Below are 56,996 nucleotides of genomic sequence, written 5' to 3'. Positions count from 1 at the left end.
TATATGATCAAAATATATATTCTAATATATTTATTGAATGAATATTTGATGGTAATTTCTGTTTGTTTATTATAAACGTAATGTTTAAATAAAATTACGTTTATACTGAAAGTAAACGTGTGATACGATAATAGGCACGTGAGACTATGTATGACTTATAATAATTAATTTGTATAATAAGAATATTTTTATAAAAGGGGCGCATTTACGATACCTGATAGTAGAATGGATAAGAGATTTTCTCGTACGCATCACCACTTGGAAAAGGATACTTCTACTACGTAGCATTACTATATAATTGGCATCACTATACTGAAGATGAATTTCCAACGTTTCCATTCCTCAACGTGCACGGTACATCAAAGAAGTAAAGAAAAATTCTCACGATAAGGGGAACCTCAGTGATAACCCAATCTTACTGAAGAGAACAAATCGATCGCGTGGTAATACTTATGTCAGGCATGACGTGATTGGTCTAAGATACCGACATTAAGCTCAGGAATTCATTAGAAGAACAGCTGATGCCTAGATAACATTCGGTTTTACTAGTTTTATTAGTTTTATTAGTTTCTAGAAGTCGAGAATAAATGGGGAGTTTGAGATAGAAATGATGTATAATTAATTGGATGTGCGTATTTGCAAGACAATGCAACCATTATCATCGAGATATTTAAGGACGGAGTAATGTTATATTTACAAAACGATGAGATATTTTAATTCCGGTCGTGTATCAGCATACGCCACGCGTCATAGATACAATATTGGCATATGCTACCGCTGTGAAGACAATGAAATACGTTCAGATATTTGAAGTCTGTATGTTCAAATGCCACGCCTGAATAGATTCATGTTTTTCAGAACGATAATTATGCCTGCATAATTATGTTAGATACTTGATTTTTTATAGTAAATGTAAAATCATAACGTAAATAATCTACAAATTGTTATATATTTAACTTTTACAATAAAAAATAAAATACAGAAAAAGAAGAATGATTTTATTTAAATATCTAAATTTAATTAGATCTGAACATAATTTGATTAAATTATTAAAATAATTATATAAGACGCTCAAACTAGTTGCTAGAATATTAAAACTTTTTACAGCATTGCTTTATTATGTTCAATTTTCTACAAAATTATTTTAATGATCAAAGTTATTTTAATGTACAAAATGATTTTCAGATCTATATTTAGCTAAAAATTATAGTTATTTTGGTAAAATCGTTTGTGCGATAATCAACTCGGTGCAGCCGCAATGAAGTTTCGCGAAGCAATTTATGATTGACATTAATAAGGTCAAGATCGTGATAATTATTATTATTTTCAAAGAATAAATAATAAATTTATTGTTTTTAATTATCTGTAAAATATATTTTTACTTTTTACTAGATAAATTTATTTTTATCGAGTTGTCACATACACAGATGATTAAACAAACAGAAGAATCTTTGACTGAATATAAACGAAGTGCAAAGTGCGAAGAGCGACATTAAATATTCTCGTGCACATTAAGTCAAATATATATATATAGAGCATAATAAATTGTGCAACAACGTGCAAATTATCATAGAGCATATAATAAGCTTTCAAAGAGTATTTATATCTAATAGCTCGATATAAGGAGGTCATACATATAAAGAGCAATGTATAAAGAATAGCTGGAAAACATTTGTAGAAATAAAACTTTAGGCCATAAAAAGTTCTAAAAAGAATGGCACATTTTGCCACTTCTTTACAATTGTAAAGGCTAAGAAAGGCTGAGACTTCAAGAAATTGATTGTTAATTTCAATTCTCAATTATTATTACCTGCTTCTAAATAATGATAAGTTACTAACAATTTATGTACGTAATAGTAAATGATCCTGAATTAATCAAATGAGTGCTTTGAATTCGCTTTGCGTGCCAAATTGTTCACATGATTAAATAACATCACAGGAAACGACATAGCTCTACGAAGATACGATTGTAGCAACGAAACAACAATGTTTAACAGAGAAAGGAAAATGTTCATGCGGGTTGTGACAGTGGCGCTAGCTACGATTCACATTGAACACACTGTATAAAACTGTATTACCTTCGCGGTTCCACCATCTCAGCGTGATCGACTGTTAACTCGGACTGCACATTGCTTCAAGATAAAAATGCACTATTAAAATTTGCCAGTAGTAATGTAAATAGTTGCACATTTATGTTTTGCAATATAATATAACAATATCATAGGACTAGCGAAAAAATCGAATTTCGAAGAAGATTTCATTTAGTTAGACACATTAGTGAAAAATTCTCATTTAATATTAAAAAATTTTTAATATTAAAAAAAATATTTTGTCATATATTTTATATTTATAAAGATTTTTAAAAAGGCACTTTGAATATCTTCAAAATCATCTCCCTTTTTTTTGAGATTATAAGTTTTTTTTGAAAATTATAGAATGAAAGATTTTAGAGATCTTAAAATATTTCAGGATTCACATATATGAAAAACTTTAAAAAAAAATTAGACTTTTTCAGTATTTCTAAAAAGTGTTACAATTCTTATAAAGAAGTTTTTATAAAGAAGATTTAGAACATTTTTCTAAAAAGTAATAAAATTAACAGAATTTTTGAAAATTTTGTAAATTAAATTCTAAAAAATTATATAAAGAATTCTAAGAAAAATTTTCACCAAAATATCTTATTATGTATTTCTATTGTTTACGTCGAATAAAAAAAGCAATCAGCATGAGTGACTTTAAAAGAGAAATGTATTGTTAAACTGTGTGGAAAGGTCCGTTTATAGCCTTGACACAAATCTCCTTTTATATTTTTTCGAGCGTATCGAATGCTCGTGAGATATTAATGTATCCAATTGTAAACGAAATATTTAGCTCCAATGAAATATGGAAGTTATGTAAAATATCGTGTCTATATAGGGATATTTAAAAAGAAAAATTAAATAATAGTAGTATATTTAGATATTGAATTCGGATTAATTGTTTTACTAACAAAATGAGTTTCATTAACTCATTTACAAACTTATTATATCAATTATTATCAACAATTAATTTAATGCATGTTGAACAAAAATCGGATATGCGTCCTTGACTTTTAATCTAAATAGAGCTATCAGTTTTACTGCCTCATTTTAATATTAATCTATCACTCTGAGCATTCCATAATTAACTGACATAGAAATTTAAGATTTTGCACGATGTACTTCCTCAGATTTCAAATAAACGGAAGCTTGTGGCGTTGTAGAAAACCGCACACGCGTCGCATGAATTATTCACGATTCAAAAGATCATATGATGATTAACAGATTTATCTGAGTGCTGTCAATATTTTTTTTAAACTGTGCATGCTATTAGTCAATAAATAACCTTCTTGAAAACAAATTACATTTGTAAAAATAATTATATTTAAATTTACATAAATACAAATCACTTAAAATACATACTCGATTGAAACTCGAGAGGTATCCAACAGAGGTCAAGGGTGATCTTACCTGAAGGTTTGCTGTTTGTCATGCATTTTAGATACAGCAGTCTTTTCTGTTGTATTCTCGCTCAGTTCCACATCCGCGATCGCCTTCGCTAGCTGAAGATTCTTCTCGTCCATTTTTCTTTTGCTTACTAATCACAAACTGGCAAAAATAGCGGCGAAAATTGTGTAATTCCTCGATGACACCTATGATCGCGTGAACTACATCTACACCGAGAGATGTCTCGTAGCGTACTGAAAGGGCTCTCTGTCGCCGACAGAGTTAACCTGAGCGCCTCCACCATTTGTCGGTTCAAATATTTAACTCCATTATCGTTCCATGTTATCCATCGTTTTTATTTTCTCTCGTTATCATTATTTTCTCTCTGTATCTAATTACGATATTCGCAATTTTCGATTATTGTTGTATAATAATTCTCATGATGAACAGAACTAGTCTTATAATAGATAGGTTCTGGCTTTAGTGTATTATTGGAGTTGCAGGCTTTTTGAATGGTCCCCATGATTCCCGCTCGTCTACAAACACATTGACAGTATGTGCAGGAGCGTTCAATAGAGTTGTGACGTCATGTCGCGGTCAATAACAGAGCGTAGACACGGTTTTTTAAATATGTATATTTACATTTCCTGTAAGACTGATGACATTGATTGATGCTTAATTTCTGTAACTTCAATGTGTGTTTATTGAAGAAATAATATTTGTTCCTCGCTTATTTTGTTTTACGATTATTGCATTTATATAATGCATTATATTTATTTATATTTTTAGTGTATATTATCTCTCCTTTTTATGTAAATAAAAGAAATTTATTTAATCAAAACTGTTCAGAAGATAATAGCGATATCTAAATATGTCGAAATAGTAGTTACAGATGGCATGACGTGCTTCTAGAATTTGTTCTTGAACAATTCTTGAGATGTCGAATTCAGCACACCAGATGTCGTGGATACTCAAGTTGGAAGACTTCAATTATGAATGCGGACAAAATCGATTTAGATTCCAAAATTGTGTTCCAAAATTCACTGCCAGTGCTGAAAATGTATAGTATACATGATGTAAATTGTAGATTTTTAGCGGTAGTGAATTTTAGAATACAGCTCTAGTTTTGCTTTTATGTACAAAATATGTACGTATTTACCGTATTTGTGCGTTGTATAATTAAACAGTGGCAACTATAAGGATGACGATTATATATACAAGTTTTATGTGTAGAATTAATATATATATAATTATATAAATAAATGTGAATAGTTGAATAAATTATTTTACAATTGCAATAAAATGACTTTTAATTCTACATGTAAAACTGTGCTAATTGCTATCATTGTGTTCTTTTTCTGAATACAAAACACCAATAATAATTTTACTAAAATTGTCGCATGTGATCAGTAACATTAAAATTAATTATGCAGATTCTTCGGTGACTTAATTGAAGAAACGCCGAAATTTCTTTTAATTATAATAATCGCACCTGTTTTAAAACATTTGCTTGAGAAATTTATTCAATTTAGGCTATAAAATTAAAAGAATGTAAAGAGATTCAACTATAAATTGTTTTCTTAACCAAATACTTGCTATGATTGAATCACCATGCATTTCTTCGCAGCGATCTAGTTTACAATTAGATAGACTCGATCGATTGACGACTCGATCAAGTGCCGCAATACTCACTCCGCGTCTGCTTAAGAAGTTGAACAGTTTACCATGCTGGTACGCCAGTGGCTATCAAGGCCACTCGATATTACTCGTGTTTCTTGTGAACTGCTAAGTCATACGGAATAACCCACGCATAAGCTCAATATTTCAACGAGAAATTTATGATCTATTATGATCATCAATCGACAATTTCTTTTTTAAATAATTGTTGACCTTTACCAATCAAACGTTATTCAATCACGTTTGATTGTTCGCATAGATCTTTTCTCATAAGATTCCCCTTATGTTATATCTCGCATCCGAAACGGTTTCTTATCATGGTAATAATGTGCAGACCGTTCTGCTCGTTACGTATAAAACCGTTTTAAGATTGCAGTGTCCTCTCTATAACCGTCATCTGTGAGAGATGTTCTATTATAACTACCATGAAATATTAATCTTTACTTTAATATGGATCACATTTTTAAAAAAGATAAATATGTTCCAGTCCGTTAAAACGAGTAACATTTATTTTAATATCATTATGCTTTCAATTTATCATATAATTATATTTTATGTGGAATAATTTTTTATATAATCGTAATCTGTTGTTATACTTCTTTATACTCTATTCTCTATTGTAACTAGATCCTTGAAATATTAATTTTTGTTTCAACGTGGATCATATTTGAAGAAGAGATATGTATTTTCCAATCTATTAAAAAACAAGTAACATTTATTTTAACATATTTATATTATTAATCTATTGATTAAATAGGATTAATTATTATTTAATCATTCATTACATTTTATTAATTTAATAATTTATATAATCGCTTTGTTCGTCAAAATAAAAAAAGTCTTTCAGCTCAGCTCAATTCTTGTATTTGATAAAGACATGTTATTCATGATGTATGACCGCGTCATCGTCATCGCGATTGATCTCTTAGACAAAGAGAATCGACACCAACTGATTATTGTTCACGAATATTGCCGACATTTAAATGTTCACCTAACAATCGCTGCGGCATTGATGTTACTCTTAACGAACTTGAAACTGCGATGACTCGCGTTGACCTTTCATTATGTGCGCGAGTTCGCGACCGACGTATTCTTTCAATCCTTCGTAAAACCTTTCGTTTCCTTGTCGATAGTGATCTCGCCTTTCGTTTCTTTGCGCGTACCAAGCCAGCCCACGCGCCGTCAGCGGTAAATCGAGTCAGACTCGTCAAATTACAAAGCATGATACGCAATCATCTCTTTCTATATGCGATAAATTAATTTTGTGTACGATCGCGTTCAAAAAATCGCATTGAAATTAATGAGCTACATGTCATTGTTGCGACGCACATTAAATCTGCTCCAAATAAGCGACGGCGACGCAATATGCTGGACGAATTACGATGTAGCGCAGGTGCGTGTATTTTCTGAGCGTGCACCTATGTATTATGTACAGATTCCAACTCACGTAACTGTGCTGCACATATGGATTATAATAAATACGTTACATTAAAGTTGCATCAGGTGTATAGTCTCTGCAAAAAGTGACTGGAATTGAAAATTTATACACTTTCCATATAAAAATAAATGCTATACACATAAAACAGTTCATTAAAATTTTATTGAACTGTCAATATATTTGTATTTAGCAATACAATTTTACAATTTAAATGAAAATTTTCTTTTTATCTTAATTACATCCCAGTAAAGATGTAAAAAAACTATATTTTTTATTTCGAAGAAAAGTACTAATAATTCGAAGTAAAAAAACCTAGGTTTTTTTTTACTGTAAATAAAGTATTTTTAACTAAATTACATAAAATTCATGATATTCGAATATATAATTATTTCAATGTAATTATTTGAACGACAGATATTTTATATTTAAAAATTAAATAAATGCTGTTATTAACAGCACATTAATTTTAAAAATAAGACATTATTTTGCATATTTTTTGGTTATCATCATCTCAATCCTATTGTTTGTGATGACTTCTCTTATATACTCGTGGTGCGCATTGCGACTGATTGTCATATGAGACTTACTATTTAACGTCGATTCCAAACAAAAACGATTTTTGTTAGAGAAGTTCTCTTGGCAAAGATACTCTCTCGGTGACTTGCCATTATCTACCGAGAGGAGCTATATGAGCGTTCGAAACATTTTTTGGTTTTGCCTGAGATCGAAACCCGCGATCTCTGGCATAGCAGTTTCGTGCATAACTGCTGCTACGCCACAATCGCATTCGAATATTGGTTACAATTGTATGTTTTAATTATTTTGAAACAACATCCCAATATAATATTGATTCAAGAGTAATTAGAGATTCAACGAACGTTGTCTCATTAATTTAAATTTAGGATATATATATATTTATAATCACAGTATACAATTTATTAATCATTGATATTTTAACTTTTGTAACTATTTTTTACACAGAAATCTTATGGATAAATGCAAAAACTCAAATAGCGTCGAAATTGTGAAATGGTAAAAAAAATATCCGAGTAAAAAACTGTTAAAACCAAAGGAAAAAAATCATTATTTCCTGTGTTTTTTATTCTAAAATTCTAGGACTTTTCCGTCGTTTACATCTCTACATCCCAGAAAATAAGCTCGTGTCCTTTATCATCATTTTGACATTAGAATGTCGTTAAGGACGTTATTATGTTGTCAAAATGATGGCAAGTAATGTCAACTTGATTATTAGGACTATCCGACAAAATTTGACCTTCTTTTTACAACATGAATCTATGTGATCTTGAAAATTATGTAATCTCCCTGTATATCATATTATATTTTATTAATCTCATATTGTTTTTTGATTTAGTATGATTCGATTCCTATAATATTATCAAATACAAAAGCATCTACTTTTCATTGCTTATAATGCAATATTAAGAATAATGTCTTTTTCAAAAAAAAGAAAAAAGCTATTTTTAAATTGCTATATCTTAAAAACAAAAAATTCTACCAAAATGAAACAAAATATATTTTAAAGTTAATATTTTTGCGTAAATTTATTAAAAATTATTGGCATAGATACATCATAAAAAACCACAAAATTAATATTTTTGTTCTCTTTGACGTCATTTTTCTTTAAAATGTTACGTGATAGTTAATTTTGAAATCCAACGATGTTCAGCAAATACAAAAATATATCGAAAATGATTATTGATATTCGTGAAAAATTATGTTGGACATTGTTATTTTTTGTGATACATACGAAATATTTACTTTTTATTGAAATAATTTTGTTCCAGATTCTAAATCATCCCGTCAAACATTTTATATTACCTTCAAATATAGTATAGAAAAATCTGTAATTTCTTTTACAATTTATTCATTTTAAAACATATGTATAATACATCTTTAAATGAACAGCATCGATCTCATTCTTTGGATAAGTTGTTTTCTGTGATAATATCTGGACATTATCGCTGTCTTTCTCGACTGTTGATTTCTATAATATATTGGCTTATTAAAAACCGTGGATTTTTTTTCATAGATATGAACAGAGAAAGATTTAAAACATATATCTACATTTCTCTTCCGCCATTATGAGAAGTTAAAAACTTGAAATTTATCTCTCAAACAGGTTTTCCTATAATATAATTGGAACGACAGTTTCAATGAATTTTGATGAGAAACATTTATACAGAAGAAAAAAAGAGTTCGCATATATCTTAATTTAAAAATGACTTCGGTTATAACGAGTGAAAGTCTGCGATGTCTCTTCTTCGATGTGTAGCGGAATCGAAAGAGATATATATCCGATATCTTTTATTTCAGGGATTGGAAATCGATTGGCTGAAAAAAAAAAGAAGAACTAAATTCTTTGCTCTTATTTTGGAAACTGTGGAGACAGCACGCGCTCACTGAAAGCGAATCGTTGATCCGCAACGCAATCTCGACGATTCTAATCCTCGCAAAACTCGCAAGTGGATCATCGCAGAACTCTCCGTCGGCTTTCCTCGTAAATTGATAGCTACCACTTTTACGTAAACATGCGGAACAAAAATTATATGCGTGCACGTACAGTAAGTGGGCGTTGATATAAACGCGCGAGCGATTTCGTACGTAAATAACCGAATGAATAAACATTGGAATAAAATATACCGATCGCCGTTATGTAAACGTGAATCTTAAATACACATGCCAGTATCGCAAACTTTGCAAGGACGCTGTTCATAGACTGAGATCAGAAATTGTTACTTCCATTCCAATAGAAAATATAAACGATCTTTGATGAAAAGGATAGAAGAATGCGTATATCTTTATTAGAGATGAAAATTATAAAAATTCAGAAATTTTGAATCCAGTAAATCCAATATAAATTAACTTTTACCCCGGCCACAATTTTTTACTCGGAATTGTATTTTCTTTAGACACTTGACACCATATTATTGTTCCAGAATTTAGTTTTTAAACGATCTAAACAATTAAAATGTTACAATGACTGATAAGAGAAGGAGCGCAAAAAGTATTCTCCTCTTATAAAGCGATATTAAAATCATAGAAAGATAAATATGTTCCTTTCCTTGTAGCCATGAATACACTTTGATTGGTATTTATAGTTCCGTTCTTATTTCCGTTCTTATTTCAAAAATTTTAAATCTTATTTCAAGCGTGTTTTAAAATATTAATACAGATCTGTGATTGGTTTACAATATTTTAAGACTGTATTTAAGACGGTCTTAAATATAAGAATCAACTATCCTTAGATCCAATTTCGAAAAAGGATTATATAAATGCTGATATTTCTACCTCGATATTTAAAGTTATAAAAATAAATTAAATAACATAGGTATACTTTCTAAATTCTTTGAAGTAGAACTTCACCCTAAAGACTGAAAATTAAGCCAGTTTTGGAGAAAATGACTTAATTTTTAATTTTTAAAAGATTTACTCTAAAAGTTTGATAGTAACAATTTTGTATCATTTTTTTTAATTTTGATGACAATTTTTTATCATAAAATTAGTTTTTTTATTCGATTTTCTATTTCGAAGTTAAAAGAATATATTTTTTTATCTCTAATGTTTATAAAAACTTTATTAAAAATGTTCTCTCTTTTTTATTTGGCAAGTTTCCGTTTTCTTACAAAATGCAAACGGATAAGAAAAATATTTTTCCGGAAGGTTGTGCAACAATCGCGATTCATAAATTTCTGACATTTTATCTAGAAAACATAACTAACACTGCTCTCATTTATGAGAATATCATACATAATCTCTACCTGTTTGATCTTGCGAAAACTGGATAATTAGCGAATTTTCACAAATGAAGGCACGCTATGTGAAAAGAAAAGCAAAACTGGAAACAATTTCGAAAACACGCACGAAACACATCACTAATAAAATTGAAATGTCAATCATAATGTTTACTCATTGCCAAAAGCGTCAGAAATAATTTAAACAGCATAATTCGATCTCAGGAATTACATTAACATTTATATAAAATATGCAAATCTATTCTCTTTATTTCGCGAAAATCAGCATCGGGATATCGCTAGAGAAAGGAGAGAAGGGAAACAATGATTTGCGTGGGTGAGCTTGGATGAAAAAGATATGAGCGTAAATAACCATAGGAAAAGAAACAGGCTAGGAATGCCGACGCATTCGTTGGTCACTACGACCCCGCCAGCTTTCTAACAACAATCACTTTTATGTAACGGCCATTATTCGTCCCTTTTTATTACAACAAAGGTAAATACAAAGACGCGCAACTTTCGCCGCGTAATTGCGCCGCGGACGGTACGCGATTCGTACATTTGACAAATATTTCGTGGGGTAATAAAAATCAGAATATATCGACGAGTAGTTACATATGGGGGATAACCTTTCGGAATTATCCGATGAGGGACTAGAAGACCTCTTTGGCGACCAACCCTTCGTACCGGGTGGCACTGATAAATGACATCGCGTTTGAATCTACTACAAAATATTATATGTATCTATATGTGATAACGGAGTCATTTCAATCACCCTGTAGATGGTCGTCGACTGCTGGCAACATTGCGATCGGGTCCTAACAGTATCCTGGAATTCTTTCAGAAATATGAGAAAAATGTTTAAATATTAATTGAAAAAATTTAATTTGCTCCATATATGTCAGTATGTAACAATTCAAATATGTAATATAAGTTAATATGTAACAGCAGTATAATTGATTTTATTGTAAACTTATAAAATTTTTTCAATCGATATTTAAAGAAAAATTAACTAACAATGACAAATCTAAACTTTATTACAAGAAGAACTCCAGAATATTTTCAGAATAATCTATACGCGAATAATAATTAATGAAGAATTATACAATTACTCTCGATCGCTCTGTCTCAAAATGATCCGCAATATTTTTATAATATAATCCTTATTTTCGGTTACATTACGTTCACAATTCTATATACATAACGCAAGAAAGTCGCATTTTTATACTATATAACGAAATACAAAAGTAATGGCTATCTTTCAAGCATGTCTCGATGAAATCCCCAAAGAACACACAAAAGCCAACACAAAAAATCAAAAACATCAAAATGATTTTATTTTGATACTTAAAGTCAATAAACAGTCAAATTTTGTAACAAAAAAAAATTGTCATTTTGATGTCAAAATATGTTATTTTGATTTTTTCTTGATTTGTGTGTCTTGGATAACTGTACAAAATTATTTTTCAAATATTGGTTACAAATAATTTTGTAGGACGAATCAATTTCGGCGACTCTATGTAATATATATAATTATTATATGCATGCTGAAAATTGTATATAATATAATTGTCAGGATGCATAATAATTATTGTTTAACAAATTAGAGAGTTTATAATTTCTTCATTGTTCAATCGCTATTAAAATAAAATTTGATAAATAACAAGATTTTCTTTCAAGGAAAGTCTTTTTTGTCAAACAATTTTTTTACAATTTTTTTATCTTATATCTTCTCTCAAAGTCAAACTCATTTTTTTATTTATTTTGTATGAAATTAGAACACATTTTTATTCTTACACATTGTGTGTTATCAATTATGAAAAGAAACGAGAAAGTGAGAGGAGTACTGTACGAGCGGAAATGATCGTTTCGATTCGAAATAAGCGGAAGTTGACTCTAGTCTGTACTCTGATTCTCGACGGAAATTCAAGAGATTTGACGAAGGGCGATCGCCCTAATGGCAAATATTACACATCAACACACTCAACAAAGACTATCAGGAGACACGATAGTACCTCAGCGCTATACATAAATATATTTATATACATATAAATCATATAAATCGATAATAATTAGATATTTATTTACAATCGCAACGCGAGGACATAACAAAAGTTAAACTATAGCCTAAGAAAAAGAAAACATAGAACCAACAATTTCAGGTACAGAAATTAATCAATTATGTACAAATTTCACTTGTGATTATTGTAATTGGGGAAACGTCATAAACATTCGCGATACTTATTATATTCATTTCTTTGGATACTTAAACGAATGAGCTGTTGCCTGATTAAAATCCCGACGATCGAATTCAGGCTAATCGAAAAGTAAGCTCGGCGATCGGTTCGCGGTACGTATAATTTGTATACATACAGGTGTTCAACATTGCGGCAATAGCTCGCAGTGAACGTAAATTACCGGTTTCTCCAATTCCCCCTCTCCCTTCGGCTCTCTTTCTTTTTCTATTTATCTATCTCTCTTTCTTTTTCCGTCACTCTCCTCATATCATGATCGGCCACGCTTGATCTCGCTGATACGCATAACTGCACGCAAGAAGTTATATGCTGATTATATATTTTTAAATGCAAACAAATTGTCTATGATCCAAAACGATATTCGTGTAACAAATAAAGATGAAATCTACTCTATCCTTTTTCAAAAAATGTTCTGAATTGGTATACACAAGTGATAAAGAATACGATCATCATAAAAATTTCTCACCTCTAAATTGGAGATCTGTTTTTTTTTTTAAGAATGTTGTGAACTGGTGTAAACCGATCCATAAAGATCGTCGAAAAACTTATTGCACCAGCGTACATTATTAGTTCAGAACATTCTTCGAAAAGGAAAATAGATTTCTAATTCTGAGATAAGAAATTTCTATGACGATTATATTCTTTATTTTCACTTTCGTAAGACACGCAGGTAAGTATCAGTATCTCCTTTTTCTTTTACTTCTTTGATGGCCGATCGCGACAACCAGCAATTTGAGAGAATCAAGCACAGTTCGGGGCCTCGAGAGCGTGAAAATGAGCCTGCGCGCGCGGCGACTTTCTCTCGGCGCAAGTGTGACAATCATCGCCCACAAACAACAAAGTTGATTCTAATCTAAAGTGTTTGATAAACAATTAAATCAAGTTAGCTTTGCGTATCGGGAATGAGGATCATCGAGGAACTGATTGTCACCAAACAAGAGAAATTATAGGCTCTGATAAAGTAAATCAATAAATCGTAAATGCCTTTACGAGCGCAGGCTATTAGTGTATAAATAATTTATTCTATACAATATTGATAAAAGTATGTCGTTTCGATTCACGGATTGTCTTGAGAACATTTTAATTAGGCGAATATCTAAAAAATTAATTACTGTTATTAATAAGAGCCAGATAAAACATAAAATCATAATAAGATCAAAATAACATCAAATATAGGATCAGCAAAAGTTATAGAAAGTAACTTCGGAATGCACTCATGAATTCGACATTAACTTGTCACTAACTTTAACATGTGTCATCTTGAAATTGTGAAATTTAATATAATGTGCGATATGGAGCGATACAACATCAAACTACGCGAAAAAATTTTATGGAAATTGGCGGAATGTGATCAAAATTACATTCCGAAAACGTGATTATTTTAGATAGCAAAATCGTCCAACAGAGCACATCATCATCGCAGTGAAGAAATTCGAGGAATCGGTATAAGATATACAAAAATACCAATATGTGAACATCCAGTCCATCGCTGAGATTGAGCTGGTAATGTCAAAATGACATAAAAAATTTCATCAAGCGTATCAGAGTGCAAAAAGGGGGATGGTCATCCTGGTTCGGCTATCCTGTTCAAATAATTTTGTCATAATCTACTAAAGATATTTTGTCGAATGAAAAAGGATTCTGTCAAAAATTGTGTGTTTTATTTAAGAAAAACTTTGTATAACTCTTATTAAACTCTGCAGAAGTCATTTTAGGAAAAATCATAATGATGTTATTCGATACATTTTTTATTTTACAATGAATTTTTGACATCTCTCTCTCTCTCTCTCTCTCTCTCTCTCTCTCTTATTGTGATTTTTTATTATGATATTTATTATGATTTTTCTTAAAATAACTTTCTTGATGAACTTTCTTTTGATTTTATTACGATTTTGTGTTCTATTTGAGAGGGACTTTCGCAAACTTTGATGATTTTAATATTTATTGATTTATCAGTCACGCGATAGAAACGGAAATCAGTCATGATTTTTGGGTTTTTATGTTATTTACCACAGTTTGTTCGATTGGAAAATATTTTCTAAAAATATTTTACACTAGCTACAAAAACCGACATAATTTATGAAAATTTATGCTGAGAGGAAGATATAAGAAATAATTGAGTAATTACTCCGTCTTTTTGAGTTCGCTACTTCATTTTCAAGACGTGAATTTGAGGATATATTAATTCTTAACTCTCTAATAATAAGATGAGGTTGGACTAACTCTAATAATAAGATGTGACTTCTATTTTACAACGCACATTTTATATTGTTAATAGAAGAACAGATTTTGTATTATATTATTTAACTTCTTTTACACATTTTGTATATTATATTTAAAAAATAAACAAAATATCAAAATATATCCAATTCTACTTTCCCTCATATTGAAAATCTTATTAGAGAGTTAAGCTCTGAAATGTCCTGAAAGAACGATTCACTAGTTGCATTCACTTTAAATAATGTTTCTTTCTCACGGAAGTGCTGATGCATGGTGCCTCGTATTTCGAACTCGGATCTTTCCATGTGTTTTTCGCGGGTGGATCGCTAAATCTCGTTTTCGCAAGATTCATCGCTTTCTGGCAAGCGTCTTGCTCTAGATCGCCTTCAAAAAATCGACACATTTCTCTTACAGGTAGAGCCCTGGCGCCTCGGTTGAGATCATGAAGAGACCGGGCGCGTTGTTTGCCCTTGGGACTGGGCTTGCAAGATGTTCGACCAAGATCTTCCGTGCTTCTGGCCAGGCGACCGCCTAATCTCGAAAGAGATTCAAATAAAGTCAGCTTCTCCCGCACCGGCACGTATTTGTCTACCCTCTGACATCGCTCCAAAAGTTTGGCAACATCCTCTTCGCAAGGTGGTACCGTTAAGGCCGATGGAGAACTCGGGGATGCAATTGCCGGGCAATCCATGGATTTTTGGCAAGGCTGCGACAATTGACGGGGAATGGGAATTCTGGAAGACAGGAGAGCCAGCCGCTCTTTCCGTTCCCGAAGAGTTTCCACGTTAGCGATGGTGATACCGGTCATCAATTGCTGGACCTGCGGTAGCTGCGCCTTGTCACGAATGATTCTTCTCTCTCTGGCTCTACTTCTCCTTTCATTGATGTCCGGCCTGAGTATTCCAGGACTGTTGTTTCCACTTCTAGAACTATTATTGTTCCGTTTATCGTCCTCGTTTCGATAATTTTCCTCAGTAAACCTCACTGTGGAGATCTCGTTCGGTTTGAGCGGAGGTAATCGATCGATAATCGAATTCTCGTTTTGCTTTCGTATGTCGGTCGATGTAAGAAGTTCCTTTTTAAGCGAACGGGTCGGATGAGCATCATCGTTATCGTTGACAGAACAAATCCTACTTCTGGTTCTACCGTAGATCTTCGGCAAGTTGTTGTTGTTTTCCTCGGCTCTTGCTTTCCGCCTCGCATCCTCTTCAAGGACTCGTCGACTTCTCGCTTCGTTTTCGCGTCTGCGCGCCTCTTTGTATCTCTGTATCCTCTGTTCTCTTGTTTCTGGTTCCGGTAAAGGGACGCTGCGGGAGTCCACTGTATCGCTCGACCGGCATATGCCACCCCAAGGGAGACTGTCGTCGCTACCCTCGCTGCTTTCGCTGCAACCCCACGCTCTACTGACCGGTTGGTCCTTGTTGCTTATCACAGTGGGTATGCTTCGAAATTCTCCCAACAGGTCTTCGTCGCTCGAGTTACTACTGGACCAACCGCGTAATTCACTCCTTGCCCTCCTCCTGGAATCGTCAAGGATCGTCGTCGTGCACAACGCCATCTTCTCCGTCGGTGAATCGCTTGGCCAGCAACGTAATTCACTGCGAGATCGCCTTCTCGTCTCCGTCGGACTGTCTGGCAATGGAACCGGACCTCTCGGACAAATGGTCAATATCTCCAGGAAGTTCAAGCATCGTTGAGCGCGAAACGGCGTTTGTCGGACTAATTCGGCCGCAATCGCTCTGACCCAAGACCAATAGATCGGTTCCGTGTCAGCCTGAAAAAATAAATGATTGACATGCTCTATTTAAACAATTGTATAATTAAATATTTGAAATAATTAATAAGATAGTATTTTTTAAACATTGAAAAATAGTCAAATATAAGTAAAGAAGAGCCAAACTTAATATATGATCAAAACTAATTTGGCGCATAATAATATTTATAAATATGTAAATTTTAAATACATCTTTCAATTATTTAAATTGCACATTGATTATTAACAATCATTAACGAACTTAACAATCATTTAATTATGATTAAGTTCTATTCTTCTTAGCTAAACTTTTTGCATGATTTATCTTTCCCTTTTTCCTTTTCACATTGAAAAAAGAAGAAAAAAAGATGAACTGTGTGTGAGTGCAAGAAATTCAGCTAAAAAAGAACAAATCTATCTTATTATTTCAATTTTAATTTACGATTGATTTTCAAATCTGATTAATCGGCGTTTAATTTAAATAAATAAAAGTTGTATTTAAAATTTATATATATAAATAATATTAAACTAGATTTATAAATATTCATTATATTTGATTCTTCTTTTGTTATTTGATTTATTATTCATATAAATCTAAAGTAATAAATCTCTGTCATTTTAGCTTATCAATAAAAATTAAAATAAAATTGAAAATTATTCTTTTTAAATTATGTAAAAAATATATAGTTCAAAAATACGTTTTTTTAAAATAAATGTTGCAATTTTCTTAAAATATTTTAATATTATAAATCACATATTATAAATCACTATTGCTTATGTCATATAGTTATGATGCACAAAAAGATATATATGAAATTGTTTTAAAGAAAGCTTGGCTTTTGAAAAAGTTATATGGCAATTAAAATTAATATCAAGACAATTAAAAATTAAATTGACTGATAATTCCGATAACAAAGTTTTTATAGTAGTAAGTAGGTAAAGTGGTTTAACATTATAGGCGAGAATGTAGGACCAGCAAAACATTGCCGATGATTATGAACATTCGGATTTCATATTCTCATACGGTAGATCTGGATGCTGCGTGGAGTAGTCGAACGAGTCTGTCTACCCGCAGAATCGACCGTGACACACGATTTCGCTGACCAGCGCGGCGATTCGAAAGTCGCCGGTTCGCTCGAGTGCACGAACGATGGACTCCGACAACGTGGAATTTGCTCGTTAACCACCGGCGGCGTGTCGATCATTACCATCCTCGACGGGAACAAATCTCTCTGTCGCCTTGCTTGCCGAGGCCGGCCTTCGTACGTCAAGCGGCGCGTTCGACGACACTGGCCGATATCAGGCCTGTCTGGAAAAAAGCCGACAGGTTTGCCCGTTCGTTGTCTATCTCGAGGACAACATGGAAAACCTGCTTTCGATCGAAAACCATGACGCAGCATCGAGCTATGAACAAACGACAAGAGAAATACCGCGGCAAAATGGCACGAGAGTTCGGCCGTGTACTTGTATTCCTAGACAATGATGCTCATCGATCCGCAATTCTAATCGCGGCACACGATCATCAATGGGCGTTCGCGTAATCACTGCAATTACCTCAATTAGCATCGTTAAATCGACTCAGCGTGAAAACGTCGGAACGTCCTATTACAATATTGAAGGATTCGTCCGATTGACTGGCCATGCGCTGGTAGATAATCATCCTTGGAACGAGTCCAAGGAGGTGAGGAACTTCTCCTCGGATACGAGAGCGCGCGATGGTGGGATTCCTTGACAATGGCAGGTCATGGGAGAACGGTACAATAATCTCCCACGCATTTATCATAGCAAGCGAATCGGCAAACTGGGTATGTTGACCTTGCCTACTGGCCTTATTAAGATCTCGCGATTCGACGGGTGGGTAGTCTGTGTTACATCACAGAGCCGTCGTTCCTCCTCCGCCACCTGGACATCCGCGGCCTTCGCAAGGATACCTCATACATGTTGTTTAAGCTGGTGTTTCGAATGCATTATACTACAATCACGTGCCAAAGCGTCTTCGTTGAAGGTCGGTTGAACGAGCGCACGTCTCATCGGTTTAGATCGTCGCGTACGTAAGAGGGCTTCTAATTGGATTATTTCGTAAGTAGAGAGAAAAAAAAGCGAAGTGAAAATCCGATGCTACGCTAGGGCGAAACACGTATAAAACGAGACTCTTCGCACGATCTGAAAGTGGCCGGAGATCAACGGTGACTTCTATGCAAAAAGGAGAAATCTGCGTATGGATTTGAATTTTGGGTGATATTCTAAAGATCAGAGCTGTCGTAGATTCGCACGGTCTCGCTTGCTTGCTCGCTCGCTTGCTCACAGGAATTGTATAACGCGTTAGAAATCGAATGGCGACGCTAGCGGGTCCGTAATTAGAAGTTGCAGCGTTCAGCGAAACGGGAGCCGGCGTGGCTCGCCCGGCGCACGTGAAAGTGTTTACGGCTGAGGAAACGGATCGTGCCGGAGATAAAGGCCATTTACATGCAATTACATTGCATGGTACGGTCTCCGCACCAAAGGAATATTATTCCTTCTCTGGCCTCTCCTCCTGTCTTCGTCCGCGCTTCTGTCGTGCCTTACAGTCGCCGCCGACCGAGGAACGCGAGAATGGCCGATTCTGTCTTGTGGAACCATGCCAAATTGCGAACGCTTTCGGCTCTCACGAAAGCCTCTCTAGCTTGAAATACGCCGTTGCGCTGGTCAGGGATCAAGAGTAATCGGGAAATTCCTTTCCAATTGACTACAAATCGATTTCTCTTACGAAATCTTATGATTCGTGAAATTGGTAAATTGATGTTTGTCGATCTATAAAAGATAGAAAGAGAAATTGTGAAAAAGCTTTAATTAGCAGCAATAATAATTATCCAAAAGAGTGACTTTGAAAGAATCACTCAATGCTGATTCCAAAGAAAGCTGTCAAGTAGATTTATGTGTTTTGATACTTTGTACAAGATATTCGGCATCATTGTCCGATAAGTAATTATCGGATACGCTGAGGTATATTTGTTTTGAAACCGATTATGATAATAGCTAGAATGCTGGCTGAAACCGTATATTAGAACTCGAACAATATCCGAGATTAGTCGCCTCAGAATTTATGGATCTAGTTTTATTAAAATTCAAATATAGATTTCAATCGCTGCGTAATGGAAGAAATTTATTTTTCATCATTTGAAATGTTTTAATCGTTCTGTATTTCATATTGTTTTAATATTTATGATATTTCGTTATTAGAATATTCAGAAACTGTGCATTATGAATAATGAATACTAACGTTCCTATTTTGTTAATTTTTTTTTTCAAAAAATTGGATGAAACAAATTGATAAATTAATATCAATATAAAAGATAGAAAAAATTACGAAAAAGCTTTAATTAGTGATGATAATTACCCAAAAGGTGGCGAGCGAACGACTCTCTGAATCGCTCAAGGTAAAACCGAGAGCAAATGTGTGAGGTTGACAGAGGCTCGGTGGTGCCTGACGAAGATTTAATGCTCTCAATGGTAACCTCATCGGAGTACCTTCGACCCATAGCCAGCCCATCCTGATGGAAACTGTTCTTCTTTCGCTGAGATCTTCCACATATAGCTCGCCTGAAATCCAAATTGCAAAAACGCAAGGATCAATTCGCTATTCAGTAACAATTGAATCAATTAATTCGTAGTGATTAAATCTCGATGCCGTTTAGAAATTCTTCGACGATGAACTTTTAGTTTCATCGCGTTCAATAGCGTACGCCATAAATGGCAGTGGCGCTATTAATATTCGAGCCGTAGTTTCAATATTAAGTCAAAGGAGAATTGATGATTCACACATTTATATCGCGAATGCTCATAATGAGTAACGGAAGAAATTTCGCATTACGAACAATCGATTATAATTGCAATATGATTTTTCAGAAATATCTACACAAAGAGAGCGGTTTTAATGAAGTGACTAAAAATTTAGTCAGATATAGATCTGAAAATAATTTTGTTGAACTATTCAAATAATTATGGAAAACGCTCAAGCTGGTTGCTAGAATATTAAAACATCTCAGTATTGCTTAACATGTTTGAATTTCCTAAATAAGTATTTTGATGGTCCAACAAAATTATTTTCTGATCAGTATCTATCGAAATTTTTAGATATGCCAATAAGATCATTCTTTCTGTGTAAAAATTTAATCTAGAATCTAGGACAAGCGTGATGAACAATATTGGAAAGTTTTGAAATTCTCAAAACTTTTTACAATACTGTTCATGATGCTTAAATGTTCTACATTCTAACAACCAGATTGAGCATGTTATACATAATTATTTTAATAAGCCAACAAAATTATTTTCAGTTTTTATAGCTAATTAAATCTTTATATTAGGTGTGGGAAAAAGTTCGTGGCGTTTTTTAATGCCTAACGGGAAAAACGCCACAAACTTATTCCCACATCTAATATTTCAACAAAATCATTCTTTTTTTATAGAATAAGCGCAAAAGAAATAAAAACCGCTATATTTTATTGACGATAATTGTGTTTATCAATTTTACAAATATTTTCTTTAATTAATAATTATTAAAATATCGAAAGACTAAAATACAATCGACCGAATGCTTGGAATTCTTCTGATTAATAGTAATAAATAGCAATCAAAATCACGCGAGGCAAAATCGCATGTTCGCGCGAAATCGATTCTTACAATTTCTCAGCTCGCGATTTCACATTGTCCCGAATTAGCCGATAGCTTTCGACGTAATCGAGGCCCCGCGTCATTTCGTGCCAAACCGACAGATATTTCATTATCCGGTTCGGCGACTGCTCCGTAAAAGGAGTACGTCACGAACATTCGTTACGGTCATGATTTACGACATAAATTCATTTTCCACTTTAGTGTAAAAAGAAAGAAGAAAGAATTTGCGGGGGAAGATGATGATAAGGGCAACGAATCGAGAGATTGACGTCATCCGATCGAAAGACGTGGGCGATGAGCGTGGTATTATTGGTACCCTATGGTTATTTCTCGTTCATCTTGATTCCGACTAAACGATTATTGACCGAAAGCAGCGTTAAACACGCCTACGTTTCTCAACGTAGCACTCAAGCGACTATTTTCGCTAGAGTCTGGAATGGAAATAGATCCTGCTGCGACGTCTTCCTGCGGTGCGGTGGCTGAATACTTGTCACCCTCATCTAATCTCACAACGTCTGCGAAACATTCTGAACCCGCCGCCAGCTGTTGTAACAGCAATTTGCAACCTTCATTCGCAAATGAAAACATTTTCCTGCTCTCGTCGGCAATATTAAATTACGGAAAAATTACTCTTTCAACAATCCATTTATTCTGTATAAAAGTGTAATTTCTGAAATTAATGTTTTAATTAACTATTGTTGAATTTCTTGATGGATTTGATGGCGTCGAATAATCATACTAAGCCAAATATTTTCCAAAAGTTATCAACAATGTTTGAAAGACATTTATAAAGAAATTGAAAAAAAATACGCATTATCGGAAAAATACGATCGATAAGATGCCTGAAATTCTTCTGATTAATAGTATAAATAATGCTGTAAGATTCTTTACCTGCATTTTTTCTTCACGTGAATAAATGTCGTTGAACGTGACGACGAATAAAGTAACGACACACCCTTTGACTAAAAATATTTCTTTTCGTCAGGAAAATGACTCGCCCAAACAATCTCGTCGATTAACCCTTTGTTCCCTATCGAATATTAGGTAACTCTACTTATTTCGCTTTCTTGCGTTGTCGCCATTATTACGGCAGACAACAATGGAGAGTCTAATTAGTCTCAAACAACTTAAGGAAAATTAGTCTCAACAATTACCATAGGTACAAAAGAGTCGAATACATTTGTCGTAATAGTGTGCGTTCAGCTTAAAATTTGTACAATATTTGCACGACCTCGGTCATGATAATCTATAAGCTAGCAAAATTTCATAATGTTCTGCGTTCTGCATTGGACAGCTAGAAAACAACGTATATGAATCCCATATCTCTCGAATGCTGAATAAAATCTCGCGGGAAAGCGCTGTTTTCTTGGAACAAAATTTGCATCAAGATTATAATTATTCCATCAGTAAAATGATTTGATGATGTACGATAATATCGCAATTGCTAGAATCTGTACAGTGATGTACTTACCTAACTGGCAGGGTTATTTTCTCATTTTCTGATTACATCAATAAACGAGGAATAGGCCGAAACGATTTTCAAATTAATTTTGTAACATTTCGTATCAATTATACGATATTATATATATAGTGTAGACCATATTATAACTGCATTGCAATGTTCCAGCAATATTGTATAAATATCTCCTATTATTTCTCTACTATAAATTGCGAGAATTGTCTTCATAATTTTCATAAAAGGAGTTTAGTATCATAAGCATAAAATCTTATAATAATACTGCAAATGTTGCAGCAATTTTACTGTAAATTTGTACTACATAGGCAGATATTAAATCGCTTCTACAAAAATTATGAAAACAATTCGTGCGATTTATAATAAATAATCAGTAAGAGATATTCATGCTATTGTTACAGATCATATGTTATTTTCCATTATAATTTTTTTTTTATGAATTTTTAATTCCAATCGACTTTCACTTAGTCCGAGATTATCACTAAAAACTATAAAGATGAATGGAGTCAAATTATGTCTGATTTCGCGGATTGTATGAATGTTACAAATGATGTGATATTTTCTTTAACCGTATAATGATTTTCACGCCAGTCATAGTGAGTCACCATAAATTCATGGTCATTCTATTTGTCTATGCCGACAAAGCTCTCTATGCGTGAGATTTTTCCACGAACGCGTTACAAAGTACTGACTCATCAGCAACTCCTCTGCAAAGTAGACGCTTCAATTTTTTTTTAAAAGCAGCCAAGCGTATCGATTGCGCCAACAATTATTATCATTTGAAAATGTTAATTACTCTAATTGCGGAAGAGGTCATAAAGTTTCTACTAAAACTCGTACGATGCTCTATAATCGAAACGAGGTTTCGAAAGATACATCGTTAATTCATCTCGAAAATTTTATAATATGCGAATGTTTGAAGAACAACAATCAACAAACAACAGATGTTTCATCAGTTTACAGTGTCGGAACATCTGTTTAGGTTTCCTCTCTATAAACCTTTGGTTTTCTGGTCGAAAAAGTACATTCTTGGAAAGCTGTTGAGCCGAACACCCTTGAGAGTCGAAGACTCTCCGAAAGAAGATAGTCCGATGTCTGCTCTCACGGTCCATTAAGCTCCAGAAAGTGAGCGTGTTGCCTTCATACGTGTGAATGAGCCATAAATAAAGCGGTCGTTTCTAAACCCGCATCTTTGCTCTGAAAGCTTCTCGGACAAACGTATCGAGCTATTACTTAGGACATGCCGCGAAAGTCTTTGCATTAAATTTAAAGCCATCGCGCCGGTTTAATTTCTTCGCTAACGAGAAATATACCGCTTCAACGATTTCTCCTACATTCATTTATTATCAATGTACTGTAAAATAGGAACAAGAGTTACGGTTTCTAACAAGTGACGTAAGGAAATATATATATGGAAGTACACTTTATTGTACTTTATGGGAATATCTATGGCAAAACGCAACAAGTAGACGAAACTAATTTGGACCGCATTTCTCATGCGTGCATGAGCTCTTATCTTGGTGTTATGAGCAGAAAAAAAGGAAAGTCGAGCGACACTCTGCCGTGCAATTGTTGAAGAACAATGACGCGTCGTACTGTATTGCAACTCTCTCTTTCCGTAGAAAAGCAACGTGCCTGGGTAAATACTGAAGAAATATGCGACTACCTGTATGCATAACTTTCGCAGATTAACCCTAGCATTACTACAATCAAGCGTTTTGTTCCTGAAAAATATTGTACACGAGAAAATACTATAGAATATTCGCACAGATAGAATGATTTTACAGAAATACTTAAAAATTTAGATAAACATTGAAAGATGTGAAAATAATTTTATTACACCACATCAAAATAATTACATTTAAGAATCTCAAAAGTGTTGACATTCTAGCAACTAATTTGAATGTCGTATATAGGAATAGAACGGGGCTTTTTCATCCATTTCTCACAATAATGTTTATGTTTCTGAACAGCACATGTTGATTATTTGTGCTGTGTTCTCAAGGAATAATTATGATTATATAATGTAACTATGTACGTCACTGAAAAGAGATATTGTTTGCCATCATGAATTTTTGTATTATTTTAAAATTGAAACTGATGGAATAGCCTGCTCTAACCCTTATTATTGAGCTAACAAAATTATTTCAGATCTAATACTTAGCTAAATTTTTAGATATCTAAGCAAAACTGTTTTTTTCCACTAAACACAAACTAATTATAATATTACATCAATATTATAATTTTCCATTCAATAATATAGATGTAATATAATGCATGTTGTACATAACAGTTATATTGTTGAGTAAAAAATTATAACATTGATGTAATGTTACTGTTTGTGTCCGATGAGATATGTATTTACGGATTTTCGTATACAATATACATAAAGATTAAATATTTCTTTTGATTTTTATATCAACATTTTTAATTTTTTCTAAATTTTAGCAGCTTTCCAAAATTATAAACAATTTACCATCATTTATCGAGTAAGTTACATCATATTGAGTCACTTTCATCTCTAGGTTCAGAAGAATAAAATTTATTTATTGTTTTATATACAATAATTTAAAAAATCTAATTATTTAAATAAACTATAACTATAAAAATAAAATCTTAATAAAAAATAGTAAATAAATGTATGTATAATAAAAATATTAATAAAAAAATCTGCAATTATTATGAAACATTGTTACGGAATTTGATTATATTTTGATTATACGATAAAATAATAGCCTTTTGGCTAGATGTTCATTTATTAAATATACGCGTATGTTTTCCACATTTTTTTTTATACGTGAGTACAATAGTATCGCCAGTCACTACTATGCCGAAAAGTTTCGGTTTAGTCGTCCTATGAATACATATAAGGATGGAGAACGCTCATGCACAGTCGAGCGGTAGCAACTTTAATGCACGTCGCTGCACGTTCCATTCCGCCCCTTGCGGTTGGCCCACGTCGCGTAAAACTCAGGAAGCCGTTTGTTCCTTTAGATTCTAAGATAGGATAAGGAATGTCGTTCCATCTACCGGGTGAACTTTTCGAATCATTAAATCCGTTGAATCAACCGATTAATCACCGGTTACGCTAATTTCTCAACAAAGAGTATAGAAGGGATGTATAAGTATATACTGATAAAAACTACGACTAGCAAAAAACTGTAAAGCCGGCTATTTCAGGAGGCAGGAGAATCCTATAGTGATCCTAGGTTCACTGGTGGAAAGGCTCCGAGGGAAAATGCAAGGACTTAAGCTTTCTTCCGCACTTCCTTTTTGTCAGCCACTTTTTTCCGTTGCGCTCGGTCAATACGGGAGATCCTGTTCAACAGTTATTCATTTTTCACCTCATTCCTTCACGCTCCTCTGCCTCCTGTCAGTCCTGGCATGTCATCACGACCAAACAGGACCCCGCCTTTTTTTTTTCTTCGCGGCCGGTTGCGTCCTCGGAAGCACCATGAATTATTTATTCGCGAGGTTCATTGGGAGGAACACCTTCGAATTCCGGTGAATGTCCTCGATTTTCCACGCAGCCTGACCGCCCTTCACCCTTTTATCCTTTCCTTGCGTGCGTTGCAAGGACGAAGATTAGAATTTCATGGCTGCTAGTGATGAACGGAGAACAAACCCTGGAGGAAATCGGCAGTGCGCTTTCTCCGTAAATCCCGCATAATGAGATTTGCAAACGCATAAAGGAAGAAATATTGCGAAATCAGATTATGCGTCTGATGAGAGCAATCGTGTTTTCCACTAGGTTAAATAAGACACGGTATTTCTAGTGGGATTAAAATTTCACGTTTTAATATATGCTCGTTATTAATCTAAAATTTTATAATAAAATCTTCGCAAACTGTTACAGTAAAACTACATTGTACAAAAAAAGATAAATTAATCTCTCTTATAGTTGTGATGAATTTTTCTATCCTACATTATTTACTAATTTTATATCATACATAATTTACAACGTAACGAAATTTAGAACTCACTAGTTTAACTTCGTTAATAATTCGGGATTAAAACGCTTGCGATGGTAATCGTGTCAAGCATCCCTATTACTATTTTCCAAGATGGAAAGAAGTGCATTCGCGACGTAGCGCTTGGTGAAACACGACGTGAAAGTGACAATCCCGCAATGCGCAACCAGCGTCGACCGAGACAGAGCGAGCGGTGGACCAGGGCGGCTTGTCGCGCGGCTTCCAATCTCGTGAGGGATCAGGAAAGCCGATGGTGATGGCGAGCTGCGGCATGTCGTGCAAAGCATGGGCCCATTGCGGCGTAGCCAGGAACTACGGCGGAAAAACGGCCACCGTTACCATACCGCTCCATGCTACCGGAATTCGTATACGGCCTCGTGTAACTGTTGCGATGGTGCCGAGCATCGCCAGCAGAGTGTGGTATGTCAGTCAGTGCGCGGCCAGTGGCGTAGAACACTCGCTCGCCTTGCCAAATGCACCTGCCTGCGAGTGCTTTCCAGTCGGATGCCCGCCACATGGCGACTCAGCAGAGTTTATCCTGTTTCGATTGATTCATGGCGCCTCCATGTAAATACTGTGTTTCCAGAATTCGCAATTGCATGCGAATTCTGGAACGCTCTTTTCTTTACATAAGAGAGAATATACAGAAAGATTTTTTTGCTGAAATATGTAAAAATTTAATTAAATAGAGATCTAAAAATAATTTTTTGAATTATTAGTATATATTATGTAGAACACTCAAACTGGGTCGCCTATAATGAAGTGTCAATTTTTTTCGCAGAATTAATCTCTGCTTGAGTTTTTCTACATAATTATTTTGATGGACCAACAGAATCATTTTCAGATCCGTATTAAGTATTTAGATATTTCAGCATCATTCTTTTCGTGTACGAAGTACTTTCTAAAAATTTAATTAGATATATTGTACTTAAAAATAATTTTGTTGGATTATTAAAATAATTATGTATTCAAGCATGAGTAATATTGTAATAATTTTAACGCCTAACATACAAAATGTTCAATAAAATTCCTTTCAGATCTGTATCTAATTAAACTTTTAGATACTTTAGCAAATTGTTTTTTTCATATACAAATATTCAATTATAACAGAATGAGACCTAATTGTTATATTCAGAAAATAAATCTGCTTATTAAAAATATATTATTTAATTTAATAATAAATTCGGAGCAAGTAAATTTTGCTACGTTGTAAGTGTATTCATAAAAATAATAATAAACCGCTTTTTTATGAATACATACAGGGTGGGCCATTTAAAATTTGGAATTTAATTTGGAATTTCTAAAAAAAAACGCACGAATATTTTTCAAAGTTTATGGCTTTATTGGAAAGGTACATTGCCATTAAATATGAAATACAATTTCATTCAAATGACTTCCACGGCTGGCTGCACAATACCCATTCTATCAACCCAATTTTTCAGTACATTTTTCACTGTATGGGCGCGTATTTCATCGATGACAACTTTGATTTCATGTTTTAATTCTTGAATCGTTTCTGGTTGATTAGCGTAACACTCATCCTTGACGGTTCCCCATAAAAAATAATCCAGCGGAGTCAAATCGCAGCTGCGAGGCGGCCAATTGACATCAGCATTTCGGCTGATTATGCGATTTTCAAAGACAGTGCGCAAAAGATCGATTGTAGCGTTGGCTGTGTGGCAAGGTGCGCCGTCCTATTGAAACCAAATGTCGTCTATGTCCTCCTCTTCAAATTTGGGAAGCAAGAATTCGTTTAGCATGGCGCGGTAGCGCTCGCCATTGATACTGACGGCAGCTCCTTGCTCATTTTCGAAGAAAAATGGCCCAATGATGCCGCCGGACCAAAAACCACATCAAACTCATTCACTCGTTGTGGATGCATCGGCTTCTCCATGACGACATGCGGATTCTCTGACCCTCAAATTCTGCTTGTTCATATAGCCACCGAGGTGAAAATGAGCTTCATCAGAAAAGATGATTTTTCGGTAAAAATGCTCATCTTCAACCAAGCGTTGTTCAACCCATTAGGCGAACCGAAAACGCATCGGATGGTCATGCAGCTTCAATTCTTGCACTAATTGAACTTTATACAGCTTCATACCGAAGTCTTTATTCAAAATTCTTCTTAAAGAAGTGCGTGAAATGTATCAAGTTTTGAGAACGATAGCGAGTTGATGTTGATGTTGTTCAAGCACACTCTGAGCAACAGCAGGTTGATCTTACTGAACGAGCACGTGAACGAGTTGCTTTATCTAATAAGGATCCAGTTTGCCGAATTCGCTTCACAAATTGATCCACAAACTGCGTTGAAGGCATTTCTTTTCTATCAAATTTTTCACGTAAATTTCTTACAGTTTAGGTTGAAAACTCATCACTTTGGAATAAGTTTTCAATATTTCCTAATTTTGTTCAAGCGTATAGCGACTCATTTCGCATTTGACATTTCGTAAATGTCAAACAAAAAACTAAATTTCTGATACGTCATAAATGTTATTACGCTTTTCAAACTCAAAATAACCGGTAGTTGAAATTCCTAGATGGCCCACTCTGTATAATATATGATTTAATAAATATTTCAGCAAATAAATATGTTTGTATCTTTTTTCTCTCCTACCAGGAGGATTAAATTAAAAATTCTGTGACAAAATGTCATAAAGCACGAGACAGTGTGTATGAATGCCGCGAATATGCAGAAGTGGCTCACATTGTCTCGTCTAGCGAAACAAACGGTTCGTTAGCAATAATTACAAGGCGAACCCGTTAGCGACGCGTAGGAAGGAGTGTTTATTTTTTTCAGGAACGTATTCGCGTAAATCGTGTATGTCCGCATCACGTTGAAATTCCGAATGATCGTCATTGCTGTTTCGCGATGTGCGTAATTTTGTCTCGCCAATCGCAGTCCTTCGCAATTTTATTTTACAGTCGTATTTAATTACTCACAGTCGTGATCGCTGAACTCCTAACCGTGTTATTCCGCTTGTTGTTTCAGCAAACTACATTGACTGTATATATAAAGCAGCCTCAATTAATTGCATTTTCTTGGAAAAGGTGATTATAAAAGCCATAGAAAAATTAACAAAATATTAAAATTGATATAGAAATAAATATTATTTTTTAATAAAACTTTTTAAATTTATTTTTTAATTTATTTTTCGTTAAATATAGAACGTTAAGATAATTTATAGGCGTTTTATTGATTTATGGTTATATCTTCTCAAAACCTCTTCTTCTTTAAGAATTCAATTTCCTCCTTATGTTCTATTCCAATATGCTTGTTCCAGAAAAATTTTTTATCAAAGTGCATCGACGATAAGCACTGCGACAAGCGACAAGTTTTGGCCTGTGAAAATAAATAATTCAAAGGGAGGGTGGGGAGGTTAGCACGGCGCGAACTGGCCAAGAGCACACGGAACACGCATCCCCTTCCTCGAGGCCATCGATCTTCTCATGTAAATCAAGCATTCGTCTTCGTGCGAGTCATTTATTATTATCTCACTCTTTACATTGCTCTCTTCGCCCTCCTCCTCTCTCTACTCTTCCTGCCTTTTTTTCACTCCAGTCTTTGCATCCCCCTCGCGATGTGTCGGACAATGCGGCACCGCGCCCATAAGCTTTTTGTGTGCATTTTGAACGCGCGCACAGGCATGACTTTGCGGCCTTTCTTCGTGAGACACCTTGCACGAAGATCCATTCCCTCGGTAGTATCCCGTTTTAGCCGCCGCGGTCTTTTACGTGCCTTTACCACCCGTCGCGTAGTCCGGTCGAGATTTTAAATCCTCTACAATACAAATAAACAGATGAAAGTTTCGCGTAATCTTTCTCTCGTTCACATATTTTAATTTCGCAATTCGGTAATTCACACCTTGAAGGAGACTACAGCACGGAAGCTTGCAGCGACATCCCTTACAGAAATCTAATATTGCGGCCAATAATAGTAAAAAAATTACATTAAAAGACAATAATTAATTTATTTATTTTAACTATTAAAACTGTTGTTTAGTTCTATTGTTTAAACAATAAGATTAATTAATTAATTTTTTAGAAAATAAATAATTAATTAAAATTACTGTAATTTTTCAATAATAAATTTTTGATTGGTATTAAATTATAGTCAATATTAAATTTAAAGATTATGTTTACAATATTACTGCAACATTGCTGGAACATTGTAATGTTGTTTTAACATTGTTGGAACAATCTGTGCTGTATGGGAACATGATGAGCCTTTCGACATGACAAGCCTCTTTCACGTACAGCTTTAGACGCATTTCTCGGCGATATACATGTATGTTGGAAATTTCTCAAACAGGATACAAAACTTTACCATGTTGGTTGTTGGACGACAAAGGCTATTGTCAATCTCCAAGCATTGCCGCACAATGGCAGCTGAGAGAAATAGTTGTTCGATGTCAATGACTGGTAACGAAAGAAGTTACATCAAACAACGTCGTTATGTGCGCATCAACATGAAAATACATTGACATGAAAAATCATTAGGAGCGTCTCGTTCTGCCGACAAAACATTGTATCATATCATATCTTGCTTTCAATTTATAACTTCATCATCTTTATTTTAGTCTTGTGTTATCTTTAGTGTTTCTCCCATTAATCTACATGGTCAGAGATTTCTCTTGCTCGCCACGCGCGACATCGTCGTTTCCTCTTCTTTTTTTTATCGCTTCTAGTTCATGTGTTATATTGATAAGGCAAAAACATCGAGGAAGAAAGCGGAGTGAGAGTTGGCGAGCGAGAGGGGTGTGAGATGAAGGAATAGCAGGGGAGAGCAAGTAGGAGAGCAACGGACATGTGAAAACAGAAGAAGCATTCATTTATGACACGTGTTTTCTTGGTGGCTTCTTCACTCTCGTCTCTCTCGGATGGGCGTTTCTCAAGACGGCGTGAAGCTGCTTAATTAAACGCGAAATTTCTCCGCAAACGAACCGGGAAGTCGCCATATAATAAAATTTCCATCGTAGAAAAGCCGGGCGAAGATGCGCTTTCGGCCGGCGAAAGCTACTTTCAGAATTTCGCGTACCCAAATATTTTTTTGATAAACCGCTTAAAAAAGAATTTCATACACAATAAAAAATATTTTGTGTTAAAACTGGTACACTCAAGTATTTGTTAAAATTTTGTGTTGAATTCTTAACGTCTAAACGTTAATTTAACACGACATAATTGTTATATGAATACTTTATATTAGATTGATATTCAACATTTCTTGTCAAAATAACACAATTTTTAAATAAATGAACGAATAACATAAAAATAATATTATATTTTATAACATATGTAAATTCTAAAATAAATAAATAAAATTTGTGTTACTTTTTATTGTTAATTAAAAAAAAACAATTTGTTTAGAAATCAGTATTATATTTTTTGTGTTAATTTTTTACATGATATTTGTGTTATTTTCTAACATGTTAATCATGTGTGAAATTAACATAGAAAAGTGAGTTTGAGACATGTGAAATATGTTAAATTTAACACAAATTTTCTAACTGTATGAGAGAATAGCAAGCTGTAAAAAAATATAAACAAAAAATTAATAAAATTATGATAAGTGAATCAATAAATGACCTTAATTTTGTTTTCAAAAATTAAAATGATGTATATTAAAATTATTTATCAATTTATTCACGCAATTAATAATACATAATATCAGCTATAAGAGATTCTGTAATGAACAACTGTTATAAAATTGCAATTAATTAAATACTATTTTCGAGATTCTATACCATAATAAATACTTTTGATAAAGGCTTGATGATGAATCGCGGCAATCCTCGAATTACTTCCTCGCTGGGTACCAGTCGAACGTGTCGAGGATTTGAAACATGATGACGCGACGAAACATGAACAGGGAGAGGATATGATTGAAAGAGGAACAACAGGGAAAGGACATCCTGTGTTAGCGAATCCATTGTGCAAATTGTAGGTAGAAGGAAAAAACGCGTGTATTTTTTCGCAAGCCTTAGCAGTTTGTTAACCTTCAAGTAGATAAGCGAGTGCTCAGAACAAATTAATTTCCAAATAAATTTTATTTTATAGTTATATTTTTTATAATATTTGTAAAAATAAATTTACATTATTTGTATTCTTATAAGACAGAGCAATGTAAAAATAATGAACTTTAACGCTACTGGGTAATTCTTTTTATTTTTATTTTTCAAAACAAGAGTTTTAAGATAATTCTGTAGTAGTGTAGAATACTGTATAATCATCTATCTTACTTAAAGAATCCGATCCAAAATGATTTGACAATAAGATTAAATTAGGTGATTTAGCAAATTGGTTATAGGATTTTGAGGATTGGCAAGAAAACCGAAAAAAGGTGCCAAGGTCTTCAACGATCTTCTGATATCATTTATCCTGATGATTGATGATCATGATCACAAAGAAACTTTCAAAATTCCCTAAATGGTACGACAAAAGATGATGTATTGGGACAAATAATTCCGTTGTTCCTAAGAATTATCACCATCACAAATTCTGGAATGAGCATATTTGCGAAATATTCGACCTGAGAATCGTTCGATTACAGTTAAGTTTAACTTTGCATTCATTTTTTATGATTATTATCAAAAACAAAATTTAAATAAAAAATTAAAGTTATTTTATTTTCAATTTGCACTTTTTTTAATATTATAAATTGAGATGCTTATTTTTTTAATGCAAATTATTGTATTATTGTAAATAAAGAAATATAATTTCTGTCTGCTATAATGTCTATTTTTTAAAAAAGAGAAATTAATATTAATAAATTGATATTCAAAATTAATAGAAATTTTAATAATCAACAAGGTCTTTCGTTTTTTCTTTCACAAGTATTATTTGATAAAAATTATCGTTATATATTCCTGCAGACTTTCTGCTTAGCACAGAAAGGAGACTTTTCGAATCTTACACTTCAGCAATTCACTTGAAGTGACTACTTATGACCAAATTCGAACCGGTAAGACTTTTCTTTCGCCGACCGATCGATCGTGCGACCAAGTCGATTCGCCTTTTTCTTCGCGAGCACAAAACGAGTGCATTATGCTTGGCGAAACAATGTCATAAGGCTCCTGTGGCGCTCTCACGTGCGGCAGGACAGCTGGCTAAGAGCTTGAGAGGCCTTCTGCGACAAGTGCTATGATCGGCAGTCGATTGTTCTCGAGGCGATCAATACAGCCGCATATTGGAGACGCTGAGTTCGGTTCAATGATTCGAAAATGTCACTGGGTTGCAGTAACTTTGCCGCGATTGCATTGTGGAAATTAATATACGGTTTCTCGAAGCCAATATTTTTTAATAATAATTTTAATAGAAAAGCGTATTATAAGTATTATAAATATTATAAGTACTATAAATAGGACTCGTCCTCGAAGGAAACTTTGAACTATTAAATATATCATAGAGAATGTCATATATGCGGGTTAAATTTAATATCCCTTTTGGAGAATTTATTGAGTAATCTTTTGACAATCTCACGTAAATGCTCTTCGCGCTTGAAAAGCTGGATATTATGCTATACGCAATTAGTCTTTTCCAACCTTTATTCTATTTTTAGCGCAAAAAGCTTATTCATGTGATAATTACGGCTTGATTTGCAATGACAAATTAGTTCGATACGAATTTGTTCAAACGCGTTACGTGCAAATTTGAGCGGGGTCGCTTAAGCAACACAGTTAGTCCGGGACACAGTTACTCCGTTAATTAAGGAAGTAGCACTTTATTGTTCCTTTGCTCGCATCATTTATATGTGCCGAAGTATATGTAAATGAAAACACGTGGAGGTTGTTTGTTTTCATTCTCCTGATTCAATATTGCCTTGATTTTATTTACGAGTAAAAATGTTTGATCATTGAAAAAAACTTTGTGAGGTGTGATAAAAGAAGGAATTCTGTTCAATATGTTATATGTTAAATACATCTTTAACGTTAATAAATAATTACAAATCTGGATAGATTTTCTGTATCACTGTTTAAAAATCCATAATTTATTTAAAATATATAATTGAATGATTTAAAATATATGACTCGATATATAATATATATTTTTAAGATTTTTCAACAGCCTTCGTTATTTCCACGAAAAGAATATACCAAATCTATATCTAGTAATAAATTGTTAGATACTTTCCTGAAGTATTAAAAAATTTATCTAGATATAGATCTAAAAATAATGTTGAATCAAAAATTATGTAGAATGCTGAAACTGGTTACTAGAATGTCAAAGCTCTTTACGGCATTGCTCATCATGCTTGGATTTTCTACATAATTATTTTGATGGTCTAGCAAAATTATTTTCAGATCTATATTTATCTTTTCTAGATACAACGAAATTGTCCCTTCTGTGTTATATTGTAACTCTTTGAAGGAATCAACATTAAGAATCTTATTTTAATCTTATTTCCCTTTCATCTGTAATTGAAAGAATTATAGCTTGGAACGTCATACAGATTATCCTATTACACAATAATCAAGGAATCATTTCGAGATTACAATGGGAGTTGCAGGGATGCATTCTCGATGAGAATGCGTCCCACACAATCGTCCTTAATGATTGATGTAAATACTCTCCTGTATGTCTTTTAGCATAATTATGCTGATACTTTGTCGATAATTTGTCAGGTATATCATCGCTGGGAAGAGAACAGAGCGTGGCGATGCATACATTACGCCAATGAAGAAGCCCCGTTTGCTAAGCCTTTCGACACGGTCATTTTCCGACCGGTAAATTTCCATACAAACTGCTTGAGGTCATTTCTGCTCAGCGCTCGCGCACTCTTGCGAGGGATACAAAATAAATTGACTTTCACAACTCGTAGCCCTTTTATAAATTAGGTGTGTCGCCTGCGATTACGGTTCTTTCAATGTTCCGTCATAAAAAGGGAGCGTTTGTATCTTTCTGCCTAACTCTAAGCATCAGAGATGCCAGAGAATATTGTCTCAATATTACAGAGAGTTTTACGATACATCCTGATCTAACATACTTCCTTTACGTGCGTCTGCAAGGGAACGGCACTCGCTTTCCCATAGCTAAGAAAGATCGGGAGGTGTTTGTCCGGATAAATCAATTTTCCGCGATATGAAAAGCTGGTAACTGGCAACTGGTCGCGATTGCGCCGCCTCATCTCGAACCGAGACCCTCTTTCGAGCCTACCCTCGGGGCATCTCATCCGAGGACTCTGGAGCCCTCGAAAAAAGACGGATCCTCCTCGTAGTGTCGAGGTGTCGCGCGTGAGAAAGGGGTGCGAAAGCTCGTCTTGTCTCTGTAGCTGCCGCTGCACGCTATGGTGCCTCCGAGGCCCTTTTGTCAGTGATTATGGTTTTCTGTCGCCTGTAAGGCTCCTTCTCTGCAAGTATAGGAAGGAAGGAAAGAAGGCGCGCACACACGGGAGGCATGGCGAAATGCGACGCAGACGCAAGCCTATAGAAACCTGATTCCGTTTTTCCATCCCCTCCTTCACTCCAGATTCTTCGTACGCAAGAGAGTCCGTTCTCTCCCTCTCTTGGTACTCGTTCATTCTCTCATCCTCCGATTCCGATGTCGCAGTTTTTCTGTCTCTCCTTTCCCGGCCGCGTGACAACGACCCGGAGCTAAGTAAACATCATCGTTGGACTCTAATGGAAATCGAATCGAGCCCATGACACAACACAACGCAAGTTTCCGCAGTGCGCGTGAATGTGCGCTAAACGGCGCCATCGTGGAAGACCGGTTCCACGTTTAGTCTGTGAACCCTTTCCTTTTCTTTTAGAAATTACTCGACCAAAATGTTCTCCACTTCTCTCTCTCTCTCTCTCTCTCTCTCTCTCTCTCTCTCTCTCTCTCTCTCTCTTTCTCTTTCTCTTTCTTTCTTTTGGCCAGCCTCTTGGCTCCATGATGCGACATTAAAAAGCTCGCGGACCAGAAAGGGGTGCGTGCTTGTTTGCTTTCACGTGAAAGCCAAACCTTTGCTTTGTGTCGAATTTCTTTCATCAACGACAGCAAACGAGGATAAATTGTTGGCGCCATTGTAAACGATTTCGGTTTACCACAGCGGTCTTGTAATCGTGCTAACTCCTCGTCCAATCGATCGTAACAGAACGAGGAAGGGAATCCGCGAAAAGAATTCGCGTTTGCCATTTGATTGCATTCTCAAGAGAAAGGCAAGAAAGAGAAGAGGAAAAAACAAATTTTTCCTCTTGCACGAAGAATTTCTCGTTCAAAGAAAAGGCCCTTAACCCGATTGCTTGACGACTCAATCCCGGCACAACCCTACAATGCGAGAGTAGATCGAGATAACATTGTCGCACGATTTTTCGTGACGACCATTGTGACGCACAGCTGGCCGAAGGGTTGCACCGCCATTACGGCGATTTTGTCCTTTGATTCCAGATGGGTTGACCCTCCAAGAAGATACACAGACGGCTTCGTAACTCTTTCCTTTGGAAATTAATTGTTGCACCGGTCCCGCCGCGCCGCGGCTAGGGTAAGGCCCACTGGGACCCCCGAAGTGTTTCTTATCGCGCTGCGAGTCCACGAAGCGATCTAGAAAGACGAGAGGACGAGTTTTCACGCAAATGCCATCGATCTATATTGCTGCAGAACGATTTTTCCTCGTGCGATTCTTCACCTCGTCTTTCGCGACTTTTTCTTTCTTTTATCCTTCGCTAGAGGGTACGATGTAGGGTGTAATACGATATGGGGATTATGTCGCGTCTCGACGGCACCTAATTGAACCCTGGAGGTACCGGATGTTGTATATGTTGTGACCGTTAGTCGACCAATTCCTGAACGACTTCATTCATCTACTTTTTACAATGAGCTATCTTGATGCAACGGAACACAATACGCATCGTGAAATAATTTTGTACTACTTGATCTGCTACATTTACTTTATAGAAATAATTAAATTCAATCATGTTTAAAGTATTCAAGTTACATTTTATTTTATTTTAATATAATTATAGACGTGCATATTTCTCTGCAATACTATGTTATAATAACATAGTACAAGTTTTGATCAACTTTTTATTATTGAATAAGTAATGGGTGTGTCTTATAGAACTTTTCACACTGAAAAAGGATATCTTTTCAAACATTCCACCAGCCTTCAATTTTTAGAAACTCTACTTTGAATGTGTAATTGTAACATATAGCTATAAAAATTTTTAATATTTTTTTTTACAATGTATAAAAATAAATATGATGGTGTAAAGCTTTTATTGTTTTAAGTGATGTTAAAATAATAAAATTTATTAACAATATTTAATGTCAAAAAATTACAGTAATTTAAAAGTTTCAGTTTCTCAATACTTAAATGATGATTCATATGTATTTTACTTTATATCATGAAATAAAAGAAAAATGTTGCAAATTATTTAAATTTGTAGAGTTTTTAAAATAATAAGATTCCGTTGTTAAAATTTTTTTTAATCTTATATTTTTTTCAGTAATTAAAAATACATAAAAATATTCAGGTGTTGAGAAACTGAAATCTTATAACACAGTGTAATTTTTACTTTAAACATGTGCTAACATTCATTACAACATATCTTAACAATACGTCGTAGGAATAACGATCGATTGCCTTACAAAATGGTTTATATCGAAAGGTGTAAAAATATCGCAGGCTTCGTCAGCAAAGAGGAAAGTAAACGGTTCACCGTGGGCGTGCAAGATTTCCCTTTCGAGCGCTACGATTGAATTTTATTCAAAGGTCGCGTCGTACATTCCGTTGCGATGGCAAAAGGGTTGACACGGCCTTGTCGAATCGTCTCCGAGCACCTTTTCTCGCACGGGGGTCGAACTCTGCTAACAGCTGGCGTCACTAACATCGCGTGACTATCATCATCGTAGGGGTGTCGCGTACGTTATTTGGATTATGAAACGGGGGTTGGTGACCTCGGCTCGGCATATACGAGAAGAAAATATTTTCCAGTAAAGCTATCGCTTCGGCCGATAAATACCAGTATGCAGCCTGCAGGCTGTGAAAGCCAGCACGCGCGACACGAGCATAAGTGCCGACACACACGTGCACTGTGCAAGACATTTTTCCAGGACGCGCAACCTGGGAAGACCAGTTTCTGCGGCTGATTCTGGTTCTCTCGAGAGGAAGGGCCAAGGTGAACGCAACTTCCGACGGCGGCGACCATTTATTTTGACAGTGAGGATGGGGAACGAGTGTGATCTAGCTCGTTGACGCGTCTATAGCGTAAATAACCGCGATGAAAGAAAGCGCGGAAGCAAAAGAGATTTCGAGAGACGTCAGAGAAGTTAGAAAGGAATAAATATGATTTGATATGATCCTTTTTTCATGTTGTATAATATACCTGATTTATCAAAACATTCTGCACGAGAGGGAATATGATTAATGAAACGCTCCTGAAAATATTCGAGTATTGCGTTATTGCTGCGCAAGGAGTCTCAAGCACGATATCGGATTAACCGATGTTATATCCCATTCGTACTCGTAACGAGAATTAATGGATTTGAGCGCAATCAGATAGTTCTGGGTCAGCGCGATGCATGTAATAAGAAATCAAGAAGGCAACGTAATAATCGAGATAACATTAACACACTAAGGATTTAATAATCGGCGAAGCGCGCAATCCAATTTAAGTCGAAAGTCGATTTTCTCGAAAATCATGTGTTTATGAAATCGAGGAAATCGTTGAAGATCCGGTGATTCGATTAGCCGTCCATTCCGAAATCCGATCCGAGCAATTTAGAAGTGCTAAAAAGCGTCCAACGGAAACGCCACCCTCAGCGCGTCGCATAAAGCCAAAGAGTGTAAACAGCGGAATGAAATTTCTATGCAATCGTACGATTACGATTCGATGTAACGCGCCTAACTCTATAATTACGTTGTTACCGCTCCCATAGGTTCAATGCGGTTCCTTCGTGCGTGTCCGTCTAAGCAGGAACGTCGTGAGATCCCTTTTACCGTCTCTCTTTCCGGCACAAAAGAAAATGCTATTTGGTCCTCCATCCTTCCCACCCCTCCCCCCCCCTAGGTAATTTTATTCGATCCTTTCAAAAGAGAAAAGATTTACATGAGCAAATTTACACGGAAAGAACGATTTTGTTAAAGAATGTAAAACTTTAAATACAATAGACATATCTTCTAAAAATAATTTTGTTGAACCATCAAAATAATTATTCTTCAGATCAAATGTTTGGAAATGTTATATAATTTATAATTCTATGTATATCTAGTCTTAAAATGATTTTTAAATTTCATAATATACATAGAAAGAAGAGGTTTGTTAAAATATTTAAAAATTTAGCTATACGTTTAGATATACGTATAAAAATAATTTTGTTGAACTCTTTTGTTGAATCAAGATAATATTAACATTTTTGGAATTACTTACTCAATTATTCATAATAAAGTATTTTTTTAACAATAATTCTTTAAGTCTAATAAATAATCGTTATTGGATATATATAATTAATATTAAGAACACATTGTTATGAATATTTGAATAAATAATAAAAAAAATGACAATTTTTAAAAAATGTTTCCAAACTTTGGGCTTAGAGTATATAATGAGCAACGCTACAAAAAGTTTTGGCATCCTATTAATCAGCTTGACTGTCTTACATAATTATTTTGATTGCGTAACAAAATTATTTTCAGCCATCGTTTTTTCCCGGTATATTATAAAATTCAAAAGTTCGTTTTAAAACTATACTTAGAATTATAAATTTAAAAATTTAATGGAACAAAATGAAGATCTTTATATCGATCGTCATGCACGCGTTATACGCAAGAGGAATTAAATGAGAGGAAGAGCAAAATGAGCGTACATAAAACGATCTCGTGTGCTTAACGACAAGCGTGTGGGCACTTGTAATCGTTCCACTTGTTAATGTAGCATCCCATAAGGTAGTCTCATAAAAAATATAGAATCTCGCTGAATGAACGCGCGAGAAGATTTGTAAGAAACTCGATTGACATTGGGTGAAAAATACTCTTCGCACGCGTCTTTCAACATATTCGTATGTTTCATGTGTTCAAAGAAAAATTGCACTTGCAATTACTTGCTAGAAATAATTTTCTTTCGTTTTGCGAAGATGTGAGTGTAGATATACGAATATTATCTAGATTTTTTTTATTTGATCTTTTTGTAATTAATAGAATGTGTTCTTCATTCTAATTAGGATTTTAAAAATTCCTACATTTTTCTTTTTATATAATTAATTATATTATTTTATTATATAAATTTCGATAAATGTATGAATTTTTATTTAAACTCTCCTGGTGATTTTATTAGATTTTATTAGATTTACTCAATTAAAAATCTCTTCATAAAAAATGTCAAACAATTAAATTTTCTTTTATGCTATACCTGTAAATTTATATTTCATTTTTATTAAAATATTATATATTTAATATTATTCTTTTTTATTAATTATGACATTTTCTCAAAATTAATTAATGCCTTTTAATTAATATAAACTGGATAGATATGGAAATTAATTAATACCTTTTAATGAACGTAATAAATTGAATGGATTTTATAAACCCAGCGTCAATAACTGTGTTACAAATTTTGTCATCAGCTCCAAAGAGTAAATATATTATTTCGTTATCGATGACAATTCTGCAGCCTAGTCCCGGGCCTTGGCTACTATTTTTCTGGTTGAAAGTAGAGTATCGATCAAAGAAAGCGAAGATAACGATTACGATGCGAATTATACAGGCGCCTTGGCGAAATTCTAAAAACGTGCAGTCGTTGCCGACCGGATAAGAGTCCCGTAGAAGAAAGGGGAGTAGAAATGCTGCCGAGAGAGATCTAAACGGAACGGTGCGGCGCCCGCAGAGAACACTGGGTCACAGCAAACGGTGCAACGCCCTGATATACTCCGTCCTCGTCCGATTCGCCTTTGCGCGCCGCAATGTTCTTTCTCGCTCGCTCGTCTCGTGTATCATCGATTCACCGCTCGCTGTCGTTCTCGCGACCGCGAGAATAGCGTACGTCCGTCTCTCCCGTCGCTAGCATCAACTATATCTCGTCTGTAACGTCGACTTCCGTCCCACGAATACCAAGCTACTGTCGTGCCGTTGCTGCCTCTTTCATCGGTGAACTTCATAGTGTCTCCCTTTCATATCGCACACAACCGTTGCTTCCTCTTTTCTCCAGGTAGTCGTTTTTCGAACACACCGGTCAGCTGCTCTCCCACATCTGGCTTTTCATTCACCTCAATGCATTTCTCGCACGGAGGAGTCAGATGTGAAAATTTCAAAGTAAAAGTTCGCGAGTCATGTCAGAAATATTATTGGTCGCTTTTCACCTGATAAAAGTATTTGTCTAAATTATCTAATGATCGCCTTCAGTTACTTTGATTAATTAAATGAAAATAATCAGGATCATCATTCTATATCCAGATTATTTTCATCAAGAGGTCTCATTGAATTACTTCTGTTTTATATATGTATATAAAGTGTTTATGAATATCTCTCGAGGTAGTCTGGTGGACTTCTTTTATTGTTTCTTTTTCTGTTTTTTTAATTAGATACTTTCCAGAACCAGATGCTCTCTCATCTTTCTCTTTTCTTCACAACGAACTGAAGCCTTCTTTGTTCTTGAGCTTCCCATATAGCCTATAGCTTTTTTTCCTTCTCTCTCGTTCCCACTATGTTTGTCACTGTCGCTCAATCGAGTAGAATGAAAGAGCACGAGTCGTTCCTGTATCTGACACAGAGGGGCAGGGAGAGGACCATTTCCTGTCCGACACGGACATTATTCTCGTCAGCTGTTCTAGACGGAGACAGAAAGATTATTTTGATCGTTCTCTCGAACGTCATTTGCACCGATGAGTTCGGATGCACGCTGTTAAATGGAGCTTAATCTGTTTTATCTCCTTTATCATCTCTAGTCATTATCGAACCAAAGCTCCAATTGTCGCGTCGCACGTTATATATAAATAGATCGATTACAATATTACATATATTAAAGTCTAGAGCACTTAACGTCTACAATTCCTAAAATTGAATAATGTGAAGGGATTTGAACAATACTTTGTTGTTTCATAAATATGGTTTCTCTCGCTACTTCGTTGAAGCGATTTTTCGACGTTGTTGATGACATGACGCTCTCTTCTATGATTCTCTTCATGATGCGACACAGCCGAGGGCATCTAATTACATCCACTTGAGAGACCAGCATTCCCTTCGTCAAGCAGCGCTAATTAATTTGTGTGCGAGAAACCGACGATGAGACACGTGCGTCCAGAAAAAGTGTCTTGGTGTCGTCGCATTCAGAGATGCTTGTCGTCCAAGAGAGATCGTCAAGATGACGATTGAAAACGAATCGTACATTATATTTATTAGTATATCATTCAAGTCATAAATCAACTGCTATCGTCAATGCGAAAGTATAGTAGAGAGAGATAAATGACGTATAAAAAATCAAAATCGTATAAAAGATGCAAAATGTGAGAAAATACACGACAGCCACGATAGTAGATCCTGAATCAAAGGCGAGTAAGATTCTGTAAAAACATTTTCACAACCTCTTTTCTCCAGCAGGACTGGTTGCGCGAATCGGGGAAGCAGAACCCAGTTCGAGGCGATGCGGTGATCGTAGAAATCCAACTTGAAATGCGATTTCGTTGTAACGTCCGAGGTCGAGGACGATGTAGAAAAGAAATTTGCAACAGTCAGAATGATCTTGATTCATTCGATATGATGATATTAATTAACTGATAATGTTTGTAGGCTATCTACGTTGATATCTCAGAGATTAACTAAAAGAATCCAAGATATTTTTAAAATTTTATGTAAAAAGCGTAAAACTATTATTTTTGTATATACATTATAAAATATATATTGAAAGAATTAAAGATTATTGAAGTATCTAATGATTTAGCTATATACAAATCTGAAAATAATTTTGTTGGACTATCAAAATTATTATGTAGGCTCTCAATTATAATGAGCAATTCTGCAAAAAGTTCTTGACATTCCAGCAATTAACTTGAAAGTCTTACATATAATTATTTTGAAGACTCGAATATTATGGACTTTATACAATATTACTTTATCTTGACAATCTCAATTATTTTAAATGATGGTATACTAATGGATAGAAAATTTAATCTAAATTTGATTTTCATATTAACAATAAACACTAAAGAGGATCCAAATTAAAATTGAATTGAACATATGTGATTTTGTATTTAAACTTTTGCTTAATTATTGCAACGAATACACACAATAATTTTCATACTGTTAACTATGACTTTGTACAGGCTTTCTTTTACCTTTTACTTCATAATTATTTTAATAATTTAATATAAAATCTTATTTATATTACTATAATATAAATTTTTATGTAATTTAGCAAAACCGTTCTTTTCATGTATACATATATGTTATAATTACTATGAATAACGCTCGACGACGTCGATTGGAACTCCATAACGAACATCAAGTAACTCCGGATGTGTTATCGCCCGCAGGCATGATAAGGAGTAAGGCAATGCAACGAGATACCGGGCGTATATACGCATCGCTCGAACGCGCACACAACACAGAGAACGTTTATGGAACCGATACCACACGTATGATCTTGAAGAGCGGTATCACTCTTGAAAGAAAATATATCGTCGTCTAGTGAGCAAGCTTGATTTTTCACATCGCGATTTATAGCTATGGCTCGTAAATGGCACGAGGCAGTTACCGCGGATGCCGAATACACACGTTGAAGATGAAGAGAGAACATTTAGTGAAAGGCAACGTCTTCCGTGGCCGAGATTCGAGTCTTGATCGACGATCGAGAGCCTAAGTTAAGTCACGAACCCCCGGGTTGTCGCGTCTCCTTATTCATTTTCGATTCGCCCAAGCGGAACACCCGGTATACGCGCGCGATTATTCGCGATTTATTATTCGCGCTCGTGCGAGGAGCCAGAGAGGAGCGCCGCGCCGCGCCGCGCCTGCGCCATTTGTAATTTGTTTAGACTCGTGACGCAGGCTCTGTCTCTCTTACTCTTTCCTTCTTCCAATTTGTCGGGCACGTCGACAGAAATGATCCTCTTTCGCCTCCCTTAGCTCAATTGAGCCTTTTTAACCGCAAGGTCCGCGTCTATACATCATGATGCGCAAGCTCAATTTCGTCCTCTGAATAGCGATACTTAGGGGATTACTTCATGAAACGTGTAATGCCAGCCAGGGATTTCTCAGGAGGATTCTCAAGTATCAAAAGGATTCCTAGAGAATCGCAGAAACTCGAATACGGATGGGGTCCGACTTTATCTACATGTGTATATCTTAATCCCCGGTCGCGGCGAGTTCCTCGTGAATGGCACTTGTGGACCGTGCTTAATTCGGCACTGTGACCCTAATTTAAGTCGTCCGGACTCCGAAGAGAGAAAAAGAAGGAGAAAGAAGGATGCTCGTCGCGCAAAAAAAAAAGAAACGAGCCAAAGCAAATCAAACGTTATATACGGATTCGTTTCTCTCGCGAATATCTTCGAAACCGCCGAATTGAAAACGGTGAATCGTATACCAATGGTGAAGAAAGGCCATCATGTAACACCTTGAAATCCAGTTTCCCGCTGCCACACGCTGAAGAACGAGAAATGTGAAACTCGCGTTGCCGTTCAGGTCGACAACGGTGCGAGCATCTTGTGGATTTTTTAAAAGATTCCATTGGTTATTTACACGCAATGCCCCTTCGTGATTACAAAGAGCTCCTTTATATCTCTTCGAGACTCGACTCTTATTTCGCGAAAATTGTGAACCGAGAAGGAGAAAGGGGGATGAAGAAAGAACGCAAGCGAAAGAGAGTTTCATTAACTCTCAGTTCTTTCTCTCTCTCTCTCTCTCTCTCTCTCTCTCTTTCTCTTTCTCTCTCTCTCGGGAAATATTTTCCAGTCACGAGAATTATCAAAATGATTTCAACTGAGACTAATTAAAGCTTACATAACGTTTTGCAAACGCAGAAATATAATATTTTTAGTGCCACTTCGTGCTGGGAACTAATTAACGAGCGAGCGTGTTGCGGTTGAAATTATAATATAAAATCGCTATCAAGCAGGTATGCCGTATAATAATATGATGCCGTTTCACAATGACGGGATTGGCGTGTGCCCAATCGTTTGTCGAATGTGCAATGGAACGGAAAATCCGGTAAATTTAATGAGATTTCCGTTAGAAGAGAAAGAGTTGTTCTCTTGATAAGCGATAGCTGCAGCTATCGCGAGGAGGAAAGCCGAAGGATTCACGATCATGAAAACCAGTACGAAAATATCGCAATGATACGCCTGCTTTCTTTTTATTGTTTCTTGACCCACCATAAACCGCCAGGAATTTAGGTATCTCGTATAGCATAAAACAAAACCTATCCTGTCGCGTAATTACGTCTCTTATCAACATGATAGAAAAAGGTGGTTTTGTTTATTTTTATGAAACGCTTGTCGGTTGATTGACGTTTATCTTAGATGGATCGCGTGATTGGATAATCTTATCACAACTCACGCACTCGTACACTCGATGTATATAGTTCGATAGATATTCAACTCTGGGTGTGAGAAGTGTGTTGAACAATGAACTATTTCTATGGAACTTTCGCACGAATCGCCATTTTCGATACTACTCATCTAAATACAGTCATCATCAAATTATATCTACAATCAGATTATTTGACGATGAATAATATCGTATAATTATAGCTCGTGCTATTATTTTCAATTTGTTAAGATTAATATACAGGGGACATAACCTTCGGTTAGCAGCAATTGGCAGTAAAAACTGTGAACACAGGAAATATATTATTTGTTTTTTTTTTTTAATGGAAGGTTGAGCTATTATTTCTCTTTATTATAAATTTTATCCTTATTAGAATAAAGTCATGCATGCTTGACTACAATAATAACTTACAGCGTTATACTATTCTTCTAGCAAAACATCTTCACGGAAAAAAAATGACTTTGCTGAAATATTTAAAAATTTAGATGACAACAGATGTGAAAATTAATTTTATTGGATCATTAAAATTTAAAATAGTTATATAGAAAACTGAAGCAGGATAAACAATGTTACAAAAAGTTTTGATATTCTATAGCAAACAGAACATCTATTATAATTATTTTGATAATTATTTTGATAATTATTTTGATAATCCAATAAAATTTTTAGATCTGTTTCTATCTAAATTATTAAATACTTCAATAAAATGTTTTTCAATGTTTTTTTTTAATTGCTTAAAAAATATTAGAGAAAGAAACCTATTTTCTCCCTTTGCTTTTTAAAACTACAAATAATTCTATGATATTTAAATCACATAATTACATTAGTCAGGAAAAATGTTGAAATTTTAGAAAACATTTTGAGAAATACAATGAGAAGTAAGTTTTTTCTTCCAATCAATATCATTTACAATGGATGATCAAATTATATTAGAGTAAATTAACAATTTTACGTTAAAGCAATTACTGCTGCTAGTGTTTAAATGAAAACATAGCTGCGTTGTGTTGTTGTTTTTTATGAAATGTTGATGTTTATATATTTTAACGACCATTGTAGATAACACTATCTCTTCACATATACGCCATTTAATATAAACGTCATCAGTCACCGTAAGCCTCATGTTTCACGCTTGTTTGTTAAATTTTGAAATTATTCAAAATTTATTAACATTTTAATTACTTTTGTTGTATTCTTACAATATCTCACTAAGCAGTTTATTTTATGACATGTTTGTAATTTATAAGTATTAAATTATAATTAATTATGATTAATTATTATTATTGATTTATAGAAGAGAGATTTTTTTAACATGGGCAAGGGCAAAGATATCTTTCTCCAAGGAAACTTTCCGAAATAAAAATGCTGATAATGAATACTGAGCATTATTATGTGTACCGACCTTCATATGCTAATTTTATTTCTACTCAAACATAAAAAGTAAATTTTTCGAACTGTAGCTTTAATAATTTGATTATCTACCGTACTTAAACAATTTAAAGCTGTTTTACTAAAAGATTAATTACTCAACATTCTATTAATAATTATTAACAAGCATTGTGTGACTTTATTTCAATAAGGATAGAATGTATAAGCAAATAATGGGCCAATCTCTTATCAATAATAAAATAAATAAATTATTTATTTTCCAAGATTCATATTAATTTGTCTATTCCTGTATATATATATTGTGGGACATTACATGTATCCAGAAATAAGTACGTTTTTCATCTGCTAGAGAGTCTGTTTTCACGTTCTCCGCGTAGAGGATGGATGGCCACGTAAAAGTATCCCGTTACCACGGTAGCCCAGATACCGGATTACGGAGCACGAATTGTCAATCGCGTGCGAACGAGACGGGCTTCTTAAAAGGCCTTTTAAAGTGTTGTGGCAAGACGTTTAGACGAATTTCTCACCGTCAGATATTTATCCGAAACAATAGAAATTTGCACGAATCGGGTTTCCCTGAAAATTCTGAAATACCATTGATATTATTTCAGAATTCTGGGAAAGGAACATACCTATATAAGATCAAGTTATTTAAAGAATTCTGTTTTCCGAGAGTTATATGTCGCTGTATAAAAGTTTCAGATAAATGATTGATTAGAACTGATTTAATAGGAATGATGCCAAGACATTTATATTCGTTTTTCATCAAGTTGTTCATGTATTCGTAATCAAATTAACGTATCAAATTAACGGACCGTTATCGTAATATGTTGCTGTCCCATTAACATAATTGTTAACAGAACCATAAGGCGTCGGCTCGGCTGATCGGTATAATAGAGTAAACAAGCTGATGCTACACAGCCACTTAATCTTCAATTGTGCTACGTTTGTGGGTCACATTATAAGAATTTTCACGTGATGCAGTTCGACTAGCGTCTAGCCGAGCACTTTTAAACGCTTCTCATTCGGTGAATCAATTTCGCGTTAATCGAACCATGAGCCGTCGATAGAACATTATTCAACAAAAGAGCGGCGAGCGCATTCCAGCAAGCAAGGGAGATATCGACGAGATCGATAGTAGAGTCGAATTGGAGAGCAAGAACCTCAGCCCGGATTTCAGGAAATGCTTTCAGGCTGAATGCTCGTTAGAGGTTCCCGATAAGGCTTCCCATTTGTTATTTCAACAACACGTTCCACTGAATCATAATATCGATAATAACGTAATGCTGGGATGCCGGAGACCCGCGAGCTGAATAGCGCGAGTTTATGTCTTTCGACCGCCTATTTACAGAATGAACCCGCGAGCTACAATGAAAATGACTTCTTCTTTCAGTCTATTCTCCTGCTAGTTTTGCGAGGGGAATCCCTAAAGAGATCTTAATCGTTTGCTTGCATTCTCGTACGAAATAATAAACTGTGTTGCTTCATTTTCAGAGGAAGAATCGTTAATAATATATAAATCGTTAATAAATATATATTTAATATTTAAATAATATAAATAATATAAATAATTATTTAATAAATAACTTCACGTGCGTGAAGTTCAAAATTAATTACTTTTACATGAAAACAACGATTTTGCTGAAATATTTAAAAAAGCAGGATCTAAAAATAATTTTATTGAACTATCAAAATATAATGTGAGGCGTTCAAACTGATTATTAGAATACCAAAATTTTTTACAGTATTGTTCATTATGTTTTGAGTTTCTTACACGATTATTTTGATGATTCAATAATTATTTTCAAATCTGTATGCAGATCTGTATCTAATTATAATTAATTATCTAAATTTTTAGATAATTCAGCAAAATTTTTCCGTGTATTATTTGGAAATTAATTGATAAAAGAAGGAATTTCATAGTGTTGATTATGACGAAAAAAATGCTAAATGGACTGTGCCTGTTTGTCGTAATCACTAAATGAGATGTCCCAAATTAATGAGAAATTTGTGATTACCGGATGCCCATAGAGAGCTCTATTTTTTCACTCAATTATTACGGTAATTAACCTATTTGATACGCTATCGGCGTCGTATAATGATTCCCGAGTGTTGGAAGTGATGATAGTTCTTTTTAATTTAACACTCAATATGTGTCTGAAGCTTTCCTTTCTTAATATATATTATTTAAACGTTATTCTAAAGAATTTGCATGTTTATTATTGAAGCCTTTAATCCTATACTTTATTACTATTATTTTGCTCGTACGTTTTAAAGATGTTTATATTTTTATATATAATGTATATCTAATATGTACGCAATATTTGTAGATAAAAGACAGAGAAAAAGAAATTTAAACTTTTAATTTTGTTGTATACAGTATTTAGTGATAAAAGATACAAGTTTAAAGAACATTTCAAAAATAACAAATTTATACCTTTAATGGTATTGCAGTATTTGAAGAGAGATAAAAGATATACAGATTTAAAAATAAGTTTTTAGAATAATAAATTTACCTTTTATTTATTGATTGTAGTATTTGGAGATAAAAAATGATTTAAAAAATTTTAAGAATAATAAATTCTAAGAATAATAAATTTTAAAAATAATAAATTTATCTAGGCAGCAAGCTGACATTATTTGTTGTTATTTTGACATAAATAAATGACATCAAATAATGTTAGATTGCTACTTTTATTTTTATTTTTAATTGTATGTAGTATTTATAAGTTTAAAAAAGGATTTCAAGAATAATAAATTTACTTGTAATTTTGGTTGTATGCATTTTTGGAGACAAAAGATATATGATTAAAAGAAAGATTTCTGGAATAATAAACTCACCTTTAATTTTGGTCTCCTGTGGATCCAGAGGAGGTAATCGTGGATGAGTCTGCTGCCCTGGTTTCTTCAGCAGGACACCCACGACTTGCGGTGGCGGCATCATCATTTCCGCTACTCTTCCGAACGCCTCCTCTCACTTTCGAAGCATCAATTCACGTCGCTAGTCATATCGATATCGCACTCGTACATATCTCGATCGATGAAAAATTAATTTCTTCTCGATCCGTTTTCTTCTTTCGACTTCGTAAGCAGTAGTTTGCTAATATTAGACCTCCTTTCTAGTCCACTAGCTTTTTTCTTTTTGGCTCGAGAAATCGAAAATGAAAATTCTCTCTCTCACAGCGGAATCTCGAATTGAAGAAGCAGCTGCCAATCGTCGCTAATTGCTTTGTTGGCCGACAAGCTCGCCGCAAGAAAAGAGAGAGAGAGAGAGAGAGAGAGAGAGAGAGAGAGAGAGAGAAAGAAGAAAGACGATGAAGGCGCCGGTCGGGACCTCCTTTCCACTGGCGATGCTCCTTCTGCGTACCGCCTCGTTATCGTCCGCTTCGCTACGCCACTCGGCCGTCCTCCTTGTTGATTGGCGTCGCCCGGTATTTTTTTTAATTCGATCGGCGCGCGAGCGTGACCCCGCGCGTTCTCGGCGCGCCAAGAAGGACGCCAGCTCCGATTCGCGAGCTATTATCGCCGAGAGCAACACTCGTCGTGCAATGTTTGCGAGCCATTCGTTGACTAGTTCGCCAACGAGTTCATCAACGATCTTACCAACTCGCGTGCCAATCGAATCCTCATTCGAAGGCCTCAACCTCGTCGACAATCGGCGATTATTTCCGAGCGCTCGACGGAACCAATGATTCGGCTGCTCCAATCTGCCATCGTTCCGCGAGAATTCGTCCCGTGCTTCTCTTCGCTTCACACGTGCGTAACGAGAAAGAAGTAGAGGAACGAAAAAAGAAAGAAATGCGTCGATCAATCGTGACTAATTGAAGAATTAATTGTGTTGGTTGTTACAGCTTTCGAGACGCATTGAGAATCTATTAGTCTCATGCGAGCTTCTTCTTAATTTTAAAGAAGACGCGATGATGTCAATTGAAGGCAAAGACGTAATCTGCGTATAAATGTTCTTATCACTACGTGTTGATAAATCAAATAGAAGGCGACATCAGGTCATGAGAGTTTCTCGATCGCGAACTTTCGAGTTGAAAAGCCGACGCTCATCTATCGTTGCGCTCTTCGTCTCGTTTTTCCTGCATACACGATTTTCGGCCAGAATATAATACCGAATGTATCGATCGTAGCCGCATTCCGAGATTACAAAACGCGAATGTTAATGCAATCACAATATAAATTATAGAATTTTTATACGAAAGTTAATGCAATCATAAATTGTAGAATGAGAATGTTAATTTATCACGATTGAATTGCTTTTATAATCGACAATTGTAAGAATCACTATTTGCAATCACATGAAATTTAATCTGCCTTCATAATATTAGTGTATACACATCACGTTACAGACATTATCATTCGTGTAATACTCCGAATTTCTGGCGCGTAGCGCCAATTAAGCTGACTGCTCCGAAACTGATGACGAGAAAATTAAAGTCTCGATGATCAATTCGTTCTTTCAATGAACGTCACTTCCACCTTGTCGATCGATTGTGATTTCTATTAGAAATTAAATCGCTCTCTTTCTCTCTCTCTCTTTCGCGATTGTTACAACGGTAAGCAAACTTTTGTGAGAGACACTTCTGGCACTTCCGGTACTCGATGGAAATGACCACCCCCGCGGAGCGATCGATTTATCATCAGCGTTATCACTGTACCTCGTGCTTGCAAGAGGTGTGATCGATCCCTCACCAATTACTCCGGCGGCTTTGCACGCGCATCAACACGAAGTAGAGGAACGAATGACGAAACGCCAACGTTGTGACAGCTTGGCGCGCGCGCGGCGAACAACTGATCGTAGAACGAATACAGCCAACGAGAGAACGTATACCCTACTCGCTTGCCCGGTCCCCACTATCCACCATCTGCATCGGTTATCTTTTTCTTTTTCCGAACATGAGAAAAGGAGGGAGAGAAGGAGAGAGAAGCACGTAAAGAAAGAGAAACCCTTGTAAACCTTTTAATCAAATGTTTACAAGTACAACCTTTAGGACAACGTTAATATTTATATATTTTTTCCGTCGTCTCGCAATGATAAATGGTGTGGAAATGGTTTCTTGGAAATTGATTTCATCAATTTTCTGAATTAAAATCGCGAGTGCATAAAATCACATCTTGAAGAAGTTTGGAATTAGATTTTATTGAAAAATAAAAGATTAATTATCTAGAGATGAGTGTTGCATATTTGTAATTAATATTCATTTTAAAATTAAATTCAGGATAAATTTGGAGTAAATTCAAGATATGAGAGATCAGATATGTAAAAAATTTTATTTACGTACTTTTATTACAAATTTGATGTGAAAGCATTGTGAATTAAATCAAATTTTTGATATATAATATAATGATAAAATTTTAATAAATTCGTGTAATAGTTATTTAGATCCACTTAAAACGATGTTTTTAATGTATTAAATATTCAAAAATATACTCGACATTTTCGCGTCTCTTGATATTGTTTTGTTTCACTCCAACGCAACACCCGTCCTTATATAACATATCCAGCGTCATCTATCGCAAAACTGCGCAACTACTACTATATGGAATTTCGGCTCTGTCCAATTCGGAAATTTTTCACCGAATGAAAATGATGTAAAATATAGGACTTTAGCATCTCCAAGTACTGAAGATGGAAATGTATGTGGCATTGAACATAGAAGTACTTTCAACTGTCACAATGTCTATTCAATTGTGTGCTTGTGTCTATTGTATCGATCGATTTTATAGTTGCAGAATATTTTCGAGTAAAATCAGTAAAAAAAATTATTTTTCATTGACAAAACGATATGCTATCTCTAAAAGGATTAATGGAGAATTCTAAAGTATTGCTTTAGAATTCTCCATTTTAGAAGAGGATAATTGATATACACTTACGCGTTTTGCTTTAATGCAATTTTCTTGAGAATTTTTTGAGAAATTGATAATTATACGAATCACTGTTTGCATTCACATAAAGTTTAATCTGCCTTTGTAATAATGCAATTATTTCGTGAAATTTACTTGAGACACAGAAATTAATCTTGAAAGTTCTCTACTTCTTGTCTGTGTGTTATATTTATAAATTTAAATTTGACATTGCTTATGATAAGAATCGTATTGTTTGCGGAAACTCTCTCTCCCTCTCTCCCTCCCACTCCCCATCTCTCTCTCTCTCTCTCTCTCTCTCTCTCTCTCTCTCTCTCTCTCTCTCTCTCTCTCTCTATCTATCTATCTATCTCTATCTCTATCTCTCTCTTCAAGATTTTATTATCGTTGAGAAAGAACGCAACTATTCTTATCGTATCTAATTATTGCCAAGACTGTTATATATTAATAACTCGCTTCGAGTTTAATTGTATATTGTCTACGATATACCGCGCAATCACTAGTTTGCCTTTCGCCATCGACGGGAAGGATACGGAAACTGATATTTTTCAATCTCTTTTGCTACCGAGACGCAAGATGCGGGAACTCGATCTTAGCCTATGACGTGCGAAGGTTTCAAGACCGCCGATCTATGACGATAAAGTGCAAATTAAAAATGCGGTGACACACTTTCACCGTTAAGTACCTCTACTATTCGCAACGTAATGGCTACCATTCAGCTTCTGTCTGGGCAATAGACGCGCGTAAAAATTTCGCGTAATTGTTATGATCGCGAATAAAATAGGTCTTGTCTGGCAGAAAAAAATCCCCCACGAAATAGGACTTCTGTCAGAGAGACGAGGTTATTGTTATGAAAAAACATATATTCGCGTGATTCAGTTTGCTCTCCCATTCGGTCGAGCCATCTCATCCGTTTTCTTCGAAAATCTATTTGGGAGTGCAACGAAACTGCAACGCAAGCGAACAAAAGCGACTGGAAAAAGTAACCATATACTACTATCGACCGTGTTATGCTCTGGGGATATCGCCCCTTACATTGCCCTGTCAGGACTCGAACATCATAAAACTTCAGAAAGTGTCACGCGATTTGCGCGCATGCAATAGCGGCGACGACATATTATAGTTGAATTTCGTACATTATAACGCTCGGGGTCTGGATATTAGAATTTAAAACGTGGAAGACGTTCTCCGTATTCATGTATGTGAAGGCTATTTCACAAGAGACACTATAATATATACTATAAATAAGTAGAGGGATAAAAGAAGTGAGACGGAATAATGCAGATTTGTGACTGTTTTGCGGAAAATTCAATCAAAAATATAAACAATATAAACAATGTTATATTATATAACAAATTTCATTTATTTATATAATATAATAGTTTATAATGAGCTTCGCTTTCGACCGTTATTCTCTGTTTAATTATGACGATCTTACACGAATAAAGGACGGTTTTTTTGAAATATCTAAAAATTTAACTATTTGAAAACAATTTTGTTGAGCCATTAAAATAATTGGACACTCAAATTGATTGCTAGAGTGCTTTTTGTAGTATTGCTAATTGTGTTTGAGATATATTATTTTTATCTTCATACTATTATATATTTTAAATTACGAAATTGTAATTTAATTGAGATAATAGTTTTAAGTGAAATAATACAATGTATTAAGTAAAATAATAAAGTTGTTTGAATTAACGAAATTGTAATTTGAGTGAAATATAATATTTTGAGTTAAGTAATACAATGTTTGAATAATGCAACAAATGTTTCAGAGTAAATAAAGAATTCAATTCTGGTCAAAAAATTTTAGGTAATGATACTATATTACTTAAAAAGTTATAAATCATATTGTTCATTAACATACGATTGGATTGTTCCAATGATTCAATTTCTTTGAATCTCAAATTTTCAAGAAAATTTTTTAAATTTAAATCTTTTAATTCTTTTTCTCTTTATATTATATAAAAAGATATAATCCTGTTTTAAAAAATACACAGAAAGAAAGATTTATGTGAACTCGAAATTCCTATATATGTTTATTTTTCTGAAACAATTTAGTTTTAAATGAAAACTATTTTGTTTAATCCTTAAATGCAATCAATTACGTTTAAAGAATCGATTTGGTTGGAAATTATTACTACATTTATTAAATTCTAAAAAAATTCGCGAAAAAATCGCTTTCTCTTTATATTGAAGTGACCTTCGTGTTTTTTCATCTCCTAAAAAAAAACGTGACCAAAATATGTCCTCCTCGAAATTCTCTGAAATCGTTCCACTTTTGTTTGAAATGTTTTTTCGTATTTTCTATATTTTTCAAAATATTTGTTTGTTGAGATTAAAAAATGAATCACTCTACACATAAATTACTAACCACTAAAATCTGCTTCGATAAAAATAGGAATTTTTCTTTTATCTGTTAAATTTTAAAATACTTCCGCAAAATCATACTTTCCGTGTATACATCGGAGTCGCTTTATTGATTGCTAAGTTTTGCTCGAAAATCAGATTATTAACGAGACAAATCGATATGGTCACGGTGGAAAACAAGGTACAATTGAATGATGCATCGATCCATATCGGGACGGAGTATATCGATGATCCCATAGCACGATGTTAGATATTTCATCGCCATCATAGTAATATTCCGCACGTATTCGTTACGGACAAAGAACGTGCCAGTCGAATTTTCGCCAGCAGCTGACAACGTAGGTCTTTGCACCAGACGAGTGTGGATATAACGAAACTTTCGAAAAATATTTTTATCTCCCTCACAAAGCACGGAAAAATACGATACAGTCAGCCATACCGAAGGTGGAGACGAGAAGCTCCAAAAATAACTGATTTCAGCATGCAAAAAATGTTTGCCGAAGTATATAAAAATTTAGCGAAACATAAAAGATCTGTATAAAAAGAATAGTTGAAGTATATAAAAATACAACTTTATATAGATCTGAAAATACTTTTGTTGGATCATCAAATAATTATATCGGACTGCTTGCTAAAATATCAAAACTTTTTTTTTTGTAGCGTTGCACATCATATTTAAGTATTCTATATAATTATTTTAATAGCCCAACAAAATTATCTTTAAATTTGTATCTAATTAAAAATTTAGATGTCTCAAAACTGAACGGGTTCTTTTTCAGGTAGAAATAATTTTTCTTCTTTTCGTCCTTGCTTTCATGCTGATATGTTACACACAGTCAGGAAGCTAAAAAAACACAAACCTTTATGAATTTATTTTTTAAAAGGTGTATACATATTTTTATATAAAACTATTTTTAAAAGGTCAATATTTAATTAAAACTTTGTAATTTTTTAATGCCAAAATATTAAATAATAATTAAGTTATAGCCAATGGCCCAGAAAATCTTTTTTAAAAAGCGTTTTGCGGTGACCAATATTATTCGGAAATTATCTAAAATGAGATATTAAAAATTAATTTTTTCTGCGTATAATCCCTTAATGTTCGTGGTTTCTTTTAAAATGTCAGATTTAAAATCTTGCGGAATTAAAAAGTCACGAGCTGCATCGAATTGGCCACGTCGCTTATAAAATTGTGGCATGATTAAGCATGATGATAACTTTAAAATAAATTCTCAATGTATTTTAGTTACTTATCAATGAAAGGAGAA

The 56,996-nt window shown here is 34.5% G+C and overlaps 2 protein-coding genes across 4 annotated transcripts in view; both read right to left on the bottom strand.

Moving 5' to 3' along the window:
• The window catches only part of LOC108690454 (NAD kinase-like), a 28,966-nt gene extending 25,263 nt beyond the window's left edge, over nt 1-3,703 (bottom strand). The window contains exons 1-2 of one of the 3 annotated variants that reach the window (XM_018197755.1): nt 3,489-3,703; nt 2,079-2,132 (exon numbers count right to left, since the gene is read on the bottom strand). In XM_018197755.1, the coding sequence (XP_018053244.1) occupies nt 2,079-2,132; nt 3,489-3,601 (167 nt within the window). In that variant the 5' untranslated portion in view covers nt 3,602-3,703. Of the gene's footprint in view, nt 1-214; nt 313-2,078; nt 2,133-3,488 lie in introns of those variants that run through there. The other 2 variants (XM_018197757.1, XM_018197759.1) reach the window with 2 other exon arrangements.
• An 11,269-nt stretch (nt 3,704-14,972) lies between these two features.
• On the bottom strand, nt 14,973-50,719 carry LOC108690427. The gene is made up of 3 exons (XM_018197714.1): nt 50,329-50,719; nt 19,936-20,138; nt 14,973-16,580 (listed from the first exon to the last, which is right to left on the bottom strand). Exons 1-3 carry the CDS (start codon nt 50,432-50,434, stop codon nt 15,036-15,038), a joined length of 1,854 nt encoding a protein of 617 aa, XP_018053203.1. The 5' UTR covers nt 50,435-50,719; the 3' UTR covers nt 14,973-15,035.
• Between the last annotated feature and the right edge of the window lie 6,277 nt (nt 50,720-56,996).

Source organism: Atta colombica, unplaced genomic scaffold (genome assembly GCF_001594045.1).
Source record: "Atta colombica isolate Treedump-2 unplaced genomic scaffold, Acol1.0 scaffold321, whole genome shotgun sequence".
Classification (NCBI taxonomy): Eukaryota; Metazoa; Arthropoda; class Insecta; order Hymenoptera; family Formicidae; genus Atta; species Atta colombica.
The sequence above is the reverse complement of the archived record's forward strand: the minus strand, read 5'-3'. Positions and strand labels throughout refer to the sequence as shown.

Coding starts and splice junctions, on each gene's coding strand:
- LOC108690427 (XM_018197714.1), bottom strand. CDS start 50,434: ATGATGATGCCGCCACCGCAAGTCGTGGGTGTCCTGCTGAAGAAACCA. Junction 20,139..50,328: donor ACAGGAGACCAAAATTAAAG/GTGAGTTTATTA, acceptor TTTGGATTTCAG/GCGAGCTATATGTGGAAGAT. Junction 16,581..19,935: donor GTTCGCTCGCCACCTTTTGG/GTAATTATCATC, acceptor TTATTTTTTCAG/GCTGACACGGAACCGATCTA.